Source organism: Oncorhynchus nerka, linkage group LG15 (genome assembly GCF_034236695.1).
Source record: "Oncorhynchus nerka isolate Pitt River linkage group LG15, Oner_Uvic_2.0, whole genome shotgun sequence".
NCBI lineage: Eukaryota > Metazoa > Chordata > Actinopteri > Salmoniformes > Salmonidae > Oncorhynchus > Oncorhynchus nerka.
In genome coordinates, this window is record NC_088410.1 from 39,298,087 (window position 1) to 39,360,467 (window position 62,381).

At 43.9% G+C, this 62,381-nt stretch overlaps 2 protein-coding genes and 3 long non-coding RNA genes across 5 annotated transcripts; 2 read left to right on the forward strand and 3 right to left on the reverse strand.

Moving 5' to 3' along the window:
* Nucleotides 1-10,323: 10,323 nt before the first annotated feature.
* Nucleotides 10,324-13,741, forward strand: LOC135559903 (uncharacterized). The gene is made up of 2 exons (XR_010458592.1): nucleotides 10,324-11,029; nucleotides 11,457-13,741. It is a non-coding gene; the product is annotated as an uncharacterized LOC135559903 (long non-coding RNA).
* Nucleotides 13,742-15,071: 1,330 nt separating this feature from the next.
* On the reverse strand, nucleotides 15,072-16,167 carry LOC135559904 (uncharacterized). Its single transcript, XR_010458593.1, has 2 exons — nucleotides 15,841-16,167; nucleotides 15,072-15,674 (listed from the first exon to the last, which is right to left on the reverse strand). It is a non-coding gene; the product is annotated as an uncharacterized LOC135559904 (long non-coding RNA).
* A 13,174-nt stretch (nucleotides 16,168-29,341) lies between these two features.
* On the reverse strand, nucleotides 29,342-32,252 carry LOC115142631 (interferon regulatory factor 2-binding protein 2-B-like). The gene is made up of 2 exons (XM_029682231.2): nucleotides 30,872-32,252; nucleotides 29,342-30,540 (listed from the first exon to the last, which is right to left on the reverse strand). The coding sequence occupies exons 1-2, from the start codon at nucleotides 31,656-31,658 to the stop codon at nucleotides 29,801-29,803; spliced, it is 1,527 nt and encodes a 508-aa protein (XP_029538091.1). The 5' UTR covers nucleotides 31,659-32,252; the 3' UTR covers nucleotides 29,342-29,800.
* A 1,452-nt stretch (nucleotides 32,253-33,704) lies between these two features.
* On the reverse strand, nucleotides 33,705-40,799 carry LOC135560189 (uncharacterized). The gene is made up of 2 exons (XR_010458756.1): nucleotides 35,877-40,799; nucleotides 33,705-35,305 (listed from the first exon to the last, which is right to left on the reverse strand). It is a non-coding gene; the product is annotated as an uncharacterized LOC135560189 (long non-coding RNA).
* Nucleotides 40,800-40,985: 186 nt separating this feature from the next.
* Nucleotides 40,986-60,739, forward strand: LOC115142632 (uncharacterized). Its single transcript, XM_065001577.1, has 3 exons — nucleotides 40,986-41,198; nucleotides 54,338-54,543; nucleotides 55,863-60,739. The coding sequence occupies exon 3, from the start codon at nucleotides 59,556-59,558 to the stop codon at nucleotides 60,264-60,266; it is 711 nt and encodes a 236-aa protein (XP_064857649.1). The 5' UTR covers nucleotides 40,986-41,198; nucleotides 54,338-54,543; nucleotides 55,863-59,555; the 3' UTR covers nucleotides 60,267-60,739.
* Nucleotides 60,740-62,381: the final 1,642 nt, after the last annotated feature.

Below are 62,381 nucleotides of genomic sequence, written 5' to 3' on the forward strand. Positions count from 1 at the left end.
CACAAACTTATTGTGGGAAGCTTGTGGAAGGCTACCCAAAACTTTTGACCCAAGTTAACAATTTAAAGGCAATGCTACCAAATACTAATTGAGTGTATGTAAACTTCTGACACACTGGGAATGTGATGAAAGAAATAAAAGCTAAAATAAATCATTCTCTCTACTATTATTCTGACATTTCACATTCTCAAAACAAAGTGGTGATCCTAACTGACCTAAGACAGGGAATTTTTACAAGGATTAAATACAGGAATTGTGAAAAACTGAGTTGAAATGTATTTGGCTAAGGTGTATGTAAACTTCTGACTTCAACTGTACATGATGTTTGGGATCTCAAACCCACCGCTGTACATTTTGGGACCGTTCTTCGAACGTTACGGTCTGTTCCCCATTGAGGTAACAACATGTTTAACCTTATTCTTACCTCGGCAACATTTAACAACTTTAAACCCTGTGTCCTAGGTGCATGATCAGCTGTCCACCTGCGTCACCATGGTAACGGCTAAACTCATCCAGTCTTGTTTTCTCCCATGATCCACCTGGAACATGTGCCGCCCACACTGTCGTGGCTGGGGCTGTTTTTCAGAGGTGTGTGCGTGCTATGGCCTTCTTTCTGTTTGTGTTCACCTTCATCAGGGGAGACAAAACACCCTGTCTGCACTGAAGTACTAACACGCACCATTAGCCACTCCAACAGATGCTCTGCAGCCATGTCTGGAGAAATAGATGCCCAGTGTGTGTGTGCGCGCATGTGTGTGCGTGTGCATGGGTGAGAGACGGAGAGCGAGAGAGAGGGGTCAACAAAGTGATCAATCAATGGTCAACAGCCTGCGTCACTGTTGCACGACTATCTGCACGTTAACACTAAACAGTCACTTCGTTTCGTTAACCCCGTGCTCCCTGGATGGACCCTAGTGATGTGGACCACATCCATGCCCTTTATCGCAATCATATTGTGATAGCCTGAGTCCCAAATGGCACCCTATTCCTACATAGTGCACTACTTTTGACTTCAGCTTTAAGGGACTTGGTCAAAGGTAGTACACTATATAAGAAATTGGGTGCCATTTGGGACAGAGCCCTAGAGTACACATGCATACACGCTAACGCTAGGACCTCAGATCAACCAATCAATCAACCAACCAACCAAATGACGCACTGACCAATAAATCAACAAATCAGCCAATTACCTATAAACTAAATTTATGGTGCGGATGAAAACTGTAAGATTATTTCAAAGGGAAGAGATTAATAGCGACATATTATTGTCACCATGGTTTTTGCGTTACAATTGTTCGATGTGATATTTCAGTCACAATTTACATCATATTGTTTTTTGACTAAAGTAATTTCAGAATAACCAGCTAGCTACAGTATATCAGTATCATGCAAGGTGACAAGCAGCACCATCAACATGCTGTGTCATACTATACTGCACATATATAGCTGCCTCTTTGCATACTGTTTTTCAAATCTTTCTTCAGGCCACATGACGGTTATACATGTGCACTTACTGCAGGAAGTGAGAAAAGAGTCGGTTTTCAAACCGCCAGCATGACAAAAGCTGAGCTCACCTCAAACAAACATACACCCCTCCCCCTCCCTCCCTCCCTCCCACACACACAAACACACACACACACACGCACACATTTTGTCTGTGGAGGAAGTGGCGGTTGTTTGTTTTTTGCAATGTGTGATGTTGCACAGCCTCCCGCATTTTTTTAAACATTTATTCTGACATTCATTTGAAATTGACTCTGGCTAGAGGTCACAGGGGTATAGAGCAGAAGAGCACAACACTGCAGCCGGCATTTGGTTTCTGTTTGTAAGAGCACGAGAAGACACATAAAACAGTTTCCCTGACAAAAGGCCCTGTATGGAAAATAGCCCTTTTGAAAAGAGAATGTTAGTACCGGTAGTTAGGATTGTACTTGAAAGTTAGTCTAAGAAATATACTACCAGGCCAAGATTTTGAAGGTGACCCACATGGTCTTAAAATTGTAATGGCTGACTATTCTTTCCTATTTACAGTATATTGAAAGGTGGTGGTTGAGGAAAGTCTATTCATCTTGCCATCTCCCACACTGTAAGCTATAACACTCTCTGCATCCCAAATGGCACCCTATTCCCTATATAGTGTACTTTTTTTGAACAGGGTCCAAGCATTACACTATATAGGGAATAGGGTGCCATTTGGACACAACTTACTGACTGGATGTCCTTGGGTCTAGCCTTTTTTTCCCTCTGTGTTTTTCCAGTTTAACCCACAGCAGGCAACCCTAGACAGTGATGTCATCCTTTTCCCTTTGTGCCTCAGCCTCAACATCTTATCTCCGGGTAGAAGTTGCCCTTAGGCACAGATCTATGAGCAGCTTCCTCTCCCTGAAGCCTAACATTTAGGACTAAGAGGGGAAAACACCAAACTTACCTTAGATCAGTGTCTGTAACCAACTTCCTACTAGCGCACCCTTTACCCATCTGCCTCATTCCACTCTCTCTCTCTACATCCTCAAGCACTCCTCGACCCAAAACAAACTCCCTCTCCTCTTTTTTTCTCTCTCCTCTCTCCATGATGCCTTTGCCCACCTACAGTGGGTTTGAGATAGGCCTCCGTCCAAAAATACCAGGATAGAGAGAGAGAAAATAGAAAAGAGAGAGAGAGTTGGAATTGGGGACAGATATCTCTTGGGTTTTGTCTGTGTGATAAGAGCCCACACACAGAGGGACAGTGGAAAGAGTAGGAGGACACACTAGTATCCTATGGGTGAGACAGTGACAATCGTGATGGCAAGTACAAGCAGATCCGAGTACTGCTGTACTTACAGAATGTTAAGACATCCAACATAAGCATTTTCTGAATATACAAATTAATTGAATGAAAAGCATGGATATTATTTATTTGGTTGTTATACTCAATGTCAGAAAATCTCTAATGCTTGTACCAAACAGTTGGTTATAGTAAAGCATAATAGTGGCAGTATATGTAGCCCCTTGCAACGATGTGCACTGAGCATCGGGAAGCAAGTCCAGGGAGTGAGTGTGTTAATAAATAAAACGTAGCATAACATAACATAAAACAAGCAAACACGAACAACGCACAGACATGACACGGAAACAGAAACAACGACGCCTGGGGAAGGAACCAAAGGGAGTGACATACGTAGGGAAGGTAATCAGGGATGTGATGGAGTCCAGGTGAGTCTGACGACACGCAGGTGCGCGTAACGATGGTGACAGGTGTGCACCATAACGAGAAGCCTGGCGACCTAGAGGCCCGGAGAGGGAGCACACGTGACACCCCAGTTTTGAATGCTGATCTGACTGGCTACAGAGGAATAGCTGTACCTTGATTTACCGTCAGGCCTCTTAGTTCCTTCAAAGATTTCACAATCTCACTTAGACTTAGTATCTTCCTGTACGACGTAAGTTGAAGTTAAAAACCCAACCAGGTGATTGGTTGGGACAAAAGATTGACTTAAAAACCATTTTTAGCCAAAGTGACAAGTGACCTTTAAGAACAGACGGGCAAGAGTGGAGTGTCACGGGAGGCCAAAGGAGCTGATCGCTCACTTTGGCCCTTTGCAAGTACTGACTGGTTAAGCGGATGCACACACACTCACCCAGAAACAGACACAGACACACAGACACACAGACACAGACACACACACACACACACACACACACACACACACACACACACACACACACACACACACACACACACACACACACACACACACACACACACACACACACACACACACACAACACACTGAGTAAATACTCACACACAGACACACACTCAACCCAAGCTAGTCCCTGGGAGGTGGACGGTGTGGTGAGGTAATGTTTACATGCCCCTGTCTTAGGGGACTTAGTGCGTGACTCATGAACCCATTACAAACATTCTGGTGACACTCCGGTCAAAGGGTTAAACTGCTGCGCCTGTTTTTCCTCCTCCCCCCTTTCTATGAGAGAGGACTTAGTGAGTAAAGCCGGTGGCTGATCGCATGAGACACGGGTTCACCCTCTCCCACTGAAACACACAGCTCGACAGAAAGTGACGGGCCGAGCTATTTAGGACGCGGTCACGGCCTAATCACTGGCGGCTTATCAGCCCACCAGTCAGATCCTCCCTCCCCCTCAACCTCACCCGTCCAGACCAAGGCCAGAGTGAGTGAGTGAGTGAGGTTTGCATCCCAAATGGCACCCTATTCCCTAAATAGTGCACTACTAGTGCGCTATATAGGGATATCCAGTATTTAGTAGTGTACTATATAGGAAATAGGGTGTCATTTGGGATACAACAGTGAGTGAGTGCCATGGCCAACCCTCCTCTCTTCTCTAGCCTTTAAACCCCCGCCACCTTTGACACCCTTCTGTCGCGGCAACCCTTCATCCCTTCAAATGGCCTGTAGAGGATACAGGCATGCGCACACACACACACAGTCCAACACATGGCTGTAGTGATTGGGTAATCCGCACAAACATCAACCTCCCCCTCCCTTCTCCCTCTCTCACCCGCTTGATGAGACAGCGTCTCACAAGACATAGGGGCAAATCTCTCCACACTCCACCCTCTCCCCTTCTCCCTCCCCCTTCCTGTCGCTGAGCGCCGCTCAACAAGGCTGAGCATGAAAAGAAACGAGGCAGCACGTGGATTCACAGAGACCCGGGCCTGTCACATAGAAAAGTGATGCGGAGAGATTTGTACTCCGCCGCTGCTAAAAACAGATACGAGCCACATTCATCACCTTAGTAGCTTCGGGTCACTCTGTTATGGGAACAGGCTGAGGTGCAATCCCACAGCTAGAGGTTTGGGCCGATAGGGCACAGATACTCTTATCCAGAGCAGCTTAAAGGAGCAACTTGCTCAAGGGCACATCAACAGATTTGTCACCTTGTTGGCTCAGGGATTCAAACCAGCGACCTTTCGGTTATTCCCCCGGGTAGAAGGACTGACATTTCTGCCCTTTCATATGGATTCCCTATTCTGTTGTTTTTAATAAACTTTCTGTTTTCCCGTACCTGGTCTTGTGTTTGTGACCATCTAGGTTTAGATTAGCCTATTCTCAGGGTTTAGCATTAGCTTCTTAGCCTCAACAACAGTTCATCTGTGGCCTAGAGTGTTAAACAGCTTGGTCTACAGAAGGCTGGACTTGTTATGTACCTTTAAATCAGACAATGCTCCAAACTGTTTTGAGAAATTTCCACCAATGAGATTAATTTCAAGAAATTCAGTGTGATTTAACCCATTGGTGACAGCCGGTCGACAATGCCGACAAGCATATTTCTACATTTCAGAGAGCAGCTTCAACTTAACTGCATCAGATGGCAACACTGCGACAACAACACTGCACCCTGTCATGTAAAATGTTTAAATTTTTGAGAGCTGTTCATAAAATAACAGCTTGTTTTAGTGCTTCAGATGACAAGCTAGCACCGAGAAGCCGTATTTGAAGAGAACAAAGAGAGAGAGAGAGAGAGAGAGAGAGAGAGAGAGAAGAGAGGAGACTGAAGTCAGACATGGTCTGGGCTGGAAGATAAAGGGGCAAGCCTTCACAAGCTTCCTCTGCCCAGCTCTCCCTTGCTGCTTCCCTCCCCTCCTCCCCGCTAACATTTATCCGCCATGCGCCAAACACAATTTTTCAAAGGCCCCCCGAAAGTAGGCCACAAAGTTTTAAGAGAGAGCGAGAGAGAGAGAGAGAGAGAGAGAGAGAGAGAGAGAGAGAGAGAGAGAAAACATTTACTGAAAACACTGCACAAGTCCACTCCTCCAGCAAGTGTTTCAGCGAATGGATAGATGGAGAGAGATTGAGGAGGGAGTTAGCAAGAGTTCTAAATGATATCTCTCTTTTTATCTTCATGCTTAACCAGATTGGAGAACTGTTTCATCTGAGACTGTAAACTGATTTGGCTGTCACTCTCAACGCATCAGACACCCCTCCACCCTAAACCCAACTTTTCTGGCTGGCACGAGCAGAAATGACTGGTGCTCAATAGCTCAGACGTTATGCTTGTCCGAGATAACGCCACCAGCCGCCATTTCAATACTTGTCGATTGGCTGCGACAACTGTCATTGTTTTTGGAAGCACCGTCGCGGTCCACTTATGTCTAAACAAATGTCAGTCGCACGTGAAACAGTCTGACTAGTATCTGACGCAGGAAGATTGGATGGTGGCGATAAAGAGCATGGGTAACGCGGGACAATTACACGAGGGCTGTTGTTTTGAGAGGAGCTAGCTGCGGCTCTTGGCAGCTCTAACCGAGAATAGATTCCTTCTGCGTCCCAAATGGCACCCTATACCCTATATAATTTTATTTTTGACAAGGGCCCATAGAGCTCTGGTCAAAGGTATTGCACTATATAGGGAACATTGGTGCCATTAAGGATCACAAATTCTCTTATCTGAACCACCAGGAAGACAAGCAGCACTGTCTGAACGTCTACGATGCGGGGAGGAGATAAGGAGTAGTCGGATGGAGAGCCCAGGATGGATGACAGGAGCAAGGGAGAGGAGGGGGGGGCGAGAGAGGGAGGGTTAGTGGAGGAGAGGGCTGGCTTAATGCTCAAGCTAGCAGTCCCTTGGGGGACATTAAGACCTCTTCATAAGCCAAATCCAGGTTTCCATCTCAAACTCAGGAGTTTGGAACGACTCAAGGTTCCCATCTTCGTCTCTAGTTACCCAAGGGAGTTTCTTATGGCCTTGCTGTGCCAGCCAATGCTTGCTTCAGGACAGGCTTAGGATCTGGCCTAGTTATAAAAATGACTTGCGAAAAAGGGCTTTTATAATGAAAGCTTCGAGTCTTATTCAATTGAATGACATGACTAGCAAACAATCTTGCTCTGTTTTTTTTTTGTCCAATATAAGCCAGATAGCAAAGATGTGGGAAAAAGCAGTTTTGAACATGTTCTATAATTTAATATTGGAAAAAATAAAGTATATTTTGGTGTCTTTCTCTGGCCTCAACTTAGCACACTTCTCCGCCCATTTTAGAACAGAGGTTTGATTGATTGACCGGTTCCTTCAGTGGTCTCACCAGAGGTCAGAGGCCAGAGCCCATCCCAGGATCATCAAAAGAGGGGTGCTGACCGGTATAGGAGTTATATGGCTTGAGCTGACCTCTGCCCTGTCACCTCATTTCCAAAATCTCACCATGGAGCTCAGTTTACCTCGTCCAAAATATAGCATGACATCAATTGTCCTAAGCTAAAGTTGACATTTGCTGCAATTTAGGATGCTATCAGATGAGCTAGCCATGGTTAAGTACATGCAAAATGATGGTAGTCCCATTATTTCACATATAGCCTACCGATGCCAGCTATGGTGACAACCTATGAGCTCTGTAATACCTTGCTAATGTCCGTGTAAAGTATGCTATGTGGCGCGGTTGGTTCATGTACAGTGTTATCGCCTGTCTTGGGTCGACTGTCTGTTGAGGGGCTTCCACACAACAGAGGCAGCCAGGCAGACTTCCATTGGGCCATGAGGCAGCTGGGGGAAGAGTGCATTGTTGGGGAGACAGTTCATCGGGTCGCCATGGTTATTTATGTCGCCGCAACCGAAGCAGCTGTTATGACACCTCGTGGGCAATTGTCACACTCCTGCTATGGTGGTGGTGGGTGATTGCTGTGTCGCAGAGGGCCAACCGCGACACTCTCCCCTAGAGGAGCTTCTGCTGAAGATCTTATTTTGAGGAGGTGTCAGATACGGAGACGGTCCTACAAGGGGATAAGAGAGCGGTCTGTTTTTGAATATTGAGTGTCGTGTTTGGTCTTCAGTGTGTGTAGTCATCTTTTCCGACTGCGTTGGCGAGTGTGATATTTTTTTGTTTACGTGAATGGGTCTGTGTATAAGACAGCTTCAAGTTACACGTGGGAAAGTGTTTATGTTTACATATCTGGATGTGGACATGTGAATGGGTAGCTTTCATTTTGAATACATGCATGTCTGTGCTGCTGCTGTGTGTGTGTGTGTGTGTGTGTGTGTGTGTGTGTGTGTGTGTGTGTGTGTGTGTGTGTGTGTGTGTGTGTGTGTGTGTGTGTGTGTGTGTGTGTGTGTGTATGTGTGTGTGTGTGTGTGTGTGTGTGTGTGTGTGTGTGTGTGTGTGTGTGTGTGTGTGTGTGTGTGTGTGTGTGTGTGTGTGTGTGTGTGTGTGTGTGTGTGTGTGTGTGTACGTGTGTGTGTGTGTGTACGTGTGTACGTGTGTACGTGTGTACGTTTGTACGTGTGTGTACGTGAGAATGCGTGCGAATGGGAGCGCGTCCAAAACTATTTCGGTGCACTCACCAAGAGGGGACTTAAAGGTCATTGTCAGGCATCGAGAGGTGTTTGTGCCTAAACAAGTCCCCGTTACCATGGTTGTGTATCCGCCCCCTCCCGTAGCGACGACGCAGGCTATTTTCGGGGGAAAGATACCTAACCAGTCATCACCCCCCCAGCAACACCCTCCCCCTTCACCCCCTAAAAGCATACCAGCCACGGCAGCTTGTATCCAGGCTCCCTCCAGCTGATCTCTCCCAGGCAACCATCTCTTCCAGATGGGGGCAGTGGTCCAGGTATTTGGCCTTGGTCATCTATCATTGTCCCCCAACAAATGCTACAAAGTGTCCCTCCTCGACATTTCAACTCTGGCACGAATGCACTGTTCCAGACATGAAGCTTAAACAAAGTGAGCGATTCATGGCCGTTCAAGGAAAACCTGCAAACGCCAGAGTCCCAAGTAAACACTATGGAGAAAACAAAGGGAGAAGTCATGGTGATGGGCCATGTTGCTAGCAACGGCCCACGTCACTAGCTCACCGAGGCTACCCAACAAAAAGTACCTGGTAGAATGCATGACATACAGTATTCTCACTTTGTATTGTATGAAAGCTTGGGACAGGACTTGCTAACTTCCTCCCAAAAACCATTATGGCTGACGTCATATAAGCATTGGATGAAGACAATGCTAACAGTGCTAAAAATACCATTACAAAACAGTGACAATGCTAACAAGTAGGCTACAATATCCCTCTATTTTGTGACGTTTCTTGTTCATCTCTCTCCTTTTCTCTTCAATTTCATTCACATGTTAAGTTTATCTCATATACAACCGTGGCTGCAGTTGTGTTGTCTTATCAGGGTTCGACCAGAATTTACACATTTTTCACTGCAACCTGCAACAATAGCCGCCACTGACAACAACACAGAGAAGGCAGCAATCCTGCTGCTTCGCTCTGGACCTCGCTGTGATCTCCCCTGGTGGGTTTAATCAGGAAAAGGTTCAGCATTTCAACATCAATCCTCTTTGTTTTGTTCTCCCTATGTAGAGGGAAGGGGCCCTTTCTCTCTCGCTTTCTCCCTCTCTCTCTCTTTCTCCCTCTCCCTCTTTCTTTCTCTCCACACCATTTTAATTAAAGTAATGGCAGAGGCAATCCAGAGAGGTGTAAGACTCTTTTGTTTCTTTCGGGATGACATCAACGTCACCGCCATGATGCCGCTTCCTCATTTAGGAGATTAAAGGAAAGTCACACTCAGCTAAAGGTTTAGAGCTGTGTGTCCCCGACATGCTAGTGTGCGATTTAGTACACTCTGCCTGCATATCACACCAAGCTAAGAGGTAGACTTTGCTAGGCACCGCATCACTAGCCTTTGCGAGTACGGATAGGAGGCGGGATAAGAAGACACAGTGCTAGGGTAAAAGAGTGTACAGCCACACTAATCAAACACTGATGACTTGCACTTTAGCCGACGCAGAGATCAATGGCGGTCCAGCTCACTCCTGTTTTTCATTAGCGAGAAGCAAAGGAAAAGACTGCTTCCCAAATGGCACCTTTCTCCTTTTATAGTGCACTACTTTTGATCAGGGCCCATAGGGCTCTCCCGTAAGTCTCTGGGGGAAAGTGTTGCACTATTTAGGGAATAGGGTGCTTTTTGGGACGTAAACAAACTCTGTTGGATAACCCTTGAGCCAAACCATTGATTGGTTCTGTAGATCTCCAGGACTGATTGCAGCACATTGTCACCAGGGAGATGAAAGGGAATGTATGGTAGGAAGTTCTGTCAGTGGATTTTCAACTTGTTATCAGAATCAGGGTCTTTCTGGGTAGAAAACACACACACAACCTGAGTCGCATCCAATGCCACAGATTTCCCTTTTATTAATCATGAATGGACTGTTTAATCTTAAAGCTGTCAACTCTCAGGTTCTTTCAACGTCCCACCCTGTTATTACGCCATGTCTCAAAGACATTATCGCTATGTTACATTACATCAGAGGTGCGTTCAACTTGGCGAATGTTTGCAAACCAATTGGAGAAACCTGATGAAGACCTAAGGGTTGATACCTTGTCAATAAAGCACATGGCAGTATGCAGTCTTTTTTAACCTTTAGTGCCAACTAATTAGAACATGTTTTATTGTTAACTTGTTTCCTTGCCCTCCTGGTTGTCCGTCAGTCAGTCTGGCCTCTAGTGCTAAGAGGGTGCTGGACAGACTACGTACAGTAGCTGGTTTAGACTCCATAGCCCCCCTGCTCCCTGCTCATGGCACAGAGATCTGCTGAGCTGACAGTCAGACAGAGTTCCTGTTAGAGCACATGGCGGGAGGTTTCCAGGAAACTCAGACACACACACGCACGTACACACACACGCACACACACACACACACACACACACACACACACACACACACACACACACACACACACACACACACACACACACACACACACACACACTTGTCCACTTCTATCCACCCTTTCCATTGGCCCCCGAACAGTGTCACTGTGAGAGCCAGTGTAGACACAATTAAGGAAGGTGAAATGTGCTGCCATATCTCTTTGAGTGGTAAGATACGATGTTCCCTTTGAGATGGGAGCAGGGTAGCTGGGTTGCCAGTTCTGTTTCTGCTCTAGCAAACACCGGTGTTTGTTGTTGTAGTCAGGTTTGACTGTTGGCTGGAGCCGTAATGGATCTGGAAACCAGGCTAGTAGCAATGGGAAGAAAAGAGATGGACAGATTGAGAGTAGCTACTATAGAATGAGGTGGGTGTTTGAAATTACAAGTCACAGTATGTATCATAGTGTGTCTGTTTGGAACTGATTGATGATGGGTGTCTTATCTGTCGAAGTGTGGCTGCATGTGCCAGTGTGTGTGTGTATAGGCTGTGCTGGTAACAGCTGTGTTGGTTAAGTGGCTTTGATCATGTGTTCATGTGCCATGTGTGTGTGTGTGTGTGTGTGTGTGTGTGTGTGTGTGTGTGTGTGTGTGTGTGTGTGTGTGTGTGTGTGTGTGTGTGTGTGTGTGTGTGTGTGTGTACACTGCATGTACACTACAGAGGTAGGATAGGGTGTCAGGCCAGCGATATCCATCACCTAGGGCAGCTTTCTCTCTCTCTGCTTAGTCAAAGTGTTGGCTTTGTTCCAATGCCTCCATCCATGCCGATTGGTTTTCCTCCTTCCCTCTTTTTAGGTCTACGACAGGGGAGTGAGAGTGTCAGACGGGTGAGGAGGTTGTCCTTGATTTGTTCAACACAGTGTGACGTCCGATCGCTACTCTGAGCACTCGCCATAAATCATCATCTACATTCTTAGGAAAATGGGTTCCAAAAGGGTTCTGTGGCTGTCCCCATAGGATAACCTTTTTTTGGGAAGGGACAGGGTATATTTAGTCAGTTGCGCAACTGAATGCATTCAGTCTTCCACATTTAACCCAAAGTGACTTAATTAGAGAACTGTAGGAGGCTGCCTCATCGGCACTCTGGGGGGAAGTTGTTGTGGGGGTTAACTGCGTTGCTCCACCTTGCTGACTCTGGGATTCGAACAAGCAACCTTTTGGTTACTGTCCCAATGCTCTAACCGCTAACGGGTTCTACATGATACCCAAAATGGTTCTACCTGGAACCAAAAGGGTTCTTCCCGGAACCAAAAGGGGCTCTTCAAAGGGTTCTCCTATGGGGACAGTCGAAGAACCCTTCTTGGATCTAGATAGCACCTTTTTCTCTATGAGTGTACTTGAGGGGTGTGAAGCGCTAACGCTAAACCCTGTGTAAGAGAATACAATGCTGTACGTACGTGGTGCCCAGATGGGGTTACTGTTGCGGCGTGTCTAAATATAACTGGTTCACGATAGCTGGGGTTGACTTTCACTGTCTTACATGAGCACTGGGGCCTTCTCGCTTTACGCAAATACACAGAGACCAAACCCATGGACATGCTGGGAACCACGTGTAGATAAGGTTACGGCTATGGACGAATACACATACAGTGACTTCAGAAAGTATTCACCTCCCCTCCCAAAAAAATGAATATATATGTATATACATATTTTAAAATACACTAATATATCTTGATTAGATAAGTATTCAACCCCCCCCTGAGTCAATACATGTTAGAATCACCTTTGGCAGCAATTACAGCTGTGAATCTTTCTGGGTAAGTCTCTAAATCAAATCAAATCAAATGTATTTATATAGCCCTTCGTACATCAGCTGATATCTCAAAGTGCTGTACAGAAACCCAGCCTAAAACCCCAAACAGCAAGCAATGCAGGTGTAGAAGCACGGTGGCTAGGAAAAACTCCCTAGAAAAGTCCAAACCTAGGAAGAAACCTAGAGAGGAACCAGGCTATGTGGGGTGGCCAGTCCTCTTCTGGCTGTGCCGGGTGGAGATTATAACAGAACATGGCCAAGATGTTCAAATGTTCATAAATGACCAGCATGGTCAAATAATAATAATCACAGGCAGAACAGTTGAAACTGGAGCAGCAGCACGGCCAGGTGGACTGGGGACAGCAAGGAGTCATCATGCCCGGTAGTCAAGAGCTAAGAGCTTTGCACACCTGGATTGTACAATATTTGCACACTATTTTTTACAATTCTTCAAGGTCCGTCAAGGTGGTTGTTGATAATTGCTAAACAGTCATTTTCAAGTCTTGCCATAGATTTTCAAGACGATTTAAGTCAAAACTGTAACTAGGCCACTCTAGGCCACACACAATGTCATCTTGGTAAGCAACTCCAGTGTGTATTAGGCCTTATGTTTTAGGTTATTGTCCTGCTGAAAGGTGAATTTGTGTCTGTTGGAAAGCAGACTGAACCAGGTTTTCCTTTAAGATTTTGCTTGTTTATTTTATTTATTTATTTAACCTTTTTTTAACCAGGCAAGTCAGTTAAGAACAAATTCTTATTTTCAATGACGGCCTAGGAACAGTGGGTTAATTGCCTGTTCAGGGGCAGAACGACAGATTTGTACCTTGTCAGCTCGGGGGTTTGAACTTGCAACCTTCCGGTTACTAGTCCAACGCTCTAACCACTCCAAGGTGACTCACCTCCAAAAGGCCTTAAAATAACAGCTGGGTCCTCTATTTGGGTCTCAGTCACGTAACACACACACTTGGCAGAGGCAGCTGGCCTAAAGGCCAAGGGTGGTTTACTCCATGTCAGGGCATGCAACTGACACCCTCAATCCTCGTCCTATTTCTCCACTTCATTACATACAATCGGTCACATCCAGTTTCACTGTACATTTCCATGTGAACTGGTGCAACTTTCTCTATTTGTTTGTTACTGCAGTAAACAGTGTGTGCTACAGAAGAAGAGTGGGTAACACTTTACATTTAGGTAACGTTTATAAAAGTCAGTACGTCATTCATGTTTATTTAATTGTTTATAAGTGCATTATAACAATTAATAACTACTGAAATGTGTATATTGATACTTTATGTTGCTGATTAAATAAACGTGTCTTTTCAATATACTTTTGTTTCGAAAAATGTATGAACTGATAAACCCATTCCATTCAACCTTTGCATGCAATAGCATCGTTGATCCTCTCAATATTTCCCCATCTTTCTGCATGGTTTGCCAAATCTATCTTCTTACTCATTGCAATTTTACACACGTGTTCCCAGAGAGAAAAGCAAGTATAAATATGTCATTTACTTGGCGAAGAGTGATAGATAGATACATAAATCATCTGAAACTTTCCCAGCACAAATATCCCACATTCTGACACAGACAGCCTGAATCAAAATGGGGAAAATCTCTTGAATTCACTTTACAAATGTGATATTAATGAGAGTATTTTATCGAGATACTTTTTTATGATATAGTGTATATTCACTATAAGGCTTAACTCCAGTGTTTGGGTGAAAAATTGGCCTTGTGTTTAGCCCCCAAAAACAGAAAAATACATTAAGGATGCCATGCCATGCAATATTAATGTGGACAGTCCCCCCTGAAAATAGTGTTTACAAACCAGGGTGTCCTGTTTAAAAATACAAATAAACAAAGTGTGGGGTGTTGGTATTTAATTAGCAGAGGGGTGGTCGGAGTTACAGAGTGTTATTGGTGGTGGAGGGGCTGTAGGGGGGTTCTCAGAGCCTAGTTTAAATATAAAGTGCCATGTATTCCAAAAAAAGCACCTCACCCCACTTGCCAAAAATGCCCCCCCCTCCCGTTGGTCTCTCAGAAGGGGTCAACTTTGGAAATGTTAGGTGTCACGGGGCCAGTGGCGGTGCGTGTTGGAGTCCGAATGGTCTCCGGGTCTATTTATACGACCTGCCATGCCTTTTGTAAGAACATAACACCCTCTGCCCCCCTCCCAACACCCACCTGCCCTCCCAGGTGGGCAAGGGAGCAAATAGTGAGCGAATTTGAGGGGGTCAGACACAACTAACAGGCCACACTTCTGTCCAGGTTATAATTCTGGAGGGGCCAGTCAGCACATTTTCAAACTGGCGTCCGGCCCAATGAACAGGCCGTCCGTCCTTCTCCCTCGCTTACCATAGCAACCCGGAGCACCTGTCCCACAGTCCAGATAAGGGGGGCTTCTGATATGTCAATGAATATCACGTTAATGAAGATCGGGTTAAGGCTGAGAGGGTCAAAGACAGTTCTGGAATACAGATGGCCCTAGTGCCAAGAAGTATCCTTTAAATACATACAGTGGCAAGAAAAAGTATGTGAACCCTTTGGAAATACTTTGATTTCTGCATAAATTGGTCATAAAATGTGATCTGATCTTCATCTAAGTCACAACAATAGACAAACACAGTCTGCTTAAACTAATAACACACAAACAATGATACGTTTTCATGTCTTTATTGAACACACCGTGTAAACATTCCCAGTGCAGGGTGGGAAAAGTATGTGAGCCCCTGGATTTAATAACTGGTTGACCCTCCATTGGCAGTAATAACCTCAACCAAACGTTTTCTGGAGTTGCGTATCAGACCTGCACAATGGTCAGGAAGAATTTTGGACCATTCCTCTTTACAAAACTGTTTCAGTTCAACAATACTCTCGGGATGTCTGCTATGAACTGCTCTCGAGGTCATGCCACAGCATCTCAATCGGGTTGAAGTCAGGACTCTCCAGAAGGCGTATTTTCTTCTGCTGTTGATTTACGTCTGTGTTTTAGGTCGTTGTTCTGTTGCATCACCCAACTTCTGTTGAGCTTCAATTGGTGGACAGATAGCCTTACATTCTCCTGCAAAATGTCTTAATAAACTTGGGAATTCATTTTTCCGCCGATGATAGCAAGCTGTTCAGGCCCTGTTTTGGTGTTGTTGTGCTGTGCCTTTTTTTCTCCACACATAGTGTTGTAGCTCCCTTCAGTAACCACGAGCACAACCGTTCCTTGATTTTAACTGGCGGCTTTATTCTGTAGTTTTAGTCAGAATTATCACCTTCCGTGAGAAAGTAAATGAAAATACAGTTAAGCACACTCTTACAACCTTCTTATCTTACGAGTGACTTATTAGCTTGGTATAACTCTGAAGTGCTTACATACATAAACAGTTTAGCCGGAGCTTTAACAGTATCAGATTAAACACATGAATAAAGGAAAAATACCTCATTGGCTGCTTATTACAGAAGGGAGGAAATCAAACTTCACCCTTATTATTCCTGACACTTCATCCTTAATTATTATAACGTTACCATCATAACGTATACGCTTCAACTTTTACGAACTACACCTGATGACATGAAAACTTAGCTAACACAGCGCGGGATTGCCTTCCCTCTAAAGGTGTGTTGCTACAATACTGTCCCCGTTACAACAGTTATTAGCTACGTAGTTCCGCTTGTTTGATCATTTCCCCCGCATAGCGAACACGTAAACAATTCAAACAAAAAACGTCATAGACGTACAGGTTACTTGTCAGTTACAGTGTTGTGTGTTCCCTCCAAACAACTCAACTATAGTTTCATATGTCCACAGAATATTTTGCCAATAGTGCTGTGGAACATCCAAGTGGACTTGTGCAAACATCAAATGTGCAGCAATCTGTCCTCCCATAAAAAACATAATTGTTTAGTGTTTTACGTATCATAGACTCGTCAACAGCGATGTTAACATGTACCAGAGATTTCTGTAAGTCTTTAGCTGACCCTCTAGGATTCTTCTTAACTTCATTGAGCATTCTGTGCTGTGCTCTTGCAGTCATCTTTGCAGGATGTCCACTCCTAGGTCCTAGGGAGAGTAGCAACAGTGCTGAACTTTCTCCATTTATAGACAATTTGTCTTACCGTGGACTAATGGACATCATGGTTTTTAGATATACTTTTGTAACCCTTTCCAGCTTTATGCAAGTCAACAATTATTAATCTTAAGGCTTCTAAGATCTCTTTTGTTTGAGGCATGGTTCACATCAGGCAATGCTTCTTGTGAATAGCAAACTCCAATTTTGTTAGTGTTTTTTTATAGGGCAAGGCAGCTCTAACCAACATCTCTAATATCGTCTCATTGATTGGACTCCAGGTTAGTTGACTCCTGACTCCAATCAGCTTTTGGAGAAGTCATTAGCCTAGGGGTTCACATACTTTTTCCAACCTTTACTGTGAATGTATGATGTATTCAATATAGACAAGAAAAATACAATTATTTGTAATTTGTGTGTTATTTAAGCACACTATGTTTGTCTATTGTTGTGACTTAGATGAAGATCAGATCAAATTTGATGATTAATTTATGCAAAAATCCAGGTAATTCCAAAGGGTTCACATACTTTTTCTTGCTTGATTATCTAAGTATTCTAAAATTCTCAAGTCTTTACTGTAAATACTACTAATACTAGAAATATGTATAATTCGTTAACACTTTATATTAAGGTACCTTAAGGGTACTTTAATGTAGTGTTACCACCAATTCTCTAATACCTATGAATTTCGTAAATTTTATTTTCCAAAAATTTCAGATTAAAAATAATTCCGTATCCCTGTAATTTCCACAAGTGTCCTGGCCAGGAATACACCTATCAGAGATTGATTGTGATGCTCCAGTGACTTAAGTGGACGAGAGAACATTGATGAAGATCAATGAAGGAAGCCGTTCACTCTCTCTCTGTCTCTCTCTCCCCATCTCTCTCTCCCCATCTCTCTCTCTCTCTCTCTCTCTCTCTCTCTCTCTCTCTCCCCATCTCTCTCTCTCTCTCTCTCTCTCTCTCTCTCTCTCTCCCCATCTCTCTCTCCCCATCTCTCTCTCTCTCTCTCTCTCTCTCTCTCTCTCTCTCTCCCCATCTCTCTCTCTCTCTCTCTCTCTCTCTCTCTCTCTCTCTCTCTCTCTGTCTCTCTCTCCCCCATCTCTCTCTCCCCATCTCTCTCTCTCTCTCTCTCTCTCTCTCTCTCTCTCTCTCTCTCTCTGTCTCTCTCTCTCCCCATCTCTCTCTCCCCATCTCTCTCTCTCTCTCTCTCTCTCTCTCCCCATCTCTCTCTCCCCATCTCTCTCTCTCCCCATCTCTCTCTCCCAATCTCTCTCTCTCTCTCTCTCTCTCTGTCTCTCTCTTCCCTCTCTCTCTCTCTCTCTCTCTCTCTCTCTCTCTCTGTCTCTCTCTCCCTCTCTCTCTCTCTCTCTCTCTCTCTCTCTCTCTCTCTCTCCCCCTATCTCTCTCTCTCTCTGTCTCTCTCTCCCCATCTCTCTCTCCCCATCTCTCTCTCTCTGTCTCTCTCTCTCTCTCCCTCTCTCTCTCAGTCTCTCCCAATCTCTGTCTTTAACTCTTCACTTCTCTGTGTACACGTCTTTCAACCCGTAAATAGCCTGCATGTCATTAGGATCAGAGTTCAGTTTGGAAACGACAACTGTTTTGGTTGTTACCTCTATCTTGGGGAGGTTTTACCGCATGTCTGGGGGAAATTAACCTCGGAAATGCTCTTGTGAACTCTTGATGATTCTTGGTGATTCTTGGTGTTTCTTGGTGTTTCTTGCCATGTAGCTTCCCTTTATACCACATTGACATCAAAGCTTATGTCTCTATAGATATATCCTGTCAATTACACACACACACACACACACACACACACACACACACACACACACACACACACACACACACACACACACACACACACACACACACACACACACACACACACACACACACCTTTTTGGACACCTCTCTTGAAAAGCACTCAGACATTGACAGTTCGGTAATCCTTGACATTCAAGCCATGCCTGATGCCTATAAGTGGGCCAAAGAGCAGAAGTTTCCAGAAACAGGTGCTGCTGGTTCCTGCTGGCTGCTGCCTGCATGCTGGCTGAGCTGAAATACTGCCAGTCCACATTCAGAACAATAACCAACGCCCTCAATCTCATCCTCCCTCATCCTCCCACTTGGCAGCTAGCCCGGCAGACTCAAACATCCCCTCTCCCCTCATCCTCCCTCCTCCCTCCACTCTCCCATCTTAACATATCCTGCTTGGTCCAGTGGACAACTTTCCATGTGGCTTCGGATGACTTTGGATACTTTTCTCTTCCCACAAACCCCAGCCCTGCCTGACTGCCAATGGAATGGTACAGACAAGATGGAGGGAGGAAGAGGGGAGAGACAAAGGGAGGAGACCTTCTCTTTCCTACTTGAATCATGACTGTGTACACTCTTAGAAGGAAGGGTTTCCAAAAGAGTTCTTCGGCTGTCCCCATAGGTTATCCTTTTTTGGTTTCAGGTAGAAGTATTTTGGGTTCCATGTAGAACCCTCTGTGTAAAGGGTTCTACATAGAACTCAAAAGGATTCTACCTGGAACCAAACGGGGTTCTTCAAAGGGTTATCCTATGGGGACAGCTGAACAACTCTTTCAGGTTCTGGATAGTTCCTTTTTTTTCTAAGAGTGTACCAGATATGCTCTATTAACAATAATAGCGACGAGAAAGAGAATGCTCCCATGTTCCCTGTGTTTTTAGCTACCATGCAAAAGCTATCATTAAAATAAAATCCCTGGCTTGGGAATGAAGGGAGAGAGGGTGAGGTGATTTGGGGTTGAGATCCAGCCTGCCTGCCCCACCCCTGGAATGAATAGCCAGGGTTCAAAGAGATCCGGTGTGGGGAGTGAGTTTTTGTGTGTGTGTGTGTGTGTGTGTGAGTGCATCAGTGCATCAGTGGGTGAGTGTGGGTGGGTGGTTGTGTGTGTGTTATGGATATGTCTGCATATGTGTGTTTGTAAGTGTTCTATTTGAGGGCAAGCAATAAAAATGTACTGTGGTTGTGTGTCTCTACTCTCTTCCTTCATTTTCTGGTGTCACATCCATACCCGGGGGGGGGGGTTTCTTTGTACTTCTGGTGGGCATTTTGTGTGGGCCTGTATTGCAACATATTAACTTAATTTTTGTGGGGGGATAAATCACTTACAGTAAGTGCTGGCAATTTTATACACACTAGCTGCCAGGAACACAGAAAAATAAAGTCGTATTTCTAACAGGCAGAGCAGCAGACGCCTTGAAAGAAAGGGAAGGCCCTTTGATCTGCTGGGATTTTAGAAATCAGCAGCATTATTCACAGTCAGGGTTACGTAACTGCAAGGAGCGGTGAGTGAACAATGAGTGCATGCCTGTCTCTCTCTCTCTCTCTCTCTCTCTCTCTCTCTCTCTCTCTCTCTCTCTCTCTCTCTCTCTCTCAGCAAGGCAATCCACCGTTTTCGCAGGAAATAAAATATTTATATTCAGATCTGTCTATACTATTAACTGTTCAATGCAATACTTTAACTTAGTTTCAGCCATTGGTGAATAAAAAAGTTTAGAAAACCCCCGAATATTCAAATATCTTGGTCTGGAAGGTCTAAAATAAGTGTGTTTCCATAAAAGGAGATCGAAGAGTCTAGGCTGGCTGTAATAGGTCATAGCTGTCCCGGGCGGGAAATGCAAGGTCGGGGGTCACCGGTGGAAAAAATCCAGTCAATTGGCTTGAGAACAATATAGGAGGAGGTAAGAAGGTTTTTCCCGAAGACAGCAGTTGTTGCAACAGCATGTTGCCTTAATGCCTGGATTCGTTTGAATCCAGGCTGCTTCCCAAATGGCACCCTATTCCCTATGTAGTGCACTACTTTGGACCAGAGCCCTATGGGCCCTGATATATATATATTTTTTAAGTAGTCCACTATATAGGGAGCAGGGTGCCATTTGGGACACAGTCCTTGGACCCTTTTTTTTTTTTTTTACTTCCTTTGACACAACCCAGACAAAACAAGGAGAGGCCAAAACAGCAAGAAGAAAAGAGAGCTGGAGGGCAAACATTTCAACATTTGCTTCATTTTGCGATGTGTGTTTACTGCTGCCGATCCCTTTTGAAATGAACAAAGTGAAGCCAAACGATTGCACCTCTTAAACCTGCTGTTGGATTTAGGAACATGTCTGTTTTCATTTTATTTTTTCAAACGAGTCTCCCTCTTGAAACACATGTCCGTTTCACTTTCATTTGCGAGCTGTCCTGCGTGACAAGTAAAAAGTGTGTGTTGAAAATGAACGTGGATTTGATACAGGGTCTTGGTGCCACATGGCATGTGTTATAATGGACACCCGAGAGGCAGGGAGCTGCAGCTTAGAAAACTATTTTGGGGGCCCGGCAGGCGAAGCTGATCTGTCTGTGCGTGTGTTTGTGTGCTTGTGATTGCGTGTATCCTTCTCTGAATGTGTGCCACTTTAAACAACGGCACTTTATATAATGTTTACATACCCTACATTACTCATCTCATATGTATATACTGTACTCTATACCATCTACTGCATCTTGCCTATGCCGTTCGGCCATCACTCATTCATATATTTTTATGTACATATTCTTATTCAATCTTATTCATATTCTTTACGCTTGTGTGTATAAGGTAGTTGTTGTGAAATTGTTAGGTTAGATTACTTGTTAGATATTACTGCATGGATGGAACTAGAAGCACAAGCATTTTGCTACACTCGCATTAACATCTGCTAACCATGTGTATGTGACAAATAACATTTGATTTGATATCTGGAGTATGTGTGTTCCTGTACACTGTGTTTGTGTGCATGTATGTCCTACTCCTCTGCATGCGACTGGGTGTCCTCTTTGTGTCTATGTGTCTATATGTATGTCTGTCTGTGTGTCTAAGTAAGGAGTGGTGAATCAGGGCTAATTTGGAGGTGTGAGTAAACTGTAGAGTCAGGCATTCCGGGGCTATAGCTAGCTGCTGCACCAAAGACTGCACAGTGAGCTGCAGACGCCCTGAGGCATGGCTGTTGAGAGAGAGAGAGTGGTGACACAATCAATGACACATCAACGTCCTGGAATGACGCCAGGATCACACTGCAGTCAGCAGGCTGCTGCTGCTCAACTTCCTGTGTTGTGCTCTCCTGGTTGAAGTTTCCTCTAGGCGCAGGTCTAGAATCAGCTTCCACTCCCCAAACCTATCCTTAACCATTAGAGGGGGAAATACCACACTGACCCAAGATCAGCATATACGTGGAAACTGCTCCAGGCGAAAAAGTCCCATGCCCCTTTGCTTTGCTTTTGTCTGGCTTACAGGGGACACTGAAGCTTCTAGATTTTACCTTATTGACACACTTTATCAGCTGATTCCAATCTGGCTGCAAATCCTGAGTAATGTCTGTTGCACAACAAAAGGCACTCCTGTCAGCCGTGGTTAGCTTTTTCTCCGCTTTCTTCTCCCTTTCTCTTGTTTAAACCTGTTTTAGCTGTCTCCTTAATTTTTCCTCCCTCGTCTCTTGCTCTCTTTTATTTCTCTCTCTCTCTCGCTCCCTTCATCTCTGCTCTCACAACTTGCTCCAGTTTTGTGATTGGACGGCGCTCCAACATCTGAGAGAAAAACATTCTGAGGCGTGGAGGCAGTGTCGTTTTTCATGTGGGGGAGAAAAAAAATGTGAATTTCACAGCCTCGATTCACTGCAATATCAGCGAGCGAGAGAGAGAGAGAGAGAGAGAGAGAGAGAGAGAGAGAGAGAGAGAGAGGGAGCAAAGGAGAGTCTGGGAGAGAGAGGGAGAGGATTTTGAAATGATTTCATCCATCATGTGAATCGTGGCCAACAAAGGATCCTGGCACCCCTTGACATCACTGTCTAAAAATAGACGTCGCCGTGGCAGCGCTGCAGGACATTAATCATGCAGTAGAAGAAGAAACAGAGGTAGTGGAGGAATAAGCCCTCCCAGCTCCCACTTCCATCTTAATTAGGTACCTCCAACACCAGAGAAGAAGAGAGGAGGAAATAATGGAGAGGTTGGATGACAGGGGGATTTACAAAGCAATTGACTAAGTTGGATGCCACGTATTAAACGATCCAATCGTCAAGAGATGGACGCTTTTTGGCATTGATGGTGGCGCAAAATGGCTTCCTCTCACTTATCGTGTTGGCGAGAGCTTGGTGTTTAGAGTATCACGTTATCCCATTTGATAAGAGAAACAGGAAAGCTGTGATACCGTCTGGGGCTGATACGAAACTGTCTTGATGGCCCTCAAGACGAGGTCATGAAGAGATAGGTGGCCGTGCACTTTGCCCGACTCTTTCTCACTAAAAATGTGTTTACCTAACCCAACAATGTCATATTGCTTATACTATTACAAGATTGAAAACATAGGACTTCTCATTCTGGTCGTTACAATTCAAGGTCCTCAAAGCGCTTCTGTGACATCCGTCTTTGTCCCTTGGAACCTAATAGGTGACACACTGCTGGAATCAGAGTAAGAATAACCACACCGCTGACAGGAACTGCATGACTCCAATGAAAATAGCCCAATCTATAAATCCCTGTTTTCCATTATTTTTTTAAAGCGGAGAGAAAAAAAAAGAAGAGAAACTGTGTTCTTGTTTTCCGAACAGTGATGACCTGATTTCACTCAGCTTGTCTGGCAGTGGTGACCATTATCCCAGCGCCCTTATCAGCTGACTCTGGATCAGATGGACAGGGATGAGGGAATCTCTTCCACGCCATCCCGCCATGGATGGGATACACAGGTCATAGGTCATTTGGATTTGTTGTCTTGTCCGCCCCTCTTTCTGGCTAAACCACTTGTTACTATAGGTCTTACACAACCATGATGGATTGTAGCCGATGCATAATGCTGCTCCGGCCATATGCCACCTACTCATTTGCAGTCACATTCATTTGTCTGAGTACATCATGTAAGAATGGATGAATCACGTGGCATAAACAGTTGGACGACTGACAAAATGCGCTTCACTGAATACTGAACCACACACAGAATGGAACTGTCTCTACTCTCTAAGTACTGAGGAGATTAATTGAATGTGTGTGTGTGTGTGTGTGTGTGTGTGTGTGTGTGTGTGTGTGTGTGTGTGTGTGTGTGTGTGTGTGTGTGTGTGTGTGTGTGTCTGTGTGTGTTCTACAGTGTACTGACAACACACATAAACAAATGAGAACAGACTTTGTCTCTGCAGTGATCCATTCCACTCACACTCATCATCCCCAGTGTACATTGCCCGACGTTGAATGTCGGAATTTCATAGATAAGATATGTATTCTTTTACTTTGCCGACTTGCATGGACAAAGGTTAATAGTTTGCAATAAAAATGATACAGAAGATAAATAAGTCCAATGGCCAGAGAGCTTTCTCTGCCCCAACGATAATGTGGAAGATTTAGACAACAGAAAAACCTAAATAGCCCCCCCCCCCCCCCCTCAAAAAATGTAATAGTCACAAACTCACACACAACCAAAATCCCTGGATCATTGGCTCAAACTGAAAAGAGGTGGGGTGGATTTCAAGGGCCTACTTTGGTTTCACAACAAAAGGTTGTGCAACGCACGTCAAACGCCAACAAGGCTGTAACACATTTACCAAAGGAGGTTCGGGGTTGGAAGTGGGCTCTCCTTTCTTAAAGGGGACGAGCCATCCGCGTGCCATGCTGTGTAGGGATATTTAATTACAAAGCAGTTCATTTCACAGACCTGAGGGAGATAATACATGCCCCCCTATCAGGAGCAAAACCCATGTGGCGCATGTGGCGCCAAAGCCGCTCTGTATTTAAAGCTTTTTCAAAGCCGAACACAACACAGAGGAACAGGAAGGATGTGAAATATCTACATTAAAGAGTCAGAATCTCAGAGATTACAACCCTTGGGGCTGGAGGGCTGGGGGGCTGGGATCCCCTTTTCAACGTTGCCAGAGAGCAGAAGACGAAAACAACGCTCTTGGACGAGACTTCCCACTCCAAATCCGAGCACCCTCTTTCTTGAAGCGGTATAAGACAAGACGGCCCCCGTCGTCCCTTTAGAAGACGACTAATCAAAGTGGTTATTTGAAAAGCAGAACATCAAGGCCAACATTAAAGCATCCACAAATTAAGAATTGATAGAAGTTGAGAAAAAAACTTGGCTCTGAAATATGGGATAGAGAAAAGTTATATTTAAAACATAATACAGAAAATTGCCTGATGGAAAATCGTCTCGCAATTTGATTAAATTGTCCTGCATAAAATATATTTCAATAGAAACTGTAAAAAGTGGTTTCAAATGCTTATTTGGGTTTTTGTTTCATTTTTTTTGCGAGGCCAAATCTCACTTAAATTGGTAACATCAGATACTAGGCATCCAACTGTTGATAGTCACTTCAATAAAACATTTCCAATGGACAATAAAAGTATGTTCCAGACCAGTCTGCTTCTCCGATATCGTCGTCTTGCCAACAAGACAATGACATATGAGCTATAGCAGAATCAATCTGGTACTTGGACAAAAAACAACAACATTGCCTTCAATAAAACAAGGTCTAGAACTGTAGAAGGTCAATTTTGTGTACTTGCTTCAATTTACCTTTCCTCCTAACCATTGTGAACACTCGCCCAGTAAGCAATTCAACATTTTCCTGCAGCAGTTAGGTCATAAACGCCCAATATGGGCCCCACTTAGCGGGTAGCTATTTCCTCCGCATGCAGATTGACGTGGCACATCCACATTGCCGGTGTTTACTTTTCGCCAGAGAGCGGTAACTAGGCAGCGGGGCCCACTTTCACGATACACACAAAGTTCACTCTCTGTGTGTCGATCGCTATATTTGGACCGTCCATAAAACCTATTTTCCAGATAAAGGCTTTGGGAGAGTCAACAGAACACGCGTTCCTTTCTTGGTGTTGGCTGCTGGGTGATTAATGGCAGCAGAAGCTTGTCTGTTTTCTGTCTAATTATAGTGAGAGCAGCTGCTGGATTTGACCCTTCCTTCTTTCCCTCTCACCTCCCCCACTCACCAGCGTTCCCCCACACACTTTTTTTTTACTGGGACAGCGAAGGACCCTGGAATGTTAGCATGCCCCCCCCCCCCCACACACACACACACATCACTAGCTTGCTTGCAGCCGTATAACACACCCGGCAAAGCACAGTGGCCCCCCACTGGATTTCCAAAATTCAAAAGTCGAGATCTTTTAAATCGCTGTTGTGGCAGGCCAGGGCCCAGACCATTGTGCATGTGCCACGACCGGCAGCCATTTGTCATGCGGGGCTGTTGGGTGACCTTTTGGGCAGAGTTTGGATTTGGATTACCTCCAGATGAGATTATGCTATCCTAGTTAGCCTAGGCAGGTCGTTTGGACACAGCGATCACTTTTAAAATGCACACGGCAAACACAACCTTAAACAACCTCTGGGCCTTACAAACAAAACATAGAAATGTTAGTGGCACTTGTTAGCGATTTGTTTGCGTAGCCACGCGGGGATGGGAGAAGCAGCACAGTAAGGGCGCTAAGGTTGAACTGAAAGAACGTTGGCCGTCCGACGCGTCCGTCCTTTCAGACAAGCCCAGACATTTCAGGTCTAAAAATACATGGGTGAACGTTTTAAGGGAATTTGTGGGAGACTTATAAGCAGCAGAGGCTCATATAACCTCCAGAGACAAACATTGACATGGCAATGGTTAAAAATTAGTTACTATAAAAGTGTTAAAAGGGAGGATACAGTCTGCTGCTCTGTTTGGAATTGCTCCAGATTAACTAGGCCTACTACTGTAGGCTACATGGAATGATGAACACCCTCAAAGTCATTTTGAAACTGTTTTGTGGAACAGCTTTGGCTTTTAGTTTGATATTACATTTGTGTCATTCAAAACCAAATCGTGGATGTAAAATACATGTAGTTATATTCCTCCAAAACACCCACCATTCCCTAGGTCTCATTCAATTGAATGTAGGCCATGCGATTTTCATTTATGTTGTTATTTGATAACTCCCACAGGATCTATGTTGAAAGCTGTGTGGTACAGATCAAAAAAGTTTAGGCTTCTGAGGCTATTTTAATACAGAGCTAGGTAACATTCATTCAACAAACCTGTATTGGAAAGTTCACTGTTGCAAATTCCACATGGCCGACCCTGTGCGCACACTCCTTGTGTGTTTATTATCATACGGCCTTCCAACTTCATCTACTGTTTCCTTCACAGGAACCATCATGTATTTTGGAGTCAGGAAGAGTAGGGGAGGCTGATTGGTGTGTGGGGGGGGGGGGGGGGGGGCAGCTGAGCAAACAAAGGGAGTGAGAGAGGAGGGAAAAGTCTTAAATTCTTTCCGAGTGTGCCCCGTAATTTGAGCAAACCTATTAATCTCGGACGACTGGCTCCTTTTTCGCCCTCAGGGTGTTGAGTTTCGGTGACAGATGAAAAGGAATGAACTGGCACGGCTGGAATTCGAGCAGAGAGCTGAGCGCCAGCCAGCGTTGCAGATGAGCTGGCACCAATGTAACAGAAAGCCCGGGTCAGGTACGAACCGTCTGCTCCCCTCCCTCCCTAGACATCAAATGAATCAACATCGATCCACACAAAATGGAACCTGACAAATCGGCTGCGGCCAAGTCTGTGTAGGTCTACTGTGAAATAGCTACAGTGCACATTGGGTGAATCACTGCATCAGTCATTTTATTACATGAGCCTAAAGTGCCCGCCACAACATTGGGGGGGAAAGTGAGAACATACAAAATAAGTGCAAATATTTTTTAGCAATGTAGGCCTAGCCTACTCATTATCAGTGAATGATTTCCATTTACTGACCAATACAATTTAATTCTACAAAAACAACAGTGGGCTAATGTTTGATTTATGTTGAATTTGCTAAGTCTCTTAAAAATGACCTGAATTGAAAGTACAGCTGCAACGTGTGCCATGTAGGACTATATCTAGACCTATTTCCTTCCAAAATAGAGCTTGCTCGCTTGTAGTCTATAAAAACTAGAAATTAGTTTACCTGTGGTAAATTCAGCCATCCCTATGTGGAAAGAATATGGTTTTGGGATAAACGCAGAAAATAAAGGGCCCAGGCTATCGCAGGCGTAAAGTATCTTATACGTTTTGTTCTATGAGAAATTATATTAACTGATGAAGATTATCTCATAGAACAAAATGTATACAAATCTCCTAAACCTGTGTTTACCACAGACCTTATTTTTGGCGTTTATCCAAAAACTCTACAAAAACTCCATTCTTTTCCCTAATGACGGTGTCCAACGAACCATGGCGGAGTTAGTGCCTATAAAAGAACGGCACTACTATTGCTCTCTATACCAACCTTGGACCGTGTTGTCGTCAAACTGGGTCAGTAAAGGGTTAAGTCTGGATTTGGCCGCTCCCCTGAATGGTGGGTGAATGCGAGGCGAGGCCGCAGAAAAACACAAGCCTTCCATTCATCTCGTCACCGTGTGACCAACCTTGAACAGTGGAAGGCGTGTTATTGCACCGGAGGTCCCGGGCAGGCAGCAGCAAAGATGAGAGGGGGACGGAGGGGGGGACAGACGGTGACTCAGGAATTCCACTGAGGCGTGCACATGACCAAGCACCTCTTTTATGCCCTCTTTTGTGGAGGATGATATTCCTGAGGACTACAATGCAGCCATTGACTCTATGGGGTTCTGATGGCGAACCATGTCAAACGCCTGTGTGTGTTTTGTTCATGTGTGCACTGTAGCCTAGAGAGGGGAGGATTATATATTCATTTTCAGATAGTTGCCAGTAAACAATTGATCCAGAGGGGAAATGAACAAAAATCAGCATCTACAAATAATGCATTGTTGTTTATGCTGTTGGGTTACTAGGGAGAAATCTAGGTTATCACCAAATGAAATATGTATGCAGTCGACATTGGCTGTGGCTTGCAGATGAATAAGAGATTATCTCCAAAACTGGTTAACCCGGCTCGAATGGAAGAATCCCTCTCACACAGTGCACGCTACGTTTGCTTCTACAGTAGCCTCAACGAATGTCGTCAAACTATTCCTCTGGATTGCATTCATACTTCTTGACAAGCATGCAGCGTTGAGTCGAGGAAAAAGCCAATACCTCCAATCAAAGCTCGCATGTGCTGAGCTCACAAGTAGTCACATGACGTAATCATTCGTGACTTCACATCCTTACTATGTTTTGTTTTGTATTAGGGCGTGGATGCAATGTGTCAAAGGCAATGGCCCTGGGGGCGAAGTAACAAGAGAATAGATCTGAAAGAGATTTAACTGAATATTGTGTCGATCTTATTGATCAACATGACTCCCGTACATTTTAGCTCCATCGCTAGCTTTGAACACGAAACAACTCCCTACATTCAGGCTGACTTAGCAAGAGATAATGCACAGTAGAGGCCGTTTCAATTGTGCAGAATCACTCTACAATCAACATCCCCAATAAACAGTGGTGTGGAATTACCTTAGTGAATGGATTAAATTAACATTTAAGCCCTTTTGGGTTAACCGTACCTGTACTTATTAGTATGACATACTAAGAATACTTTTGTTTTTACCAGCATAGGAGACATGCGGTAGATTTGACTAACTTAGTGGTCATTAAATGTACAATAGCCTCATAACTGCTGCAAGCAAAGTAAATCACGAGTATTAAAACCAACTGAGGAATTTTTCATGCTGGCATATTCAACAGTATGTTTACTGCTGTATAGAAAATCTCCCGACTTCTTTTCCTCCCTCTACTCCCTCGCTTTGCTACCCCACCCCCCAATCCTCCCCGGGTCCCATTTTGTTCTTGTCAAAGGTATTGCATCACTGCCCATGAGTGATTCATAATCGGGACATGTCTCTCTCTCTCTCCCTCTCTCCTCCTATGGCTTCACTCATTACTAATTGCAGGGAAATAAGCAAACCAGACACTAGTTATTATTACAAGGTCAGAAATTGTATTTGGCAAGTTTTTTTTTAAACAAGTGCATACAAGTACAGCTAGAAGCAATTCAGTTTGCCAAGTGCTCGTAGAGTCATATTAGTTAGTCACATTCTATGTTTAACAGGGACTGCCACCAGAACTAAAAGTACATCGAAAAAAAGGGGGAGGAGGAAAGTAGTCTGTTATGATGAGTACATACCTTTATCTTCAAAAAAAAAAAATATATAGAAACACAATGTATTGAAAAACAAAAACAAAATAATCAAAAAAAAAAATTATACAGCCATGTTTACGAAGCATACAACTTCCCTTGTGACCAATATGTACACGTCCATCAGTTTCTCTTGGATGGTATGCATGGTACGAGGATTTATATTCAGTTGTAATGGTGTACATGTTGGTTTTTCTTTGTTGTTGTGGTAGTAAAAAAAAAAAAAACGCTGGTAAAATCAAGGGTCTCTCTCCTTTTTTACTTTCACGTCCCCTGCCAAGATGGTGGCTATTTCACCCTGCATGAAGGCCCATGGTACGTTGGAGCCCACCAGTGGGCATTTCTCCCCACTGGGGCAGTACACCTCTCCCGTGGCCCCCTGCTGTTTGATACTCTCCCGGGAGCAGGGGAAGCAGAACTTGTGCGAGGGCACAGACGGACACTGGACAAAGTGTGTGTCCTCCAGCCTCTCGTGGCACAGGGTGCAGCACAGTGGCACGCTGCCCGGCACCGACGAGTCTGGAATGCTCTGCGGCGGCGCCCCGTGAGGGTCCATGCCCTGCGAATGGGCCGTGGCCACCACCTCCCTCTGGGTCAGCCGCCGCTGGCCTGCAGAGGACGGGGACAGTGGGCTCCCGCTGTTGCGCCGGCCTGCTGCCGTGGTGGAGTGCACCTGGTTGGCGTCCTTGGGCGAGCCAGTGTTGCCGGCATTGTCAGCGGCGAGGATGAGTGCTGCCATGGGCGACTGGCCGTTCTGTGCCGTGGCCGCCTCCGGTGGGGTGGTGCGACTGTGGGGGGAGATGGTGGAGGGTGGAGCGGCAGAGAAGCCTGGCAGGGAGGCCGGGGGCATCTTGAGGACCTCTGAGGGAGACGGCAACCAAGGCTGGCCCTCGCCGCCATTCATCTTGGGGGTGGAGCCCTCGCCGTCGGGCTCGGGGGAGGCTTTCCTCTTCATGCTCCGCGGGTGCTTCCCTCTGTCTGTTGGAGAAGGAGGGGTAGGGGGTAGAGAGAGAGAGGAGTTAAGGGTTAACAAACATTCCAACCACCACAGCAGCAAATGTGCATGCACTGTACATTAAATGAAAAATCTCAGAAAGTTATGTTATTTCATATGTAAAACAAAACAAGTTGTCTAGTTGGAAGCCTGCTGGGGATCTGACTAGGGGAAATGTAAACATGCATAAACAACCATTCAACTGAAAACCCACGTCAACACAGTGGGAAAGTAGCTGACTAAGAACACTGCCAGTTCCTGTTTTAGTCTTCCAAATGAATGTATTCCTGTGTGAAAAAATATATACAATCCTACCTGGTTTTGAAGAAGTTGCACTTGTCTCATATCCCATGACGCGCTGCATCGCCGCGTGGTCTTTCTTGAACCTGCTGTCGAATGTGTGGAGAGCCATCAAATCCCTCACTGTTTTGCCCTTGCCCATCCACTCCTCCGCCCGCTTGTGGCTCTCAGACATGTCCGACATGCTATCCGGTCTATGCTTGTCTTTCATATCCTCCCCGCGCTTGCCGTGGTCGCCTTGACCAGGAACATTCAACGCGCCCGGCATACCCATTTGAGCTGGCCGACCATTGAGTGTGTGTACTGGACCCATGTTTCCGTTCACTAAAGGCACCAGATTGGGAGGAACCGTGCTAGTCCTGCGAGGGTTGGGGCTCTGGCGGTTCAGCTCCGGTGGGTCGTCAGGTTTTGGAAATCCATTTGGCACAGGGATGCCGTTAACTTGCCTCCCGGGTTGGTACTCCGGTCCCAACCTTGGCGGTCGGTCAGAGAGGGGATAGCGATCCAGAGGCTGAGGCGGACGCGAGCCGGGGTCTCCAGCCGAATGGTTGTGGGACTGAATTTCCTTCCCCGAGTGCTGAGGTTTGCCTGGACCCGGAGATCGCCCGTCCTGGAATCCATGAGCCCTCTTCAGCTGTCGGGCAGTCTCAATTACAAACTCAATCCGGTCGGCTCCCTCGTAGTTGACACATCCCCTGCAAACGGGTTCGGTAAAATCCCAGATCATCGCCCATGGCATGCGGGGCAAGTCACACAAATAACATGACTGCCTCCTCGAAGCAGCTACAGCCGCGGACGACATAGTTTTCGTGAAAAGTGGATACCAAATTCTCCAAATCTCCCTGTGATTCGTTTTATTCTGCAGAAAAAAAAGGAATCGCGAATAATTGTGTATTTTCCCTCTAGCCAAGCAGCCTTAAAACAGCCAAGTTACACTGAGAAGTTCATTTCAGTTGTGTACTTTACTACGGCGCGCCTCTATCTATCTCGCACTACAACTCACAGCTCGAACTCAATGTAGGGCGGTGACGTCACCGACGACACACCACGAGTGCCTCCAGCAGCTCCAATTCTATTTACTTGATTCCTCGACAGCCCCTCCAGCGCATGCTCACCTTTTTTTCTCCCTCTATCCGTAGGCCCCACCACTTGTACAAGGAGTTAAACTGCCAGCAAGCCCTAAAGAGAAACTGGTTAGATGCAGTTGAGCCCTGCTGCTAAAAGTAGTTATTTAACGTCAAGGTAAATTGTATCAGATGTTGATGATAGGCTTCTGATTACTGAGAATCAACATCCAAAGATTTCAAAGCAACAATTATTGCGGCTCCTAAATTGTCTCACGAATATATAATGCCTTTGCATGCAACTCAACAAGTGGCGTCACCTATCTTGCGCCTTTAGTTAGCCTATGCATGCTCTCCCGGGCTGGCACTAGAGCCCTATTTAGCAAATCCTCATTCCAGTCACACTGCCAGCACAACGTCACGAGGCAGATAGCTTTCACCCAACCATATAATTCGACTCTGTGTTACTATGGCAGATTATACCCCCTTCCCTTCGTCCTTTTAAAATGGGATAGCCTCTTTCCAATTCATAGTTTACGAGTTCAGCCTTGCACACTCGGCTTATTTAGACATAAAAAATAGATTAGAATAGTTGCATGATGAAAACTAACGTCGAAATGTTTATCATTTTAGAAATATCCGTGATCAACTGTGTTTGGGCTACTTTGTCAATCGCTTGTTATACACACGCCCCTTATTCGAAGCAACAATGTATCACATAACGAGGTAGTTGATACCTTGTTGCAGTCATACTATGACGTGGCGCGTGCCTGCAACATTGTTGTATTTCGACATTTGAGAATATAGCGCCTAACCACCGTTTGATAGCGATGTTCTCCGTCGTTATCACAAAGAGCGACTGTGAATTCCCTCATCGTCCAAATATTGGATGAAGTTCAGCATGACTAACTCACACCAATCGACGCCTCGTGATTCAGTAAACTCGACAACTCACAGCCTGTCTGACTGGCGAATACGGAAACCCCCAGATCAAAGTCACAAAGTCGTTTGCACTTTTTTCAATTACAGCTCCTTCAATTCTTAAGTCTAGAGGCTATTCGTGTGGATAGTTCATTAACTTTGATAATAACTCCACATAGCCTGAATGTCACTCCGGTCTGGTCTTGTTAGACTGTGAGGAAGGTCAACAAAATTGCCTTAGGCCTAATAAAAAAAGTGTTGATATTGCATGAACGGTGTTTGTAGCCACTGTAAGATTTGTAAGATTTGACAAAAAACGATGTCTTCATTGCCAACCGACCGAGGAGTTTTCCGTAATTTACCTTCTCTATTTGTTAGGGTTAGCCACACAATTGTAGAGTGTGAGGCAATACCGCTTAGGAGACCTGCGGATACAAAGCAGTTTTTTTTTGCAAGCATGTAGCCTACTTTATGATGACGTTCCAAACAGGAAGTGGTTTTTAGTCACGTACTCGCCTCTTAACTCGCCCATCCGTGGAAAAACAAACTACCCATCCTGGCTCGCTGCCAAAGATCACAGACATGAGGGGTAGGACGAGCGAGTCACAGCAAGCTAAAGCCAAATACCAAAGGAAATGGTTTCTGAAAGAAAGCATGCTCTTTGTTAAATAGACAGTCGCCTAAATGTGATGAATAGTTTCATTTTTGGCTACACCTATTTGTTTCTAATAGGCTAGACATGGGAAATGGCAGCTATTCATTGTATAGTGGGCTCCTGAGTGGTGCAGCGGTCTAGGCTACCTAGACTTTTTCAATCCAAAATGATTAACTGGAATTAATCAATAAACACAAACGCTGACAGAGACTGAGTACATTTTTAATTGGATCTACAGTTGCATATGACATGACTACATGATGCATACCTGCATAAAGTAAGCTCAGCCCTGTGAGTTGTATTGTCCAATCATGTTACTTTCTCTGTGTGTACAAAACCCCACTGTGCAACTGACTAAATATACCCTTTCCCTTCCCTTGAAAATATAATTCATATGAACAAGGCCAGAAATTTTTCTCAGGATAAAACAAACAAACATGTGACCTGATTAGAAAAACTCTGGTCCCATCATAGCCCATATCCAATCATTTTACAACAGAGTAATCATAACATCTAAGGTCCAGCATTTTAGCTGGTTAGGTTGGTTACCAGATCAGGAAAAACTACAGACCCCAGAATTTTGGGGACTCCTGGACCTGTGGTGCCACCTCTACTCTGTAATACTACTAGCCACTTAGCAATTGTATGAAGTTGGCTTTAGCTATCCCAGTGGTGGAAAAAGTACCACATTGTCATACTTGAGTAAAAGTAAAGATACTTTAATAGAAAATGACTCAAGTAAAAGTGGAAGTCATCCAGTAAAATATTACTTGAGTAAAACTTTTAAAGTATTTGTTTATAAATATACTTAAGTATGACAAGTAAATGTTATTGCTAAAATATACTTAAGTATCAAAAGTAAAAGTATAAATCATTTCAAATTCATTATATAAAGCAAATGAGACAAATAAAGCAAATGAAATTTTTAAAATGTATGGATAGCCAGGGGCACACTCCAACACTCAGACATAATTTACAAATGAAGTAGATCAGAGGCAGTAGAGATGTTCTACAGGGATGTTCTCTTGATAAGTGTGTGAATTGGACCATTTTAAGCATTCAAAATGTAAAGTGTACTTTTGAATGTGAGGGAATATGAATGGAGTAAAAAGTACATTATTTTCTTTAGGAATGTAGAGAAGTAAAAGTTGTCAAAAATATAAATAGTAAAGTACAGATACCCCCCAAAACGACTTAAGTAGTACTTTAAAGTATTTTTACTTAAGTACTTTACACCACTGAGCTATCCCAACCAGGTTGCCAATCTCCGGGCTATCAATCAATTTAACAGTAGCTATCTTGTCTAACTATCTTAGCTGGCATAACTACTTGCATGTTTGTTAAGAAAGCAATAACTAAATGTGGAATAATACTCACGAAAAATAAACATATTTGAACATCAAATTAAGCATAATGATTATGGCTCTAGATTGCAGAGAAAAGCTGTTTCAGGTGTTTGAAAAATGCTAAATTATCAAATTTACGGATAGCCCTTCTCCGGACCATACCCCAGCCATCCTCGTGTACTTTATGCCACCTCAGATTTTTTGGGGTGCATGACGCCCCTGAATGTAAACAAACTAGCTGTGGAATGATGACTGGCCAACAGGAGAGCAGTGAACCACTGACAATGACTCAGCATTAACAGTAGCAACACAGTCATCTCTTACTCAATGGTTTGTATGACTGTATCACGTAGGTGTGGATCTGCATCGACCAGACAGCTGACTTGATGTGGCCGTGGCCCATCTTGTCTCGTCCTTCTCTCTTGGCTGCAACACACATGCCCTGTCTCGCTCGCCCAGTCAGCTGTGTGGAGAGAGAATGAAAGAGGGAGAGAGAGACACAAGGGGGGTCACGTAGGCTACTGTAGGTGCACCAGTGAACAATGTGTCCTATTTCTCTGCAGCCTAAGGCAGAAGAGGCAAATGAGCACTGAGCAGTAATAGCAGTGTGGGCTATTTGCATCCAGGACAATGTGCCCATGTGAACGGTGTATAAGCAAATCCCATGCGATGGCTGGGAGAGATACTGTAGTTATTAAAATAGAAAGGAAAAGTTTTGACCCAAAATAAGAATGTACTTGGAGGTCAGATAGGTTGGATGTGGTGCAGTTTGCATTGTGATTTGTACGTTTGAGTATGTATTTAATAATAGAGCACACACACACAATATGAGTGTGCACATGCGCACGTGTATCTAGACTCTAACAAAATACATACTCAAGCTAACACAATATTGTGTCTCATCATCATGGCTGCCATTCAGCTTAGACATTACCCCGCTACCATGCCAAGACATCTACAGAGCAGCAAGGTAACCCTCATTTCAATTAAGGCTCTTTAGTAAGCTGGTTAATTAGAGTTGGAACATCACTTACGCTGGTGGCCTTGTCTTGAGCTGGGCCGGCGTGAAGACAAACATTCCCCCTTATGCGGTGTGATTACAGTTTACACACACATACTCAAAGTCAGACACAAACACAAAGTAACAGACACATGCACACACACACACACACGCATAACAATCCACTTGAGCATCAATTGTGGCTTGTCACGAAGGTTGGAAGACCTTAAGACCTGCTGATGGGATGGGGAGGGAGGGAGGGATGAAGGAGGGGGGTGAGGGCACTCTGGTGGCTTATGTGGCACGCTGGTATCGCTCAGCGTCCCCAGGTGCTCCGACTTGGTGGCAGCTTGAACAGCGGCTAACACACAAACACAGAGGACTTACATGTCACGCAATCAGAGGTTGCCACAGTGTCTTGACATGAGCCTGCTATTATTACTTTTACTCTTCCTTCTTAATGGTTCGAGGAAGAGAGTGGCAAGAGTGGTTAAAGAGAAATTAGGGTAACTTAAAGCTACCGTTATAATATTTGATTTTTAACTAATATCTTACTGTATGTCTTTTTTATGTGTTGTTTTTGGCAACATCTCAGGATCATTATGACATATGATACTAAGACATTATTCATCGGTTGCACATCCGTCACTTGCATCGTTGCCATTCTTATCAATGTTTTACAGATGCCGCGGCATATTAATGTCTGACTAATGGTTAGTCATGTCTTTCTGAACAGGGGCCTAATGACTGTTTCGTCAATGTTACACTATAGTGGCTTGGAAATACGATGACATTGCTAAAGTAGACAAATAATTAGTAGAAAACAACTTTGCCATCATTATGATGTTGTCAAGTTGACTTGTTCGTTAAAAATAGATAGCAATGCTAACATTAGCTAGCTAAAATGTCGGTGCTCTCCTCTCAGTCTTAGCTAGCCAAAGTTATACTGTATCTAAAGTAAATCTGCCAATGTCACAATGATGACAAAAGCTTGTCCTACTAAGTCTTTGCCTCCTTTTGAAATGTCATGGGGTTACCAAGCCACAGTAATGTACTTTAGATTAAATCTTCATCAGCATTCAATGAGACTGCAATGAGTAGAACACTCAGCTGGGCATCAATCCTAAAACGAACGTTCAAATCAATATTGTGATGAAACGTGCAACCCATGAATAAGAGTGTCATATGACAAGTCCTACCGTGCATTATGACCATGTCATAAATGCATTATACCTGCTGGCTTAAAGTCAAGTGTCAGTTATTTCAAGTCAGCCATTCCTTGCCTGCATGACTTTTGGTCCCTTGAAAAGTTTCCCAGTTGGTTGGATTTAGTCAGATGTGATATTTGCAGACATGGCCTCATGGCGAGGAAGAGGGTCAAAGGAGTCAGTTTATTCAGCTTAGCTGTTTCACATGGGAGGAAGTCTGCTCGATGGGAAAGAAACCCAGGAAAAGCAGACTGGAGAAGGTGACATTGAGGTCACACTGTAGCACTGTGTCCAGCTTTTTTCAGATGGACTCCTGGCCATTGGCAAAAGTATCCAATGATGGCAAAAACAAATAAAGACAATAACTGAACCACATGACTCCATGCATTTGCTTGCCAAAGCTAGGGAGGGAGGATATGTTTGATTAAAAAAATAATGAATCTTATCAATTTGCCCTTGACCAGGAATGTTTACGGTTCGGCAAACCCCCCTTATGACTCAGTCAATGGACTTTTGTTCCTCTGTAATCTGTCAGTAGACAGACTCGGTAACTAGGTGGTTATATGCGCAAGCCTTCCAGTATGTGACTGAGGCAAATTAACAGCATGGAAGTCGTTTAATAATTGAACAAATGCCTTTGTAGTGGCTTCTCTTTGATGTGTTTAAGCCTTTCAATTTTTAAACAGTACTTTTCGTGAATTAAGCATTACTGTACACAGCACACGTACTTTGAAGTTATGAGCGCATGCTGCTGCATGTTGCTCTCGAGAGCAAAAAGAAAACAAATGGCCTTTTACTTTTGCCTCTGTCGGGAAGCAACTGACAGAGTTCCAAATAAATAGCTGTTTGGCTCCCAATGCTTATAAATGATTAGCTTTATAGTACCAAAGGGAATTTCCTTTCCAAGGTAATTGATTTAATGTGTGCATTTAATTGACATGCATTCTAAAAAATTTGTAGTATTTTTGTCAGAGGACGACTTAGGTAGTTGCCAAGAAAGTGTAGGCTTACAGTGGCGCCTAACCTCCCATTTAGGGGAATTCATCTTGTGGGCTGAGGTTGTTGCAACATGGCCCTATTCCTATGGTATTAACTGAAAACCATTAGCTAGTTATAGACCTAATGGACTTATTTTAGAGTGGGGTCGATGACATTGTGTTGTTACTAAGCTTGGAGCACTGACCTATCACTATTGGCTATTTTGCTTAGTCACAGTTGGTTCTGACAGGCACAAAATCCACATGCTGTGTAAACTCATCCGAAAAACATTATTAAAAAAAGATGTACAAAAGATGACTTATTCCCGATTCCCTGAAATCACACTTTAGTTTATCGTCATCAACATTTGACTTTAAATGTGGCGCAATGGAAGGGAAAACAAATCATCACCATCATCATTATACTTATATACTGTACTCTATATCATCTACTGCATCCTTATGTAATACATGTATCACTAGCCACTTTAACTATGCCACTTTGTTTACATACTCATCTCATATGTATATACTGCACTCAATACCATCTACTGTATCTTGCCTATGCCGCTCTGTACCATCACTCATTCATATATCTTTATGTACATATTCTTTATCCCCTTACACTTGTGTCTATAAGGTAGTAGTTTTGGAATTGTTAGCTAGATTACTTGTTGGTTATTACTGCATTGTCGGAACTAGAAGCACAAGCATTTCGCTACACTCGCACTAACATCTGCTAACCATGTGTATGTGACAAATAAAATTTGATTTGATTTGATTTGACTTTCATGTTTTTATTGTCAGTGCAGGAAGGAAAGGGTTACTATGGAGATCACTCCTATCAGGATATTCTAAGTAATGAACCATTTCCTGTTTACAGACGTGTTTTTTTCTCTCGTCTTAATCATCCGAGCTTGACACAATCTAAGCCCTTGCCTTACATAGAAAACATATCCCACATTTAAAGCCCTCTTCACTGCTCCCCTAAATAGCACTTAAAGCTGGGTTACAGTGTGCACACAGACGTGAATAAATAGTGTGGTCTACGCTTCAGACAACTGCCCACAGCTCGCTGAGTGTGCATGCACTAAATCGCCAAATCACTTCCTGCTTTGCTGCAATGAATCCACTCTCTGACCCTGACAGCCTGTTATGGTTCGAACGGCTGAGGCATATGCCACTTAAAGAGATGAAGAAGGAAAATGTACTACCCTATTGATTGTCCACAATGCTTCTTTGGCAGATCAATAAGCAGAGGTAACAAATGCTGATTGAAAAAAGAACAACACATTGGGTGCTGCAGCATTGACATTGCAGCTTTCTTAAAGCGGCGACAGTCTCGAGAAGCGGCGTTGACTGCAGTGCTTTGATCTTTGATGCAGTGTTGCAGTATGGAGTGATGCAATATCCTGGAAATGTCACAGCACGAGCACTTTATTGTATAGGAAGGGGTGTGATGTTTTTGCATCACTTTCACAAAAGCAGGGTTTGCGTTCAAGTCAACGCTTGGAAACTGCATAGGCATTTGGTGCAGATCTAGTAGTCTAGTCCTTACAAGTGCAGCTAGTCAGACTACAGAGAAAGATGCCATTTTAGGCGCTCAGGCTTACCCTCAATATAGCGACTGACGACACTGTTTATAAAATGGAAGGCCAACTCAAATAAAATGGCGCGTTTGGAGAGAGAGGGGAAAAACACTTTTGGACGGTGTGCATCTGGAAACGGAGGCGAGGCGGTGATGTCACAGGGGCAAAGTGAGGAGACAAGAGAAAAACAAGGCTTTCTTTTTCCCCTCTCTCGCTCGCTCGCTCTCTCCCTCGCTCCCTCCCTCACCCCACCCTAATCCTCTTTGCAGGCCTGGAGGGAAAAGGTGGCGGGCTGCCAAGGCAAAGGCTGCTGGGAAAACGCAGAGGCTGCCAAGCGGGGCCCTGTCACCGGCGTTAGAAGCACACATCTTTGTTCTCTGAGACCTGGTGTTCTGCCAAGGGCCTCATTTCAGCCAGGCATTATGGTTGCCCTGGATCGAAGCCAAACTACTGAGAGCTTACTCCCTTCTCCCTCCCTCCCTTTTTTCTCTATACCCTCTCTCTTTTTCCATTCCTCCCACTCTCTCTATCACACACATACACACACACACACAAACACCCATCGCTAGGCTCTTATTCATCCCTGTATCCCTCGACTAGGGCTTCCTGCCAAACATTCATCAGTTGCCATGGCAGCAGGAGAGAGAGAGGGAGAGGAGTGGAACATCAGAGCGAATAATAATGAGTCACTCCTGGAGCCAGATGTGCCACATCTGCAAAGCCGCCACACTAAGGGGGAGGGAGTTTGGGGAGGATGGGCGGAGAGCACTAGCAGTTAAGCAGGATGGGTGAGAGAAGGAACGGGGGACGTGGGGCATTTAATAAAATAATAGTCTGCATTCACTAATATACTGTAAGGGAACATTTAGAAAAATAGCAAACAACCGAGCCCATGATCGCATGCTCTTCACAAGCATGTGGGGAAATTGCTCGAATCTCCCCCGCAATTTCTCCAGTGTGGGAAAATATGGAGAGCAAAATTGCAAAGCTGTTGAGGACACACATTCCTAAGAGGATAGAAGAGTGAAATCATATGATATGCAAACTGAGAAGCTACACTAGTGGACACCAGCAAAAACAAGGCTTTAATTTATTTGGAAAAAAGAAGATCCAAAGATCATGCTAGCCAACGTTCCTCAACTCGACAGTACCTCAACCAAAACAAATGAATATTAGGCCATTGCACATTTCTCCTGATGGAGAAAGGCAAGCAAAACCCAAAAGAGACCATGTTTGTGCATTGGTGCAAAATACCCTAGAGTTTTGCTTATCTTTGAGTAGCAGCATCTGCAACAATACTTATTGCATGTAGGCTATCCCGACTCTGATGCAACCCTGTGTCTTGGGTTATTTTCTGCCACACGCTCTGCAAGTTTCCCCTCGATTCACTCTTTCCGATATCCACATACATCTTCCGGGGGAGAGAATGGGAAACTCATCAACGAGGTGCCGCTTAAATGTCACGGATTATTTTACGGTCTGGGCCGTTACGGGAGAAAACATTTTTTTGTTCCTGTTTTCCCTGTTTTTCCTCTTCGCCAGTTAGTTTGCCCGGGTGCTAAACCAGCTATTCTCCATTCAGGTACGTAACACAGGGCTGCCAGAAATAACATCAGCGTCGCACAGCAAAGTTCACCGTGATGTAACTAAGCCCTGAAGCGAGAAACTGCAAATAATGACAGCTTACGTAATGTCCAGACAGACAGTGTTTTCAGGCCACTCCAAGGCAGCAAGCCCATTAAAGGGGAGTTTCTGACTTTAAAAGATAATAGGGCAAAACTTTAACAGTCTGAAGTGTCAGGTTCCTGGATGACAGGAGATGAAGATGTGTTTTTTTCCTGACACTCAAGCTTTTTTCAGTGTCTCACAGAGGAACAAGGCAGATTCTAGGGGATGGTGCTGGGCTGGCCATTGCCCCTTCCAAAGGTGCATTTTGCCCACCCACTCAGAAATGACACAACATGATGATTAAGGAATGGTAGGACCATGTGATGCAACATGTTGATCATGTGACCAACTGTGTCATGGTTACCTTTTAAACCACCTAGCAAGTTGAAAGTTGAGCAGCAAGAGGGTCCAGTATCCTAGAGTACACTAGCAGGTTTTTAAAAAACAGGTTGTCTACCCAACAGAAGACCGTGTTAGCCCACTAAGCTAAATCCTTGCTCGGGGAGGTAACACTTAAGTCTTTACCCATCACGCAAGTGTACTTCAGAGAACCATATCTGCTACATATTTATCCTAAATGGTAATAGATTCTCTGCTAGACTGTGTTAGGTCACTAAGCTTACTCTGGGAGCTAACACACAACCTCCGCTACTTATATATCCTAACCGGTAATAGATTCATTGCTAGCAGAGCCCATATGTGCACGTCAATCTATTTCTGCCTGGTCTGGATGAGAGACTCGTAAAAAAACAAACAAGCCTGCCTCGCTAGTCCTTGTGTCAAGGAAACGGTTTTACGACATCTAGCACATGAATCAAACCGTCATCTGCGCAACATTTTCAGACATTTTCCAGCTTCCCCTCTGTTTTTGTCATCCGGCCTCAGCCACTATATTCCTCAAGAGGCCTCGCCATGCGGTCACTGCCGCACTAAAACTATCAATCCCCTTCAAACCGCCAACGGCAGCGGAGAAGCTATTTATCTGAGCTATGAAATGGCTTATTCCAGTTACTAATAAGCACACACCCATTAAGAAAATTACTGTAAAAATTGTTAAATCTCCTTGGATTGATGAGGAATTGAAAAATTGTATGGTTGAGAGGATGAGTATGGCAAATAAGTCTGTCAGCCAACTGATTGACCAACATACTGCAAATTAAGAAATCATGTGAATAAGCTAAATAAAAAGAAACTATACTATGAAACAAAGATAAATTATCTAAAGAATTATCGTAATAAGCTTTGGAGCACCTTAAATTACATTTTGGGGGAACAAGCCAACTCGGCTCCATCATTCATTGAATCAAATGGCTCATTTATCACAAAACCCACTGATATTGCCAACTATTTTAACTTCTACACCAGGCCTGGGCAACTCCAGTCCTAAGGGGCCTTATTGGTGTCACACTTTTGCCCCAGCCCCAGCTAACACACCTGACTCCAATAATAAACTAATCAGGATCTTCAATATAGACATATCTGATATGGGCAGAAAGTTTTCATTCTTTGTTAATCTAACTGCACCGTCCAATTTACTGTAGCTATTACAGTGAAATAATACCATGCTCTTGTTTGAGGAGAATGCACAGTTATGAACTTGAACATTTATTAATAAACCAATTCGGAACATTTGGGCAGACTTGATACAACATTTTGAACAGAAATGTGATGGTTCATTGGATCAGTGTAAAACTTTGCACTTACACTGCTGCCATCTAGTGGACAAAATCTCAATTGTCCCTAAACTGGAATAATACATTGTGGCCATTCCCTTTCATTTCAAACATGATTCAAATATACATATTTTTTAAACACATTGTTTTCTTTTTATTATCTTTTACCAGATCTAATGTGTTATATTCTCCTACATTAATTTCACATTTCCACAAACTTCAAAGTGTTTCCTTTCAAATGGTATTAAGAATATGCATACATGCTTGCTTCACGTCCTGAGATACAGGCAGTTAGATTTGGGTATGTCATTTAAGGCAAAAATGGGAAAAAAGGGTCCAATCCTTAAGAGGTTATTAATTACTTTTTCATTGGCAAGATAAAAAAAACTTAGGGATGACATGCCAGCAACAAACGCTGACACTACACATCCAAGCATATCTGACCAGATTATGAAAGACTTTGAATTCCGTAAAGTCAGTGTGGAAGCGGTGACAAAAGTATTGTTGTCTATCAAACAATGACAAACCACTGGGGGCTGACAATCTGGATAGGAAATTACTGAGGATAATAGCAGACAATATTGCCACATCTTCAATTTAAGCCTACTAGAAAGTGTGAGGCCTGGAGGGAAGCTGAAGTAATTCCCCTACCCAAGAATAGTTAAGCCCCCTTTTTTAACTAGGCAAGTCAGTTAAGAACAAATTCTTAATTACAATGACAGCCTACCCCGGCCAAACCCGGTCGATGCTGGGCCAATTGTGCACCGCCCTATGGGACTCCCAATCACAGCCGGATGTGATGCAGCTTGGATTTGAACCAGGTACTACAGTAACGTCTCCTGCACTGAGATGCAGTGTGTCGGACCACTGCACCACCATCCTACAGGCCCTAGTTTTGTCGCACTGTTCAGTCGTGTGGTCAGGTGCCACAAAGAGGGACTTGGGCAAATTGCAGTTGGCTCAGAACAGGGCAGCACGGCTGGCCCTTAAAAGTACACTGAGAGCATTAATGACATGCATGTCAATCTCTCATGGCTCAAAGTGGAAGAGAGATTGACTTCCATATTACTTGTTTTTGTAAGAGGTGTTGACAAGCTGAAGGTACCGAGCTGTCTGTTTAAAATACTAACACACAGCTCGGACACCCGTGCAAACCCTACAAGACATGCCACCAGAGGTCTCTTCACAGTCCCCAAGTCCAGAACAGATTATGGGAGGCGCACAGTACTACATAGAGCCATGATTACATGGAACTCTATTCCACACCAGGTAACTGATGCAAGCAGTAGAATCAGATTTAAAAAGCAGGTAAAAAAAACACCTTATGGAACAGCGGGGACTGAAGTAACACAAACATAGGCACAGGCACATGCATACACACACATGATAACATACGCACTTTACACAGACGTAGACATGGATTTTGTGTTGTAGATATGTGGTAGTGGAGTATGGGCTTGAGGGCACACACTTAGTGTGTTGTGAATTCTGTAATGAATGTATTGTAATGTTTTTAAAATGGTATAACTGCCTTAATTGTGCCGGATACCAGGAAGAGTAGCTGCTGCCTTGGCCTCTCTTTCTCACTCTCTCTGGATAATTTACATATTAACTTTATACCTGTGTTGTTTTATGTTCCCTCTTCCTCCTGTAATCTGTTTTATAGCATTGTTCCCATTCCACTTTCCGTCCCTATTTTGAGCCACCGCCTAAACCTTTCGACACCCCCTGTGTCCTGACTTATCCTGAAGAGGTCATAGATGCAATTGGTAATTGTCCGTGGTTGTATTCATTCGTGAACACCTTAGCAAGTCCTTCACCGTTTAGGTCTGTTTGCTTCTGTTTTTTTCCATAGAGAATACAACGCTTTTTATAGGCATGGGGGCCGAATACTTGCTTGAGATTTGTGCAAATATACAATTTGTAAGTACACATATCTCCCTATATCTCCCTATAGCAGCAATGCATAGTTTACACAAATGTTGGATTTACGTCTGTGCTGTTCAAGCTGAGACTCGGACCAACGAGCGCATTGATCTCCAAACAAACATTTCATAGTGTGACAGTGTCGCTTAGCAACAATGCATCAGTCCCAATTAATTTGCTTTTGGTTCATAGCCTCGGGTCTAGACTATAGCAAGGCTGGAGAGTGTCAGTGCACATTCAAACTGTTCTCTGCAACGTGCTTGATAATAGGCCATTCCTATAGTCTATTCTACAGCATTTAGGTTCAGCTACAGCATTAACCGCTTTGAGCCTGAACGTACGTAGTACATCTAAAAGCTCTGTGCCATAACCTGCAGACGTAACGCCCCACCGCGACTGCCTTGAATGACACACACTAACAAACAGCTCACACACTGACACACAACCCATGTACACGTACACACAACTTACACACAATAATAAACAACTAACGTAAGCCTTACACACTCATTCAAGGCTTACGTGAGCGTGTGTATGAGTTGTGTGTTTGTGTGTGTAAGCCTTGAACGTGTGTGAGTAGTGTGTGTGTTAGTATGTCGTGTCCCAGAGGTGAGGCAGGGCACATGGCAGACTGTATTCTCTGAGCTAAGACGAGCTGAGTAGGCTAGAGAACATCAGTGGCTTTAGCCAATCTGTTGGGCTGTCTCCCCAGCCACAACCCACCTGTCGACACCCCTCCTCTCCCCCTCTCAGTCTCTACACCTCTCTAACTACATTCTCCCTCTCTCACACCCACCAAAGCCATTTCTCTCTCTCTTTTCTTCCTCTTAATTGTTCTGGTTTCTCTCTAGCTCTGTATCGTTCATCTCTTTCTGTCACAACAGAGCACAACACAGCCCTGGGCGGCGGGGCAGAGTACACTAGGTGCCCTTGGCAAGACAGATAAACCGGTGTTATATGATTACCTGGCGCAGCGTTATTGTGCAACCCATGACTCACACTCAGCTTTAATTGCAGTGCCGCTCGCTTGTGCATGTTTTAGTGTGGGCGGAAAGAGAGAGAGACAAGAGGGAGAGGGTTAGCACTTTTGCAGGTCAGCATTCGGGGAGGGGGGGTGTACAGGCGGTAAAGCCTACACTCGGAGCATGGACCGACCTCAGTGGCGTGTTTTTTTTTACTACTCGTTTACACGAGTGACGCACATTTTGATGAAAAGCGAAGGCCGTTGGGCCAACAGGACTGATAACGGCAAATCCTACATTGATCAAAGACCATGCTGCACTGGCAAATACACAAAATCATCTACATGATTGTTTTGTATTATGTAAATGGCATGATATCATTACAGAAAGGCCTTGAGTTTCACAACAAGTAAGAGTTCAGCAAGTAAACCTATGAGTAACACTCCTCCTGACTGCAAAGCCGATTGCACTCGGCTAGACTTGGCAAGGCAGTCACAGCGAGAGGTCGGCTTATCCTCTCTTCGCCTGGGGCAGCCATTTTGGAAATTAATTTGGAAAGGAATCACATCTCAAGCGACCCTGAGAGACCGAAGAGGGGTGTAAAGCCATTTGTGTGGGTACGAGGGGCTGGGCTGGACTGGATGACCTTGTGGTTCGACACTCACACACACACTCAGCGTTCCTTCATATTCAGTCGGACTATTGGAGAACAACTTGGCGGGAAGCCTGTGCATGTGTGTCTGTGTGTCTATGTGTGAGAGAGAGAGAGTTTGTGTGGCTTCAGCTCCCTGCCAATTCCTATTTGTGCCAAGCCAACCTGCTCCTATGTTAGAAAGGATGGGGAGCCAAGTCCAAACATGAATTTGTCATTCTTTGGAGGTCAAACAGAGATGAATCATTTTCAAGGCAGGTGGAGAAATGGTTGACAGCAAGCTGAATAGCAGTTGATATACAGTAGAATCCTCCCACTCACATGTTTACAGTATATACCTTTACATATAGATGTTTTAATAGTTTTTCAATATATTGGGAATAGTGACCAATATATTGGGAATAGTGACCAATATATTGGGAATAGTGACCTTTTGCAAGACACTGAGTGAATTTCAAGGACACATTATAATGTTGAGGCGTGAAAAACCTGTATACGTAAATACACATGCTCAAGTAATTGTCTATCAATAGTTAACTAAGTAAGCAATGAGGTTTTTATCCCTAGAAACAAGAAGCAGTGTAGTCATATTGTTTTTTAAGCCTTTTCACAGGTGGAAAACAATTGCTATTTTCTTTTTATGTTTTTTTGCATTGATAAAAAATACAAAAAACTCATTTCTGAAGTCGACGTGTACTTAAGCCTGACAAGTTCATAATTTTCCGGATTGTTTGGTCTGTCTCCTTTTTGCGGCAACCTCAGTGACACGTACGATAAGGTGTTGTCAAATAAACTGCACTCTGATTGGCTCACCCAACTCCCAGGTTGGATTACATCACCACAAAGCACTGTTTTCACCTTCATGCCAAAATCAGTACTCATGGGTAACGCCCCACCGCGACTGTTTCTGTGTCACAAGATTGCCCAATGTGCTGGATAAGGGAGTTACTGATCCATCAGACCATGTTCACCTCACTCCATCAAAGTTAGCCATTAACCCAATGTTAGGTCCAAAAGTAAACTATTAGAGGTTACAGGTAGTAAGAACATAATGATAGACACAAGTATAAAGGTCAGAGATGATTCCAAGAACGGGGACTTACTCAGAAAAAGATGTGCTACACACACATGGAAACTATTCCTGCCCTGGGGTTGTCTAGCAGTCTAAGCCGCAGCCTCTGGAGCACATGTACAATGTACCATTACCAGCATGGGTTTGAATCCATCCCACTGCTCTTTCAGCACCCTTCCTAATTTCACCTTTATCTCTATCTATCCAATGAACATACAAAATACTTAAAAAATTATATTTTCAAAATATAGCTGCGAGCAGCAATAAACGGGGTTCACAGGATAACAGAAAGGACACAAGATCAATTGAATAACAAAGCAAGCTGTCACGTTCTGACCTTTATTTCCTTTGTTTTGTCTTTATTTAGTATGGTCAGGGCGTGAGTTGGGGTGGGCAGTCTATGTTTGTTTTTCTATGTTTGGTTTCTGTTTCGGCCTAGTATGGTTCTCAATCAGAGGCAGGTGTCGTTAGTTGTCTCTGATTGAGAATCATACTTAGGTAGCCTGGGTTTCACTGTTGGTTTGTGGGTGTTTGTTTCCGTGTGAGTGTTTGTCGCCACACGGTACTGTTTCGGTTGTTGTAGATTTCACTTTATTGTTTTTGTTCGAGTGTTCATCTGTCTTTATTAAAAACATTATGAAGACTTACCACGCTGCATCTTGGTCTGATCCTTACTCCTCTTCATACGAAGAGGAGATCTGCCGTTACACAAGCACTCTAAAAAATCTATCCTAATGGAACTCATGGGTCCTTGAGGCAAATGAAAGACACCTACATACAAAGTTCAAGTCTTTAGGTCAAACAGGGCGGTGGATATGAGGGTTTAAGTGAGACTGCTTATGACAGTGCCACCTATAGGCTAATTTTTACCATTCTTTTTGAACAATTTACTCATGGCCACTAGTTTCTGTGTGCTATATTAGGAAAAAAGTTATGCTTGAGTTATTTGACTATGTCAATAAAAAAGTTATCAAAGACATTCGCTGTGAACCCCTAAAAATAAACTAATCTGAAATGCCATTGTCAAAGGAATTGAACAATTCCTAGTAAAAAATAAACCTGTAAACATGTAGCTAGGTTGCACTAGTCCAATGAGTGTACGGAATAAACATCAGACAAAAAAGCTTATCCTTAGTGATTTACCCTGCACAACTACCCTGTACAAAGTGACCCGTCAAAGTTCACAGCCCCTTATGTGTGGTACTCTTTAGTAGGTCCTGACTAATTTCGTAGTTAGAGGTCGTATCTGACGAGAGATAAACACCAATTATTGCCACCCGTAAAATTTTGGAGTGTCACAATGGGCAATTAGGCGATGCCGAGTTCAAGGGCGCTGTGCACTGGTCACATGCCTTCCGAAGTTACATTGCCCCATTGATGCCATAAGCCCACCAGTCCAAGGGCCAAGACATTATCTCAACGAGACACGGTATTTACGATCTGCAAATAGGAATACTATGGTGTGGCCTAGATGGTCCGAGTGAAATATCTAACACGCTCAGTAGGACATTTCACAATGGTTAACAGTGCAATCGATAGAGTTATCTAACTGGTTGTTGTCACTTTGAGAGATTTGCTAAAGACCTTGGATTGTCTATCGATTTCTGCTATAATTCTCGAATACACATACACCTAACCTGGAAAACAGATGAATTTGAACGTGACTTTGGTTCTGGAAATGACCTTTTGTTTTGGAATTATTTTCTGTGCTTAGCATAGCAGATTACTTCATGGCTGAAAAAATTGCCAATAGGACGAGGCCCTTAAGGCTGAATAGCCTAAGGGAGACCACAGTTGAAACAAAGTGTTTATTGGTCGATTTCCGCCTATTGCCATCTTGACAGCAGGTAGCCAGCTGTTTTTCTGCTCGATTGTTCTGTCCGAGCTCTCTGCATTTTTAACAATGGGGAACAATTCCAGGAAAAGGCAGGAGAAAAGAGGCCGTCCCTGCTCTTCCGCTGCCCTCCAAGGCCTTCGGTCTTCCCAACACTGATTTCTACCTGCTATATTCTCGACTTTGGATACACAGTGAAAAAATACACAAACATATTATGTTACCACAACAATGCCTCACCATTTCCTTCACATCCCTACATTATCTGGGAAATTATGTAGCCTAACCTTAAAGAGGTGTGTGTGTAAGCATGTGAGGGGTTTTGTGCATCCAGTGTATATACAAAGGCCCTAAAGTCTATCTAATGCCCCCCCCAAAATGAAACAAGGTAGAACTCCAAACTCAGGAGATAAAGATGTACTGATCCAACTCCAGGTTCTACACTTGAGCATCATCATCATTCGGCTGCAGAACAGTCACCAGGTTTGCAAGCTTGGTTGAAGCACTGATGAGTAGCATCATGTAATGAGAGTCAGCAAGACACAATGCAAGGCCTGATACTGCATTTTGGGTTATGAGAGTTCTGCAGCATTTCCACTCCACTAGAAGTGCCCATAGGCACTTGGCTAGGTCCCCAGTTGGCAGCGTCTCTGCAAGATTAGCAACTCTGCTAGCATATGCTGCCCCCCAGCTAGAGATGGGAAATGATGCAACGAGTTGAATAGGGCTACTCGCATATCTAGCCTGATTTTTCCATCAAGAAAGGCAAAGCTGGCTTTCTTTTTATAGACTAAAGGCATTGCAGAACATTGCTCCTGTTGTGATCTTCACTTTGATATTTCACTGCCACTGTGTGGGTGAGAGTTTAGATGTTTCCTCCCAGAGCGTAGGCCTCCCCTTTTAGTTTAGTGGTCTGTTGTGTGTGTGAAGGTTCTGCCTTTTGACCTGAATCAGCAGCTAGCTCCTTTTTCTAGGAAAAAGGGAAGAGGAGGAAAATATGTAAATGTAATATTTAATTTTAAAAATTCCTTCGCAGGAGGAAGAAAAAAAAGGGTGCACAGTCAATGATCATTTCTTTAAACAATATGGGCAGTCATACTCTCTCTAAGGAGGGGTTATATACAGTGCGGGTTGTTGATGGTTTGTGACCTTTTGAGGCCCATGTTACACAGTATAAAAGGGTAGTCATAGATGTCATGTACCATGGCTTGGCATGAAATGGACCCGCATGACCCTAATTGCATCAACTCAACTGTCAGTCATGGTTAATTTCTGGCAAGCAAATTCACATGCATGCATAGGCACACACACACACACACACACACACACACACACACACACTTCCCCTTTGATAAAAGGCAGAAAACCCCCAACCCCCACAATGCAGGCTTGTGACATCAGTTGTGACCCAACACAAACCTCCCTACCTTTGTTGTCTCTCAAAACATTGAATAGAAAATAGAAAAGGAAAAAAACACACACACACTAGTGTATGAATGGCAGACCCCCAAAATAGCACTAAATCAACACCATGTGCTGAGGACAATAGAGAGAGAATGGGGGTGGAGACCCAGGCTAGCCACAGGGGTGTGTGTGTGTGTGTGTGTGTGTACGTATATGTCTGTATGTGTATGTGCTTGTTTGTGTGTGTGCATTCATGTGTGTAGCAGTGTTTGTGTAGTGAGTGAGGGTGGTTTACAGAACGATGAGACTCAGACAGCCCCTGCTTACTCAGCAACTCCTGTGCCAGGGCTTATTTCAATCGCTCTTTTTTTAAATGAATTGCGTCGCGCCGGCCCCACTGAATAGCCCTGAGGTGCGTCAGACCCTTCACAGCTGACTGGCCTGATATATGCCTGACAGGAAAGCAGGAAGCTTGGCGTGAGAGAGAAAGAGAGTGGGGGAAGGAGGGGGGAGGGGGAGAGTAGGCCTTGAGGCCAGAGAGAGAGAGAGCTGGCAAGAACGAAAAAAACATATTGTTTCTTCCCTCAGCCCCATGCAGAAGAAGGAGGGGAAAAAAGCCTGCTGTGTGTCGTGATTGTTTACAAGTCACTCAGGTCAAAGGTCAAATCATGGCAGCCATCTTTGTCCCTGCTGCTGCTTTGAGTTGTTGTTGTTTTTGTCGTCCTGGAAGCACAACCAGATGTCACCTCAATGTCCTTTTGATTCACTTTACCCTTCTCTCCTTTCCTTTTCCTTCCCTGAATTTTTATTTTCCCTTCTTTCGTTCTTTCCCCTCTTCCGTCACAGCGGGAGAGCAGACAGGGTTGACCCAGATCTCCAATTGTGTATGTGATGGCACGCAGGGATGAAGGGAGGGAGGGAAACGGGGATGAGGGGGGAAAGAGGCAGAGAAAGGACTTAAAAGGACTCAGGATAGAGTGGTTTTGCTTTGTGAGTAACGCAACACTCCAGTGGATGAGATTTATCTGGAACAGCGCACATGAATAAATACTATGGTATAAATACTATAGTATTCACTCTAGTATTTTAGCTGACTTTACTGTAGTATTTACTGTAGTATACTAGAGTATTTACAGTCAACTACAGTATAAATAATGTACTAAAAGAAAACAGTCGTTTTATAGCAATTAATGTAGTGTTTTTGCGGATTGTAGTGCACTGTAGCATTTACAGTAGTGTTTTTTGCAGACTGTAGTATACTTTTGCGGGCATTACTGTAGTATTTACTATAGTGTTTTTGTTGTATTATCTTTGACATAGAAGTGAAGGCTTTCTCATTGAGGGAACCTACTGGAGAAATACTAAAAGAGACAATTGTTTATAACCTGTAGGTAGGGGGTCTAAACAGATAGTATAGCTCTTTAGATAGCTTCTGCTCTTTTCTATAACCTGTAGGGAACACAATATATGGTCTATACTTGGCATGTAGGTTTCTCACGTATGTATATGGAGGAGGGGAATGGGAATGGAATGTGCAAATTAAATACTGTATTATTTACCATAGTTACAAAATGTAGTGTTTTTACAGACTAGTGTTTTGGTGGACATTACTGTAATATTTACTACAGTGTTTATTTGTGGATAATACTGTGGTATTTACTATAGTATTCTAGAGTATACATCAACATTCTATAGTATGTACTAGACATGATTGAGTACTACGGCGTGTAGTATAGTATTCTACAGTATACTATAGAATTCTATAGTAAGTGGTCAAAAGACCAATCGGTGACAAAAGATCAGACTTTGGCAGCATGTGTAAACGCAGCACTATTGTCTGAGTGAGTGAAACATAAATAAATTCTATGAGGAGGACGAGGAGGTGGCACACATTTCAGAAATAGACCAAACTTTGGTAAATGGCTCCGATATACATCAAGTCCATAATTATTGGCACCCTTGAGAAAGATGAGCAAAAGAAACTGTATAAAATAAAAATGACTAATACTGAGCTATATTGCATGTTGAAGAATTCCACAGCTATCGTTGTCTCTGATTGGGAATCATACTTAGGTAGCCCTTTTTCCCTCCTTTCAGTGTGGGTAGTTATCTTTGTTAGTGGCACTAATGCCCTGTTAAGCTTCACGGTCGTTTTGTTTTGTTTATTGTTGGCGACATTTTTTAAATAAAAAGATCATGTACGCTCACCACACTGCAACTTGGTCTACTTCCCATGACGGCCGTGACAGTCCCAATAATTATGGACCTGACTGTAGCTTCGCTGCAAAGTGTCTTTATTTGAATAGTTTCTGAAGAATTAAATTAACACGAGCCAGAGTCAAGGCTCTAAAGTGCAACAAAATATTTTGCTGTGCGACCAAGAGTTTAATTTTGAGAGCAGAGCTGTCTTTCGTATTAGTATCGACACATGCCTCAACGACACACTTAGCAGACATTCTATCTGCGTGGTGTTTTAGGAAACGCATGTTACATCTTCAGCCGTTGTAGGAAAGATGCATTGTTAAAATACTCATAAGCCTAAAATCCATCGCATTCAGGAAACCGAGCCCAGGCAACTTGACCAGTATATCCAAACATTTGGGGGCACAAAAAGAAAGGAAAATGATAGCTCCTTCTGGAGATCAACAATCATTGCAATGAATGAATGACAGATCTCTTGCATTTTGTCATCGCAAAGCTGACGTTTTTAAAGAGACATTGTACAATTCATTGTAATGCATCTCAATAGGAAAATTGTGCTTTTAACACAATGTAAAATCTAATATTCCACAAAATCTCATTTCAATGACAGGTATTCATATCAACATTTTATATTTTATAATAAACGGATGTCTTCACAGTGTTACATATTAGTTTCCAGGGCACAACATGTGCTTCACAATTCATATAGTCTGTATCTCAATCAATTCGCCTAAATTTCACGTGGTGCTCCTAACTTTTTAAAATTGGGAGCACCAGTGCTACCAATGGAAATGTTTAATTTAGAGCCTTGGCCATAGTTCACTTCGCTCTATAGCTTATACAGTAGCAGGGGGTGAAACGTCTATTGTGGAGAGACCGATAGACTTTCTCCTGAACGTAATGAGCTTCTTCACCTCGTTATCTTGAGGCCTATGCAAAAAAAAAAAGTATAGCTCAAGTTCACTGACTTCTCACAATGTTAAAGCTCTATTCTCATCCTCCCAGACGGCCTCATTCACTCTTATCTACGTCAACTGTTCTAGGACCAGCTTAACCCCTTTTGTATTTAACCACCTCCTTTCACTCTTATCTATGAACTGTTCTAGGACCAGGCTTAACTTCCTTTCACATGTTCAACCACCTTCACACCATTGTCTGAAAAATCTATTTTATTCTTGACATTCACATTGTTCTCGTATTTTTTTTTTTATAGCTCAGCTTTCCTCAATCTCAACCACCTTGTTCTGTCCACTCCTGTCCTCTCTTCTACTCCCTTCATCCCCCTCTCTCTCTTCAGTGTTTAACAATGAGGTTTCTCCCATGATCAGGTGAAATGGATCTCTCCACCCATCTATCGCCCTGTTCTTGCTGAAGCAACCGGATCTCGCTGAGAGAAGCTGACCCACAACTTCACAGGGGATCGGGTGACAGCCATGTTGAATTGGCTGAATGAGTGCGACGGTGTCCGTTTACCGTCTTCCCCAATAGGACAGGACAATGGGGAGAGACAGGCGAGAGGCCCTTGCACAGAGAGGTAGATAGACAGGGCACTGAAGGGATGGGGATGGGTCATTCTAGGGTAAAGGTGTACCAGCTAACACTAGCTTAGCATTGCATAGCGCTAACTCCAGACTGACAATGAATGGAGTTGTTTGTTGTGTTGTTCACTTATCCTGGGACTGCAGGTTTTATAGCTAACCCTTGTACTAACAGAGGGAATATAAAGTAAAATAATAAGTTCCCTTTTCAAATTGATATGCTTATTTGCCAGGTTGGGGCTAGGAGTGAATATGTTAGCATTGATAGCGTCCACAACAGTGGCATCATTAGTCCTGGGCTTCCAGGATTCAGCCATGGAGGATTTTGGTCCAGCCCTGGATGTAAAAAAAAAAATGCGTTATGCAGTATATAAAAGAAACGTAAGTTAGGTTGAAAATACTTTGTCCCTGAAAACAGGTTACTCTGCTTTCTGTCGACTCTGCGGAGAGTGCCTCTGGAGTGACACAGTTCCTGCTGTGATTGGTCGAGATTTCACAATGCACTGGATGCTCACGTCCTTTAACCCCTCCCCACCCCTACAACACCGATTAGATGTCAATTTCATCACTAAGCAAAACTCCTGTAACTCAGTCAGTCTACAGCATAGCACAGAGCAAATATCGATATTCTGAATTTCTTCAGAAAGATAAGCAAAAAAGCGATCTGTTTGAGAAAGTTGAGCACGAGCAGGCAGCAGTGAATGAGGTGGAGAGGGCAGAACAGCCATAAAGTCAAAGTGCAGCAGCAGCAGCAGAGTTAGCCACAGGTTTGTGCAGGGTTGGTGGCAGCTAACGAGCTAGCTAGTCTCGCTCGGCATAAGGTTTAGCTAATGCTAATAAGCTAGCATTAGCACTCAGCATCCTTAAGCTATTGGATGTTGGTCAGAGTTATTTAACAGTATATTTAGTGAATGGACAAGGTAAGTATGTTGAAATAAGTCATGAGGTAAAGGGTTTATTTCCCGCCAGTGTATTTGATGGGTTTCGTTTCTGTATCTAGCTTTGCTAGCTGAGACCGAAGAGATGAGAAAACGTTTTTATGACTGAAGCGCATATCTTCTGACAGTGTCACAGTGTCCCCCTGTGGACTGAAGCTGATCTTTACTATAAATTGACATTTAACCCCGTTTAAAATGGGCAATGTTGAGGTGACCAAATTAAATGAATCATTGAAGGCTTATAATCTATTCCATTCTCCTGCTAAACATGCTAGGCTATGTAACTATGTGTAAAAAAAAAAAAAACCTGCCCTTTATAAAATTTCTTAAATTATTTTATTGAGCTTTAATTTTTATTACCCATTTTATTCACTTAGCTATTGTTGTCTTGGATGGAAGTCGAGCTCCCTGCCATCCAGGACCTCTATACCAGGTTGTGTCAGAGGAAGACCCTAAAAATTGTCAAAGACTCTTGCCACCCAAGTCATAGACTCTCTGCTACAGCACGGCAAGAAGCACCGGAGCGCCAAGTCTGGGACCAAAAGGCTCCTGAAAAGCTCCTGAATGAAATGGCTACCCGGACTATTTGCATTGACCCATTTTTTTTGTACTGGAACTATGCACACTCACTAAACTCTACACACACCCTCACATATACAGTATGCTCCAAAAATATTTGGACAGTGACACATTTAGTTTTGTTTTGTTTTGGCTCTGTACTCCAGGACTTTGGATTTGAAATGATACTGTTAAAGTGCAAAACTGTTTGTTTTGGATGTGTTTCAGATGATTTTGTGCCAAATAGAAATTAATGGTAAATAATGTATTGTGTCACTTTGGAGTCACTTTTATTGTAAATAAGAATTGAATATACAGTACCAGTCAAAAGTTTGGACACCTACTCATTCAAGGGTTGTAGGATAATTGTAGGATAATAGGATAATAGTGAAGACATCAAAACTATGAAATATCACATATGGAATCATGTAGTAACCAAAAAAGTGTTCAACAAATCAAAAAATATCTTAGATTCTTCAAAGTAGCCACCATTTGCCTTGATGACAGCTTAGCACACTTGGAATTCTCTAAACCAGCTTAATGAGTAATTATTTTCCAACAGTCTTGAAGGAGTTCCCACATATGCTGAGCACTTGTTGGCTGCTTTTCCTTCACTCTGTGGTCCAATTCAGGTTGGGTGATTGTGGAGGCCAGGTCATCTGATGCAGCACTCCATCACTCTCCTTCTTGGTCAAATAGCCCTTACACAGCCTGGAGGTGTGTTTTGGGTAATTGTCCTGTTGAAAAACAAATGATAGTCCCACTAAGCGCAAACCAGATGGGATGGCATATTGCTGCAGAATGCTGTGGTAGTCATGTTGGTTTAGTGTGCCTTGAATTCTAAATAAATCACAGACAGTGTCACCATCACACCTCCTCCTCCTCCATGCTTCACGGTGGGAACCACACATGTATCCGTTTTGGTTGGAACCAAAAGTCTTACATTTGGACATCAGACCAAAGGACAGATTTCACCAGTCCAATGTCCATTGCTTGTGTTTCTTGGCCCAACAAGTCTCATCTTATTATTGTTGTCCTTTAGTAGTGGTTTCTTTGCAGCTATTCGATCATGAAGGCCTGATTCACAGTCTCTTCTGAATAGTTGATGTTGAGATGTGTCTGTTACTTGAACTCTGTGAAGCATTTTTTGGGGCTGCAATATGAGGTGCAGTTAACCCGAATGAACATATACTCTGCAGCAGAGGTAATTCTGGGTCTTCCTTTCCTGTGGCTGTGGCTGTCATGTGAGCCAGTTTCATCAAAGTGTTTGATGTTTTTTTTTCTTCTGATAATGGCGCCGGAGGAGATGGCTGCCGTTTTACGGTCTCCTAACCACTTGTGCTATTATGTGTTTTTTTTTTGCGATATTTGTAAATGATTTTGTACATAATGTTTCTGCAACCGTATCTTACGGAAGAAAAGAGCTTCTGGATATCAGGACAGCGATCACTCACCTCGGATTAGACGAAGATTTCTTCAACAACAACAACAACAAGCAGGACACACACAATATTCTCCAAACACCCCTCAGGGCAGACATCCCAATTATTCGCAAAAGGAAGCGACGTAGAGGACGATGAGCTGGATGCCTCGTCCGGACCCGCAGAAGGCAACTAGGAAAGCTGCCGTTACCGTCAATATTACTCGCCAACGTGCAATCATTGGACAATAAACTAGACACGATCACGAACATCCTACCAACTGAACATCAAAAACTGTAATATCCTATGCTTCACGGAATCGTGGCTGAATGATGATATGGATATTCAGCTAGCGGGATACAAGCTGCACCGGCAGGATAGAACAGCACACTCCGGTAAGGCGAGGGGGGTGCTGTCTGTGCATATTTGTAAACAAAAGCTGGTGCACGAAATCTAAGGAAGTCTCTAGATTTTGCTCGCCTGAAGTAGAGTATATTGTGATAAATTTCAGGCCACACTACTTGCCTAGAGATTTCTCAGCTATACTTTTCGTGGCTGTTTATTTACCACCACAGACAGATGCTGGCACTAAGACCGTACTCAGTCAGCTGTATAAGGAAAAAGGCAAAGAGGAAACCACTCACCCAGAGGCGGCGCTCCTAGTGGCCAGAGACGTTAATGCAGGGAACCTTAAATTAGTTCTACCAAATCTCTGTCAACATGTTAAATGTGCAACCAGAGGGAAAAAATTCTAGATTACCTGTACTCCACACACAGAGACGCGTACAAAGCTCTCCCTCGCCCTCCATTTGGTAAATCCGACCACAACTCTATCCTCCTGATTCCTGCTTACAAGCTAAAATTAAAGCAGGAAGCACCAGTGACTCGGTCTATAAAAAAAATGGTCAGATGAAGCAGATGCTAAACCACAGGACTGCTTTGCTATCACAGACTGGAACATGTTCCAAGATTCTTCCAATGACATTGAGGAATACACCACATCAGTCACTGGCTTTATCAATAACTGCATTGAGGACGTCATCCCCACAGTGACTGTACGTACATACCCCAACCAGAAGCCATGGATTACAGGTAACATTCGCACTGAGCTAAAGGGTAGAGCTGCCGCTTTCAAGGTGCGGGACTCTAACCCGGAAGCTTACAAGAAATCCCGCTATGCCCTGCGACGAACCATCAAACAGGCAAAGCGTCAATACAAGGCTAAGATTGAATCATATTACACCGGCTCTGACGCACGTTGGATGTGGCAGGGCTTGCAAACTATAACAGACTACAAAGGGAAGCACAGCCGCGAGCTGCCCAGAGACACGAGCCTACCAGACGAGCTAAATCACTTCTATACTCGATTCGAGGCAAGCAACACTGAGGCATGCATGAGAGCATCAGCTGTTCCGGACGACTGTGTGATCACACTCTCCGTAGCCGACATAAGTAGGACCTTTAAAACAGGTCAACATACACAAGGCTGTGGGGTCAGACAGATTACCAGGACGTGTGCTCCGGGCATGTGCTGACCAACTGGCAGGTGTCTTCACTGACATTTTCAAAATGTCCCTGATTGAGTCTGTAATACCAACATGCTTCAAGCAGACCACCATAGCCCAAGAACACAAAGGCAACCTGCCTAAATGACTACTGACCTGTAGCATTCGCGTCTGTAGCCATGAAGTGCTTTGAAAGGCTGGTAATGGCTCACATCAACACCATTATCCCAGAAACCCTAGACCCACTCTAATTTGCATACCGCCCGAACAGATCCACAGATGATGCAATCTCTATTGCACTCCACACTGCCCTTTCCCACCTGGACAAAAGTAACACCTATGTGAGAATGCTGTTCATTGACTACAGCTCAGCGCTCAACACCATAGTACCCTCAAAGCTCATCACCAAGCTAAGGATCCTGGGACTAAACACCTCCCTCTGCAACTGGATCCTGGACTTCCTGACAGGCCACCCAGGTGGTGAGGGTAGGTAGCAACACATCTGCCACGCTGATCCTCAACACTGGAGCTCCCTAGGGGTGTTGTGCTCAGTCCCCTCCTGTACTCCCTGTTCACCCACGACTGCATGGCCAGGCACAACTCCAACACCATCATTAAGTTTGCTTACGACACAACAGTGGTAGGCCTGAACACCGACAACGACGAGACAGCCTATAGGGAGGAGGTCAGAGACCTGGCCGGGTGGGGCCAGAATAACAACCTATCCCTCAACGTAACCAAGACTAAGGAGATGATTGTGGACTACAGGAAAAGGAGCACTGAGCACATCCCCATTCTCATTGACGGGGCTGTAGTGGAGCAGATTGAGAGCTTCAAATTCCTTGGTGTCCACATCAACAACAAACTAGATTGGTCCAAACACACCAAGGCAGTTGTGAAGAGGGCACGACAAAGCCTATTCCCCCTCAGGAAACGAAAAACATTTGGCATGGGTCCTGAGATCCTCAAAAGGTTCTACAGCTGCAACATCAAGAGCATCCTGACCGGTTGCATCACTGCCTGGTACGGTAATTGCTCGGCCTCCGACCGCAAGACACTTCAGAGGGTAGTACGTACGGCCCAGTACATCATTGGGGCAAAGCTGCCTGCCATCCAGGACCTCTCCACCTGGCGGTATCAGAGGAAGGCCCTAAAAATGGTCAAAGACTCCAGCCACCCCAGTCATAGACTGTTCTTTCTACTACCGCATTGCAAGCGGTACCGGAGTGCCAAGTCTAGGACAAAAAGGCTTCTCAACAGTTTTTACCCCCAAGCCATAAGACTCCTGAACAGGTAACCAAATGGTTACCCGGACTATTTGCATTTTGTGCCCCCCCAACACCTCTTTTATGCTGCTGCTACTCTCTGTTTATCTTATATGCATAGTAACTTTAACTATACATTCATGTACATACTACCTAAATTGGCCCGACCAACCAGTGCTCCCGCACATTGACTAACCGGGCTATCTGCATTGTGTCCCACCACCCGGCCAAACCCATCTTTTTACGCTTCTGCTACTCTCTGGTCATCATATATGCATAGTCACTTTAACGATACCTACATGTACATACTACCTCAATAAGTCTGACTAACTTTTTTCAAATGTCTTTTTACAGTTGTTTTATTTCTTTACTTACTTACCTATACACACACACACACACACACACACACATACCTTTTTTCTTCGCACCATTGGTTAGAGCCTGTAAGTAAGCATTTCACTGTTGTATTCGGCACACGTGACAAATAAACTTTGTTTTGATTTGATTTTGCGACTGCACATGAAGAAATGTTCTCTTTGCTTATTTGAGCTGTTCTTGCCATAATATGGACATGGTATTTTAACAAATAGGGATATCTTCTGTATACCACCCCTACCACGTCACAACACAACTGATTGGCTCAAATGCATTAAGAAGGAAAGAAATTCCACAAATGAACATTTAACAAGGCACACCTGTTAATTGAAATGCATTTCAGGTGACTACCTCATGATGCTGGTTGAGAGAATGCCATGAGTGTGCAAAACTGTCATCAAGGTAAAGGGTGGTTAATGGTTACTTTGAAGAATCTGAAATATAAAATATATTTTGATTTGTTTCACACTTTTTTGGTTACTACATGATTCCATGAATAGGTGTCCAAACTTTTGACTGGTACTGTATTTCTAAACAATTATACATTAATCTGGATGCTACCATGATTACAGATAATCCTGAATAAATCCTGAATAATGATGAGTGAAAAAGTTCCAGACACACAAATGTCTCACCCTCAAGACATGTTAACCTCTTACCATTACAATAACAAGGGAGGTTAGCATTTGGGGGGGGGGGTATGATATTTGAAATTAGGCAAACTATTAGAATTTTAGCAATCAGGAAATGGTGGAGTGATTTCTGCATATTTCACCTTTAAAGCTGCTCTATGGATTCTAATTACTGCATAGTGTGTGTGTGTGTGTGTGTGGTGCGAGAGAGAGGGTCTTTGGGCACTGTAGGATTGATTCTTAATCAGTTTGGCTCATTGAACAAGTCAGTCTATGTTTGAAGCTGTTGAGTGGCATGAATGTTTTTGGCAATATACTGCACCTGCTGTCTCTAACTCTGAATGCTCGGCTATGAAAAGCCAACTGACATTTACTCCTGAGGTGCTGACCTGTTGCACCCTCTACAACCACTGTGATTATTATTATCTGACCCTGCTGGTCATCTATGAACATTTGAAAATCTTGGCCATGTACTGTTATAATCTCAACCCGGCACAGCCAGAAGAGGACTGGCCACCCCTCAGAGCGTGGTTGTTCTCTAGGTTTCTTCCTAGGCTCCTGCATTTCTAGGGAGTTTTTCCTAGCCACCGATATCGAAATCCATGCGAGTTAGAGTGTGCAATGTTCATGCTACCGTTTCTAGGCCTTTCCCCAGCTGGGGTGAGAAGTGGTGTTCCTAAATAGGGCTGCTCAGACATACAGTGGTCTGCCAGGATCAGCTGCCATTCAAATCCCAGCTGCTGATGACCAATAGCCCTGTGACACTACTGTGCAGGGGCCTGGCTAGGAGCTTCCAGGTCATTCAGTCCTGCCCCCGTTACCTAGCACCCCGTCACCAATCGACTTTAATGGTGCAAGAAATGTAGGTGGATACCTGTGCGCTGAAATGATTTAGAGTGACATGGTGATGCGCTTGTCCCAACATCACTTCTTTGCTATTGGAAAATGGACTTGGAAAAAAATCCAAGATGACCAGCACATCCCCACAGCTGCAGGAGACTGTCGGAACTCCAGTCTGTTGGAGGACCTCCTGCCGACAGCACATTGCTTTTCTCTCAGGCTGTGCTCCCCTAGCCGTTGTCTTCCCAGACTTAGCCACAAGGCCTGCGCACCACACCTCTGGGGACCACTGCTGCTCCG

Coding starts and splice junctions, on each gene's coding strand:
- LOC115142631 (XM_029682231.2), bottom strand. CDS start 31,658: ATGTCGTCCGCGGCTGTAGCTGCTTCGAGGAGGCAGTCATGTTATTTG. Junction 30,541..30,871: donor TGCAACTTCTTCAAAACCAG/GTAGGATTGTAT, acceptor CTTCTCCAACAG/ACAGAGGGAAGCACCCGCGG.
- LOC115142632 (XM_065001577.1), top strand. CDS start 59,556: ATGGCCAGGCACAACTCCAACACCATCATTAAGTTTGCTTACGACACA.